Consider the following 72,089-nt stretch of genomic DNA (forward strand, 5'->3'; position numbering starts at 1 on the left):
AAATAATTTAGGCTCTCTGATTTCTAGCATCATGATTCCAACTATCTGTTTAACATACGGACCTGATATTTTCTATGTGAGGTGTGAATCTAGGGCTTGAGGGTGCAAAAACAATATAGACAGTCCTTTCTCTGGAAGAACATGCAGCCCAAGAAGGACAGATAAGGCAAAGAACAGATATCCAAGTGAAATCATGGTAAATGACACTGCTGACTAAAACTCCAAATGCTCCTAGATATAGAGGGCAAAATAACCAACCCAGCTTAAGGCGAAATGAGGAGTGCTTAACAGACAAGTTGCCATTTCAGCTGGGCTGTGAAGGATGCATACGAGTTGGATGGGTCCACAGATCCACATCCATGACACCCCCTGTTCTCTGAAAATGGAATATTATTTTTTTTCAAGAACCCCAAAGAGATTTCCTGATCTCAAGGCAAGTCCTATGGGATATGTTGAAGTGAATTTTAGCCCGTCCTGGTAATTAACAAATTAACATCTGTCCTCTTTGCCATCAATTGGTTCAATCTGTCAAATTAGATGTAAGGCAAGGCTGGCTGAAAAAGGCTGCCCTTCCTAGATTAGGCAGACAAAGCCTTATGATTGAAGGCCAGCGTTGGCGCCCCCCCCCGCCCCCTGCTGGTGCACAGATGCACTGCCTGGGAGGAGACCCCACAGGGGAGAAGCCAAGTGGCCTCTCAGGAGAGAACAGAGAGATGGAAGGAAACCATTTCCCTGCCGTTGCTTTGGGTCCCCACAGCAAGCACCCCTGAACTTACTACCTCTAGTCTTGTTAGGGGAGAGAAATACATCCTGATTTGTTTAAATCACTATGGTCTGGTTTTCTCTTACTTAACAAATGAAAGCACCCCTAACTGATGCAAAGAGACAAAGTGGAGCTGTATTTAAACAGAGCAAAGTCTGGGGCACCTGGGTGGCTCAGTCAGTTAAGCATCCATGATCTCAAGGTTCATGGGTTCAAGCCCCACATCAGACTGCACTGACAGCTCACAGCCTGGACCCTGCTTCACATTCTGTGTCTCTCTCTCTGCCCATCCCCCCCCTTATGCATGCTTCTCTGTCTCTCTCTCTCTCTCTCAAAAGTAAATAAATGAACATTAATAAAAACAGAGCAAAATCTGTGCAAAAGCCTGTTTTGGCTACAATTAGGTTAGAAGCTTAATAAGGCAGGAGTATAGATAATAAAAGGAAGAGAGAAAAGATGTGGGGCTAGACATGAAATGAAGCTAGTCCCTAATATTACATGTTTGGATTTGGATTTGTAGCTTAATGATAATAGTAATAATAATAGTAATAATAATAATAATAATAATTTTAGGCAGTTAAATGGTGTGATGAATAATGCTTATATAGGAAAATAACCCAGTCATTTGTGTACAACACACTGGAAACCAGTTAAGAAATGTGAGTAGCAGTTTAGGAAAGAAGATGAACCAAAAGAGCAATATGGGATGAAGAAGAAAGGTCAGCTGTAATAGGCTTTCCAGAGGATCCTGTTTTGGGCACAAGAAAGCTTCCTTATTGTACTGGTCCTTCAGAAGCTGGGAAATTTATGGAAGGGGTGGATAAGTGACCTTGGCCTCTGGAGTAGGACGCCTGAATTGAATCACAGCTCCACGACATGGCACCTGTGTGAGCTCCCACATGACCCTCAACCTTACAAAGCTAAGGTTCTGACCTATCAAACATGCTCAATAATACGATTATTTTTATTTATTTAATAGAAAGTGACGTGCCACCTACAATATGCCAGGACGTTTCTAAGTTCTTTACAGATAGCATTGCAAAACGTAGTCCTCATGCGGTACTGCCTCCCATAGTATATTGCTGTGGGAGTTAAGTGAAAACAATGATAGTAAAGCGTCTGACATACTGAACGCCCTCTATAAACTCTAGCTTCACCTTCTACTTTTTTATGTTGAAATTATTACAGTGAAATTTCTCTTTTTGTTTCTTACCTTTTACATGTGTACATAGTAAATAGTAGTACAGAAATATCACATTTATTTTATTTATTCTCTCTCTCTCTCTCCTCTCTCTCTCCCACTCTTCCTCTTTCTCTCCCTTCCTCCCTGCCCCTCTCTGAGAGGGAATGGTCAGGTATTATTTCAATATAAATTATATGGGGTAAATTCCACCCTTTAAATGATTGATGAGTTTTAACAAATGTATACAGTTATGTTGTCACTGCCAATCCAGAACAATTCTGTCCCCAATTTCTATCACCCAAAAAGTTCCTTCTTGATCTTTTGCAAATCAACACTCTTCTCCATCCCAGACCCCCTAACAAACCACTGATCTGATCTCTCTCCCTCTTTTAGTTTGTCTTTTCCCAAAATTTTACATACATGGAATCAAATAGCATGAATTATAGTGTTCTCACTTTTTCACTTGGCAGGATGCTCTTGAGATACTGTTGTATCTATAGTATTCTGAGTAGGCTGAGTACTTTTTAATGTAGAAATGTACAGGTAGTTTATCAAATAAGTTGTCTTCAAATATTTTCCCCCAGTCTGTGGCTTAGTTCACATTGTCTTCAGAATGTCTTTCAAAGAATAACTGTTTTTAATTTTGATTGTGCTTCTTGTATCTTAAGTCTTTGTAATTCTACGTCACAAAGATTTTCTCCTATGTTTTCTTCCAGAAGTTGTATGGCTTTATGGCATACATCCAGGATTGTGGGCACTTTTTGAGCTGTGTTTTGTATATGGTGTGAAGTGTGGGTTATAGTTCATTAGTTTGCATATGGGATGTCAAATCATGTAGGCTTCCTTTGTTCCATCAGACCACTCTCTGTTCTTGAATTACCTTGGTACCTTTGTTGAAAGTCAATGTCTGTATGTATTTATTTCTGAATGTATTTATTTCTGAATGCTATTTAGTGTCATAGAACTATGTGTTTCCTTTCTGTCTTAATTATTATACCTTATAGTAAGTTTTGAAATCAGGTAGTGGGAGAGTTCCTAACTTTATTTATTTTTTCAAGAACTTTGACTCCTTTAAGTTCGTTTTTTTATGTAAATCTAAAGAAGAGCTTGTCAATTTCTAGAAAAGGAACTGCTGGGATTTTGAGATTGCAATGACATATTTCTATAGATCAATTAGGGGAGAACTTACATCTTAACAAATTTAAGTTTTCTGACATGTGAAATGATATATTTCTCCAGTATTTAGAACTTAATCTCCCTTAGTAATATTTGTTTTAATAATATTTTAGATTTTGTAAATACTCTGTTAAATATATCCCTAAATATTTCCTGGTTTAATGCTATTTCACATGGTACAGATTGTTACATTTTAATTTCCAATTGCTTGTTGCTACTAGAGAGAAAAACAATGGAGTTTTGTATTTATTTTCTATCCTTCAAATTTGTTCAACTCACTGATTCTAGTTACTTTTGTAGGTGCTTTAGATTATTTGTATAGATGATCTTATCCTGTGCAAATAAAGACATATGTTTCTGTTTCCAATCTCTATCCCTTTTATTTATTTTCTCTTGCTTTACGCCACTGACTAGGACTTCCAATGTGAATAGAAGTAGTTAGAGTAGATGCCCTTGCCTTGGTCTGTATCTGACAGGAAAAGCATTCAGACTTCCACTATCAAGTCTGATGTTAGCTGTCCGTTTTTCATGGATGGCTTTTATTAGGTTTTAGAAGTTTCCTACTATTTCTAGTTCAGTGAGAATTTTTATGATAAGTGGGTGTTGAACTTTATCAAATTATTTTTCTGTAGCTATTGAGTGGAGTACATGGTTTTGCTTTTACAGTCTGTTAAAATGGTGCATTATATTGATTTGGGGATGTTGAAACAACCTCACGTTCTTTGAATAAACTCTGTTATTTATGACGCACTATCCTTTTTATATACAGCAAGATTCAGTCTGCTGGCATTTTGTTAAGGCTTTTTTTTTTTCCCCATTTGTGTTCTATTTTCTGGAACAGTTTGTATAGAATATGTATTAATCCTTCCTTAAGCATTTTGGTAAAATTCACCAGTGAAGCCATGTGGGCCGGCAGTTTTCTTTATGGGATGGTTTTTAGCTATAAATTCAATTATTTTAATAGATATAGTGCTATTCATGTTATCTGTTACTTCTTGAGTGAGCTTTGGTTTGTGTCTTCCCATGAATTTGCCCATGTCATGTAGATTATCAAGTTTATTAGCATAAAGTTGTTCATAATATTTACTGGCTACCCTTTAACGTATGTAGAGTCTGTAGTAATGGCCCCTCTTTCATTCCTAATGCTGTTAATTTGCTATTGTTCTCCTTCTTGTTCAGTCTGACTAGACATTTATCAAATAGTTTTTCATTTAAAAATAACCAGCTTTTTATATCATTACCTTTTTAAATTGCTTTACTGCTTTTTATTTCATTGATTATTGCTCTAACATTAGTATTTTCCTTCTTGCTTTGTGTGTAATTTTATCTTCTTTTTCTAGTTTTTAAGGTGAATTCTTGATCATTCATTTAAAACTTCTTAAAGTTTTCTAAAATAAGCATTTGTTGCCATGAATTTCCCTCTCAGCATTATTTGAGTACCATTTCACAAATTTTGATATGATCTGTTTCATTTGCATTCCCTTCATACTAATTTCTATTTACTTTTGGGTTTCTTCTTTGATCCATGGATTGTTGGAAGTGTATTTAATTTCAAATATTTAAGAATTTTTTCAGGTATCTTCCTGTTCTATTTTAATGTCATTGCTATGAGAAAACTTACTTTGTATGATTTCAATCATTTTAATTTACTGAAATCTGTTTCCTGGTCCAAACATTTGGCAAATATTCCAGGTATATTTTAAATATTTTTTAAGTTTTTATTTATTTTGAGAGAGAGAGAGCATGCACAAGTAGAAAAGTGGCAAAGAAAGAGGGAGAGAAAGAATTCCAAGCAGGCTCCACTGTCAGAGCAGAGCCAGATATGGGGCTTGAATTTACAACCATGAGATCATGACCTGAGCCGAAACCATCATGACCTGAGCCGAAAATGAGAGTTGGACACAACTGACTGAGCCACCCACGTGCCCCTCCAGATGTATTTTAAAAGAACTGAAGTAGACTATACACGACAATTAGGTTCTGATGGTCAGATTTGAAATATATTTGCTAATTTTTAAAAACTTTTTCTACCTTTTCTGAGAGATCAGCTGTGAAGTCACTGAGCTAATTATTGAACTATTATTCTCTTTTCACTATCCATTTTTGCTTTATACATTTTGAAGCTCTGATACTAAGTGCAAGCACATGATTACTGTTTTATCTTCTTGATGAATTGATGTATTGGTAAAATATAATGGCTCTTTTTATCCTGAACTGTATATATCCTGTGTTCTGAAGTCAACTTCGTCTGATAGGAATATATTTACTTCATCTTTTTCTTAATTAGTTCATCCATGCTATATATATTTTTCACTTTTTCTCCTTTAATGTGTACATCTATATGTTTAAATTGAATTTCCCTGCAGATACTATAATTGAGGTTTGCATTTTGATTCTATGTGATAATCTTTGCCTTTAATCAAGATGGTTCGGCCACCTACCTTTAGTGTAATGATTAACATGATTGGATTTAAATCTATCCTCTTCCCAGTTTACTCTGTGTCTCATCTATTTTCTTGTACCTTTTCCCCCTTGTTTCCTACCTTCTTTTGAACTGACTTAATGTTTCTTATTCCACTCATCTTCACTATGGCTTATTAGCTGTCCTTTCATTTTCTAGTAGTGGCTCTAGGGCAGTGCTTCTCAAAGCAGGGCATTTTTTCCCTCAAGGGGATATATGTTAATGTCCGGAGACATTTTTGACTGTCATGACTTGATGGAAGTAGTGTTGGCATCTAGTTGGTAGAGGCCAAGGATTTGGCTAACCATTCTGCAATGCATGGGGCAACATGTCTAAGAGACCCTCTGTGACTTCATATTTCTCTTTTTTCTCCCACATAACCTAACAGCCCTCTCACAGAAGATGACTTCCTCTTGTACTGCATGAATCAAAGAGAAGCAAGCCATCAGACACAAACTCTTTCCCCTTTCATCCACCAGAGCTGCACAACTCACATCTGCATTCTTCCTAGCAGATGTTTCCTCATTAGGTCCTATCACTGAGCAATATTCAGGATCTCACTTATCTTCACCACCAGCTCAGGGGCTTTGCCCTCAGTTAAACTCTCAGACTCTTGCATTATCCATCTATTTCTGTCCAAAGGATCATTCTCATCATCATACTTACATGCTCTACTCTTGCCTAGCAAATAACCCTATCTCTGTTGATCCCACATCCCCTTCTAACAACTACCACATTCACTTCTCCCTTTCATACCCAAATATAGTTGATAATCTGCCCATATCTGATCTCTTTCTACCTCCACCCATTTCTTCACTTCCAGTTTCACCCTATATGTCTCTCGGATGGGCCATCTCTGATCACCCTACACATTGTGTGTGTGTGTGTGTGTGTGTATGGAAGGCTGATTGTTTGCTCCCTCACCAGAATATAAACATCCTGCAGACAGGAGCTATATCAAATTTGCCCACTATTGTATTATCATCTGTGACTGGCATAGAGCCTGGCATATAGTAAAGGCTTAGAATAGTCCATAATGACTGACTGACTAATATGAGCCAATAAACAAATGCAACAGTGCCACTGAAAATAGTATATAAGTTGCAATGTTTAAATTACACTCTTTGTGGGGTGCCTGAGTGGCTCAGTTGGATGAGCATCTGACTCTTGATTTTGGCTCAGGTCTTGATCCCAGGATCACGGGATCAAGCCCGACACTGGGCTCTGCACTGAGCATCTAGCCTGCTTAAGATTCTCTCTCTCTGTCTGTTTCTCCTTCTATCCTTCCCCTTGCTCATGCATTCACTTTCTTTTTCTCTCTTTTTCTCAAATAAGATAGTTTCTAAAATATACTTTTTGGAATGTGGCATGGCTATTTTTAAAATTTCACCATATTATTCATTGTTTTGAACGTGAAACTTCCTGTATTACACTGCTGAAATGACAACATTGTAGCAGTATCAGGTTGTTCCCTTTACATATCTTTTATGGGCAGTTTAATGGTGAATATACATGTATGTATGTATATTCCACTATTTCCCAAGCATGGCTACAAATCCTTCAGAAGTTTCTAAATTCTAATTTTAAAGAATTCAGAACTAAATGATTTACAGTGTTCCAGTCCTCTGTGAGGTACCTTTTCTCATTTTTCCCTCTTTTTTCCTTAATCTTGGACACTATGTCCAACTATGTAGAGTTGCAGTCTACAAAGATGACAGGCAATAATTTTACGAAATATATGACATTATCGTTTCAAACTGCCTACAATTTTACTTTATTAAGATGCTCATTTATCAAGTTTCCTGCAGTTTTCAAGGAGTACTAATGTAAATTCAAATGAGCTTTAAAAAATGCTTACAAAAGCCCATTAAAACACAACATGCTCCTTTCTTCCTTTACTGTATTTCATTCGCCATTATTGGTGATAACCACCAGAGTGTTTCTATATAAATCACAATCGCTTTTCCAGCCTACTGCACAGTGTTTTCATAGAGCATTGTTTATGACATCATGGCACTTTATCAGGAAGTGCTCGTGATGATGTGAACAAAGGTTAGTGTGTTCAGTCTTTCATTTTAGCCTCATACAACCCACTGATGGCCTTTTCCTCTCTGGGACCTTATCAAAGCTTTGATACTGAAACTATCCTTAGAAATAAGAGTTTACGTTCAAAACTATGTAATGTTAAACAGAAACATTTCAAAATGAAAAGAAATTTTATAAAAACTAAAATCACCTCCTCTTAGAGTGCTAGAAATATCAGGAAAACAGAAATTCTCCCCCAAGCTTTTCCCATTTCACTCCCTTGGATTTCTGGTTACAGCAGAAACCCCAAAGCAGGCAAACTAATGATGCACAAATCCCTCTGAAAACATTCAACTGTTTAGCCATCTCATGAGATTTCAACTAGTCTCAGCTTCAGATTCTGAAAGATGTCTTAAGAAATTGGGTTCTAGTTATTTTAATAATTTTGCTGATAACAGGCAAAGTCCTCAAGCTAAGGGGGAAATTGGTGAAGTCAAGGACATCTCTCATTTTTATATTTTAGTTTTTTGATTTGAAATGCTCTTCCATTTCAGATCACTTCTCGGCCTTTTGGCTAAGATGAAACGCTCTTCCATTTCAAATGGGCTCAGTCAATTATTAGTTTCTTCTAGCACCATCATGTTTGAGCAGAGAAGGGACAATTGTACATTTTGATTAATGGTTTCCAAGAAGCTAAAGTCACATAATGCTCATTATTTTAGCAGAAACAGTGTCCTTTGTTCTGATTTATTATACATATTTTTTAACCAGGCTTATCATGTCGCTCCAGTGATTTTTGCCTCGGAGGAATATTTTGAATTTTGAATGTCATAATAGCATTTTGTGCCTGATTAAAATATAACAACTTATATCAAAGGGATGGCTCCTTGTTGCCTCTTCTCCAAAGAACCTTAAACAATTTGAGAAATGTTGATACTAAAGCCTTTAGCTATGTGAGAATCCTTTAAGAAGAGATCTTTGAATTATTTTAAAAAGTTTTTAAGAAGTAATTGCTGGTATTGTCAAGGAGAAAGGTTTCCCTTGTAATAATTGTGGAGACCTTAAACATAATAATTATAAAATGTCTTCCCTCCCCCAGAACTTGTTAATGTACCAGATATGAATGTGATCATTTATTTACTTTACTACACTTTGGAGTTGGTAATTTTTAAACATGGTGAACATGGTCAACAGAGGCCTTGAGGTCAAGATGCCCTTTCCATGGTGGTGGTCACTGTTCAATTACATAAAAATCCACAATTTCAAAACAATTTTTTAAATCATTATTTGTTTTACCATTATTAATTCAGTATTATAGTTAAAATCCCTGATATAGAAGAAATGTAATTTTTATGTTTATAACTAATGCTAACAAAAAAATATATGTTCTCCAAACATAATTGAATTCTGACTGCTTTAAGTTCACCCTTGACTGCTGATGTGAAAAACCCATATTACTTGAGTTAGTATTAGTCTACTTGCTCCTGAGTTCTTGAAACTGCTGTCCTTAAATAGGGAGATCACACCCTCTGGACACAGGGACAGTATCTTAATCCATTTGTAAGTGCAGGCATACTTCTCAATGCAGTAAGTCCGCTGTGACAAGGAGAAAATAACATTGTTATTTTTATCAGTTATTTTGTGGTGATTTATGTTTTTAATTTGAATGCGAGGGTAACATCTAACCCTGATAGTTTCCATTGTCATTCCAGAGTCATAAAAGCTTAACTACAGGCCATAATTCTTTGCTGAAATATCGGATTTAGTCAGCACCTAGTATGTACATTCTGTGTTCTAGGTGGCATCAGAATGTACCTTATAGCCACCAGGTGTCAAAGCAATAGTAGGATTTTAATTTCAGTGTCAACAGCACAGAAATCTTAACAGGGACCTTTTAGCTCACCATTCTTTTCCCTTATCAGTTTTCATGCTTTCATTGTTCAAACTTGGAGATCAACTCCAATTTAGTTATAAGATACCTATCAATATTACAGATACTTTAAAAGAGATCTTTGCTTTCAAGTATCATCTGCCCCACTTCTTAACTATTTGTAATAAAGAAGGTAATTTTTAAGTGCCTAATGCTGTTTTCTAACTTTTTCCTCACCATTAGGATGAGAATCACAGAGGACAAGACTTGTGTTAGTTTAAAAGTTTGTCCATAGAATTTTGATAATCTTTCCCTTGAAAGATTTCGTCTTCTCCTTGGGGGTGAGCTAAATTGAATGGCTTCTGATGTGGCAGAAGTGACCATGAATGAATTCCAAGGTCATAAGAGGAATTGTGACATCTTCCTTGCTCTTGCTTTCTAAGGTTTAATTTTGAGAGAGAGAGACAGAGGGAGAGAGAGAGCATGCATATGCAAGTGGGGTAAGGGCAGGGGTGGGGGACAGAGGCTGGAAAGAGGGCTTTGTGCTGACAGCAGAGAGCCCGATGCAGGGCTCCAACTCACAAACTGTGAGCTCATGACCTGAGTTAAAGACCAACACATAACTGACTGAACCACTCAGACGCTCCTCTTACTCTTGCTTTTGGATTCACCATTCTGGGGGGAACCGGCTGCCTTGACATGAGGACCCTCAAGCAGCTATGTGGAGAGGACCACATGCTGAGGAACTGGGGCCTCCTGCGAACAATGGTGCAAATGAGCCATTATTGGAAATGGATCTTATGGACCTAGCCGAGCCTTTAGATCAGGGGTCAGCAAACTCTAGTGCACGGGCCAAACCCCTGCCATGGCCTGGTGTTACATGGCACTCAAATCTAGAATAGGTTTTTCCATTTTTAAAGCAGATAAGAAAAGGAAGAAGGAGGAGAGGAAGGTGTGACAATGTGAGAGACTGAGCTTAACATACTTGCTATGGGCTGACCAGCCCCCTTTGGATGACTATAGTTCTGAATAACAATTTGCGGCCTCGGGACACACCCGGAGCCGGAACCACACACCTAAGCTGTTCCTGAATCCCTGACTCTCATAACTGTGAGACAGTAAATGTTTGCTACTCTTTTAAGCTACTAGCTAAAACAACTCCCTGCATGATGAATCTATCTTATCTTATCCATTAGGTCTCAGATTAAACATCTCTTTTTGCGGGGAAAGTCTTCCTTGAGGCTTTGTTAACCTACAATACTTAGAATTTTTCTTTCTTCTGCTCTCTCATAAAACAAAGTCCTAAGTGCAATTGGGTTAATATTTGTTGCACCCGGAGCATGTACTCTGAGAGATTAGGGATTGCATCTCTGTTTTAGCCTGTGTTACCAATGTCCTTGGGAAAGGGTAGATTCTGAACAAATAGTTATTGAATCAATACCTTTATGAATGAAGTCATTGATTTATAGCTATTTTATCCAATTGCTCAAAATATGATATTAATTTTACCTAGCATTTATTGGATGGCCACTATGTGTTCAGCGTATGTTAGGCATTTAAAAAAATAGATGTAATTCAATGAAATATGCAATATTCACTTATTAATTCATTCAATGAATTATTTTTAAGTGTCTACAATGTGTAATATTTTGCATTGGGGACTACTGGCTATTTGATGCAATTATGAATCTCAAATCTTTTAAGCCGAAAAAATTATCCATCATTTCTTTCTTTATAGTTTCTTATTTTAAAGAATTAGAGCAATGAACTATATGTTATAAAATTGGTGAGAAGCAATGGTGTTCCAAAAATATATGGCCTCAATCCACCAGCCAATCTAGATTCAAAAGGAGACAGAAACTAAACTTTCTGTTATTCTACAGAATTTGGAGAATTTGACATGGATCTCTTTCTTTGATCTATGGAAAAACTGATTTGTTTAGTTTAGCAAAGATGTTTATGAATTTTATGATAGAAGACTCTGAGCACAGATGGTCAGAAAAACAAGAGATGAACATAGAGAGTTTAATGGAAAGAATTGAAATTGCTAAGTTGGGAAGGGTTTGTATTTGGTGCCAAATGTAGCACAGAAGCAAATATATCATTGCAGGGACACACATATCAACTTAATGCATGCCTGTTGTGTGGCTACATCACACCTGACTGTACTGAGCATCCCCAGTCAGTGGAATTGTCTGGAACCTCTTTATTTGTTCACTTTTCAATGTGGAATCTGTGCCCAGTGCTCAAAAACTCTCTGGGTGTACCAGCCATATCAATTACCAAGCAAAATCAGAGGACAAAGGAAACAAGATAGCAAATGACAAAAGAACCAGATGCTCTTCCTCTAAGGTGCTGTTTCCAATCAATATGGCGGAACTAAGAATGAACCTGAAGGTCTGTCATCTCTCCAAGTTCATGCCCTCAGAGGACATTTCCTGATATTATTTTTTTCCTTTAGTTCATACAGGTAGTAGGTCAAATAAGGCAAATCATACCTGATACTTCCTTTTTCATATTTTTACACCAATAAAGTCAAATCAAAAGAAACTTATTGAGGGAGAAATTGGTTCATATTTTAAAAAGCAACATGTTTATAACATGCTAGGCACTATTTTACCGTATGGGTTTGTGTGTATTTCTCTTTTAGCCTACACACACACACACACACACACACACACACACACACACACATTTTACATACAATAGCCAGCTTTATATATCATAGCCAAATTAGTGAAGTGACATGAAAATAAAAATGGACAGAAACTATCTGTAAGCTTATTAAACCTCAAATATAAAGTCAATCCTCTTATGTTCTCAATCTTTTTTAGTATAACAAAAATAATATACTCCTCTAGGAAAACTTGAGTTTGACCATTGGATATAGTTTACAAAAAAGACACATAAAGTATAAATTTGATGAGTAAGGCCGTATAGAAGCTGAGATTATTTTCAGTTGACACTTTGGAAATTTATTTACCTAACTCTATAAACCAAGGTGAAGAGCGATGGACTTTGTAGACTTGCTCACTGGATCTTGGTATTGCTCAGTCCTATGATGGAGTGAATTAAAAGGTTTAAGGTAAATAAAGTGCCTTGGGAAGATTGATTCATCTCTAGAACTACCAAGGGACTGCTGTGAAAGAGTGAATACTAGTCTTTTTGTTGTTGTTGTTGCTTTTTTTCTCTTTTCTGACCTATGGTTGGAACTCAAAGTACAGTCTACCTAATTTTTAAAAAAGGAAATCTTTGGTGTTCTCAAGACATTAATTCAATAGCTTAATGCATTCCACTTGAAAGTTGTGTTTCCTTTTTAATAGACTACAATCCTGGAATCCTTTCAAATTTCTAGCCAAGGAGCAGATGACCTAATGCATGGCATTTCTGTTATGGCCACTATCATATATTTTCCTCTTTTAGAGAAGTCTGCTGAGAATACTACAAGGTTATTTGCAGTTTTCTTCTTCTTCTTTTTTTAACCTTAGTCTTTGAGTTAGATAATTGGCTAATTATGGGCTATGATGGATGGATTTAGAACAGATTCCCATCTGATTTCCATACCAAGCCCATAGCATAATGCTATTTTGGGAGTTTGGAAAGAATGACATCTTGAAATACAAAACAATCATGTCTAGTTGTCATTTAAAAGATCATTTGTTCTAGCAGCACCTGGGTAGCTCAGCTGGTTAAGTGTCTGACTTTTGGTTTCAGCTCAGGTCATGACCTCACTGTTCATGGGTTCAAGCCCCACATTAGACTCTGTGCTGACACTGTGGAGCCTGCTTGGGATTCTCTGTCTCCCTCTCTTTCTATCCCTCCTCGACTCCTGCATCTCTGTCTCTCTCTCTCTCTCTCACTCTCTCCCAAAATGAAATAATAATAGTTTAAAAATAAATAAATAAATAAATAAAAAGATCATGTGTTCTGCCATTACTCATTACCAACCTTTCCCATTTTTTAAACTTCTATCTTTTATTAAAGTCAAACATATACAAATACAATGGGATGGTATAATAAACTTCTATGTACCCAGCACCAACAGTAATCAACTTTCTACTTTCTTATTTCATCTATATTCCTCAACATACTGTCCACAGTTTCACTAAGTTATTATTTCTTTAGAGTCCTTTTTTCCACCACTTTTTTTAATTTATAACTTGACTACTTGATGCCACCTCTGGATTAGGGTGGATATGTGCCTTCTACTATTAAAAATAGAAATACATATAAGCATTGTTTGTATATATGGAAGGCAAGTATTTGTCATGATCTGGCTTTAATATACAACTGGGCTGGCAACGTAATCCCTGCCAAAGAGAAGAGCTGCAGATAACAATTATGAGAACAAAGTCATTGTTTCTTGTCATTGACTAATTTTTAGCCTGCCTAGTATTTCTTCCCCTTCTGGGAACTCAACCACTGTCTTTGCTGAGCCTGTTTCTTGTGGTTCTAGTAGGCAACTCTGCCCTGCCTAGGAGTAAATATGTGATTCAGACTGTCCAGGGAACTCTATTCCTGTGGTAATTAGAAATCAGGAGCACATGCTATGTGAATCCTGGGGCAGAGGTTCTTACACTGCTTTTTCAGAGTGTGAGCTATGAGGACTATGAACATTTGAAGCTGAAGGTCATTTCCCTGGGTACCTGGGTGGCTCAGTCAGTTTAGCTCAGGTCATGATCTCATGGTATGTGAATTTGAGCCTCATGTCAGGCTCTGCACTAACAGCATGGAGCCTTCTTGGGAGTCTCACTCAACCTCTCTCTCTCTTTTCCCACCCCCTCAAAATAAATAAATAAAAACTAAAAAAAAAAATTTCATCAGGAAGAGAGAGCCTAAGAATCAGGCATTACAGAAAAAAGAATAGAAAGACCACCATAGTCAGAGACAGATGGAGAGAGACTGAGAGAGACAAAGAGAAGGAGAGAACAACATCATTTGGACACTTGAATCCAGCTGGGCTGGGAGCAGTCCTGACTTTTTCAGATACATGAGGCAATAAATTCTCTTTGCTGAGTTAGTGGTTTAAATGAGTTTTATGCCACTCAAAACAGAATCCTAATGTAGTAAATGTCTCCCAACATTTTGCTGACCACCAGCCATAAGTACTGTGCCACAAATTCATTCAGTGTTATAGTGACCTGGTAGCAGTTTTTTCAGCCACCCTCTCGGTGGCAGGGACCTATGTGGAGCCATGTCTGGGAAGAGCCGGGATGGCCTGGAATCCTGAGTATGAGAATAGCATGTCCAAAAAATGAATTTTTTGTCTTTCCCTGCAATCCTCTTCCTCCTTGGTGTTTCCTATCCTGTAAATGGTGCCTCCACCCACCAGTTACATAAAGTGGAAACTTAAATTTCATGCTTGCCCCTTTCACTCCTTCACATGCCATCAGGCCATCAGTAAGTCTTGTCCACGCCGTCTTCAAAGCACAGCTGTGCTTCTTCCATTTCTCTCCATCCCTGCTGCCCCCACCCTCTTTGAGCTCGGTCAGCCCTCCTGTGCACAGCTCTACCCTGATTGTTTGCTAAGTACCAGATTCTGTCACTCCTCCTTAAAACCATCGTTTCTTCCTATCTCACCCAGAACGCTTCTCAACCCCCTCAGAACAGGCTGCAAAAAGCACCACATGATCCGGTCCCCAACCAATCCATTCCAGGCACATGATCCACGATGCCCTGGCTCACTCATCATTCCAGCAAAGGACCCCTTCTGGTTAAGGCAGGATCCCCACCTTTTTATCAGCATCCCTGGGAAGACTGTTGTCCTCTTCCCCCAGTTTTCACTTATTATTTTGTTCTCAATTTAATGGCACCTAAATAGAGAAGCTCTCCCTAAACTTTCTATCTGAAGTAGTTTCTTCTGCGTGACCCTGTAATATACTTTTATTCTTTTCTTCCTCAGAAACATGTATCAGTTGTTAATTGTATTTATTTCTGTTTACCTGTTTACTTGTTGTCTCTCTCGGTTTGTGCTGTACGCTCCGTGACACCACCCTGGCTCCTGCCTTCACCATTGTATCCGGAGGGCCTGGCGGCTCTTGGCACATCGTGGACACCTAATAAAGCATTTAATAAATAAATTACTTAAAATAATCATTGTTTAATGAATTGTTAGTAAACAGTGACTGAGAATAAATAGCTTTCTAGGAAGGTATATATGTTATAAAGTTTTTAAAAATATATATTAAAAAGGTTTTAAAAATAAAAAGGTTTTAAAAATAAGTTAGGGGTGTCTGGATGGCTCCATTGGTTAAGCCACGAACTCTTGATTTTGTCTCAGGTCATGATCCCAGGGTGCTCAGTTCGAGCCCCATGTCGGGTCAGTGTGGAGGCTGCTTGGGATTCTCTCTCTCCCTCTTTCTGTTCCTCCCCCACTTGCACATGAGTGCTCGCTCTCTCTCTCTCTCTCTCTCAAAATAAATAAATAAACTTTAAAGGGGCACCTGAGTGATTCAGTCGGTTAAGTGACTGACTCTTGGTTTTGGCTCAGGTCAAGATATTATGGTTCATGGTTTTAAGCCTCACATTGGCCTCCACAATGGCAGCACAAAGTCTGCTTGGGATTCTCTCTCTCTCCCTCTCTCTCTGACCCTCCCCTACTTGCACTCTTTCAAGATAAATAAATCAACTTAAAAATACTTAAAAATAAGTTAAATTAAAATAAGTTAAAAATAGAAGTGGATGTTAAATATATAGAAGTTAAATATATAGAAGTCTAAACAAAAATTCTATGATGTTCTATAATTAATCTATTGTTACTGCTATTACTATGATGATTATTATTACCTATGGTTATGTCAGGTTTTACTGAAGACACCTACCTCACTTTCTACTCACTGGTTATTAGTTATGCTGTGAATTCATAGAAGTGACTATGTCCGCACATGAGACAAAGGGAAAGGTGCCTCGTTTTTGTGCTGAATGAAGACATACAGCAGGGCATCCTGACAAGTTCTGAAATCAGAAATTGGATGATTGAGACTGTGGTAAAGCCAAAATAATTTTTAGTTTTAGGAGTTAGCTAATTCACACATATAAATTAACTGTGGAAGCAAAATTATTTTTGTATGTTATAAACAGACCTAAACTACATATGTTTGCATTGAAACAAGAGACCAAGCAGAAAATCCACCAAGTTGTTCATGTGGTTTCTTTCAATAGTTGAGTTTGAATGTGGCATTATTTTTTGCATTTCCCATTTTCTACATTGAATTACATTTCAAAATTTTTATAATAAGCTGCAAATCATGTTTAAAAATAAATTTTATTCCATAAAATAGAATATAGAAGTATAAATCATACTAAAGAGATGAAATTATAATCTTGGAAGCCCAATATCTGCATATTGTGAAGGCCACTTTCTAGCAGGAAATATAGTAGAAGATTCAGTGACGTGGCATACTGGTGACCTTGTGGGTCAAGGCGTCATCATGTCCAGTATCACTAACAGTATAATTTCATCTCATATTGTAAGAGTTTTTGTGATGAACAGGAACTAAACTGTTACTATAGTTAACATTATAGAGATTCTGTTATGTACTGCACATTGTGATAAATGCTCCTGGTGTATTACCTTATTTAATTCCTATCACAGTCTTAGGGCTTAGGTCAGCAGTTGTCAGCATGTGCTTGGGTACTTCTGGGGATCTCTAAGCTTCTCTCAGGGGGTTTGCAAGTTCAAAACTATTTTTAGAATAATCCAAAGACATTATTTGTCCTTTTCACCTACAGGTGAGAACATGGGCTCAGAGATTTAAGTAAACTGACCAAGATCACCCCAAGCTAAAATTTAAACGTTTGTCTCTCACCCTACAACCTGTGTCCTTAATCACTACACTTCTTCATTTCTATTTCTTCCACTTCTAGTCCAACGAATTTGCCAGTTGGCATCCAGACAACCTTTGAAAGTTGCCAGTGCCCTTGTCGGTTTCATGCAACTCTGCCTAACAAGGCAAGCTCAAAAATTGAGATTTTGATAGATTGAGAGAGCCCACAAAGAGCCATTCATCTCTTCATGCCTGTGACTTAGATGCTCAAAGTTTGGTTTTTCGTTCCTAAGTTTGGGCTGAAACTTTATGGTCTTCAAGGAAGAAGAGAACAGTTCCTGGCTTTTCTAGAAGGCTTCCCCTTATCTTATCTCCTTACTTTTCCATCAATTCCATCCCTTCTGTATTACTAATGTTTTCTTACCAGAGCAATATTTTGATTATAGAGGCTCTAGTACTTTTTAATGTGGCTCTTAGCAGGACATAGAGAAACCCTAGAATATGGGACATTGAAGAACAATAACACATCTCCCCTCACTGAAACAGCCCAAAATGTGGGGTAAATTAGTCTATTACCATAGAGGCAGTATGTTTTTAATCCTCAATACAAGTGTTTATTATTAGCAGCAATAAAAATACTGAAGTAATTGTTCAGAATGACCAATTGCCATCTTGAAGGGCAAAAGAGATATTGGCACTCGGAAGATGAATTCGGAAAGCTTTGACAAGCAGATGAAGGTGGTTCTGGGCAAACCAGATGTGCAGTCACCCTAGGCACACAGTGAATCCCTGCATAGAATGACAACTGAAGGCATTCTGAGCAGCCTGGACCCCTGGAGGTTAGGACTGGAAACGGGTGAACCCTGGAGAAAGCCAAATTTGACCTCTATCTCCTCAATCTTTTTGCCCAGCTTTTCCTTGGTCAGTGCACAGGAGATAATTCCTAGCCCAGGCTACTAGAACTAGGCAGATGTTAAAATTCAAATTGGAAAATTATAATATCTTCTCTGCCTGGATGAAAAGCCTACATTGTTCTGGTAGCCTGAAATATACTCCCCCAAACAAATCTCCAATTCGAAGAATTCTAAAGATTGAGAAGATAAAGGATAATGGCAGGCAAGAAGCTATTTGCAGAGAGATCAACAAAATAGGGGTAAGTATACACGAGTCATTGCTGGAAACAAAATGTTAAGAAAGAAAGTCACATGTGTAAAGTGTTTTTACCTCTGAACAGTTACATAAGAAAATGTCCTGGGCCTGGAACATTTCCTTATGGAGCAATAAAGAGCTCTCTCAGCCTATGTTGGGCATATTTGTTTGGAAATCTCTTTTCCATGTTCTGGGTTTGTTCTGCCTTATTGTGTGTATCATATGTCACCTGACCAATCCCACGGCTATATCTGTCCCAGCAGGGACGGAGCAAATTCCTCTGTCGGCAACACAGTTCATCTCCTGTGTCAGCTGCAAGGTGAGACCCACCAGCCAATGGGAGGCTTAAACTCACTATTCAGGCTGACCCTGCTTTGTCCCTCTGTGAGTAAAGTCTTGGTCCACCATTGCCTATGTCTTTCTAAGTGACCCTGACAAAGTGGGTCAACAGCCTGGGATTTTTGCTTCTGGAGGAAGGCAACAGCTTTCACTTGCTTGACACTAAAGGCATCTGCCTCATCTTCAGCTCATCCTAAGTCATGGAACTCAAAGTTCATAGCCAAGAGCCCAATTCCGTGAAATCTCAATTCAATACTTTTTTCACCAAACCAGTCAAAGGCATTGTTTACCCAAAAATGTATTATTTATCCCATCTGAGATTTCCACCACTGCACTGAAGCGAAGCAAAAACTGTCTAAAAGCCATTGGATATATCTGTAGTTCCAAGGAATCAGGCTTCTTCATTACCCAGTTAAAGAAGACTAAAATACTGAATCCAGACTACATAGTCTTATCTGTCCATGGATCTTATTCTCCCCTTCTCTAGAGCACTGAAGTATATTCCAACCATTCCGGTAGCCAGTTAGTATTATAATGGGAAATGAGTTCCAAGTTCAAGGTCAGAGAAAATAGTGCCAGTATATCCAAACCTGTCTCTCATAGAATATTGTCTCCCATTGGAGGCTTTCTCATTATGCTTTTTATAGTTGTCAGTGCAGATTGATAAATAATGATAGCTAACACTAACTGAGTATCTCCCATACACCTGGGGAAACCCTGAATGTTTTACTTATGAGGTGGATATGGGTCTTATTTCATATATTCAAGTGTGCAAGAAATAGTGCCTATCTTTATTTTAAATGAATCAATTTAAACTTTAATGTCCATCCCTCTGGCTGGCAGAAGACTTAATATCAGTCATTCTCAGACTTTTGCCCCCAGAATTGTGAGAGTGTTCTGAGAGTATACAGTAACCAGAATCAGGGGACCCTTGCTCATCAGCCAGATATTTTCAGGTTGCTGCTGAAACATGCATCTGTCCTACCCACATGGCTTCTCTGCTCCAGGAGTGCTCAGTTGCTACCAGGCTACTTCTGAGTCCAAAGGAACTACTATGAGGCTTCCTGGGTCCACGTCAGCCTCCAGCCTCCATGTAGTCATTCCTCTCCTGGGTTTCGCCGCCTCAGTGGACATGGCCAGAAATGGTGTGAACACCACCAGCCTCTGGAATCCACGGTCCTCTCTGTTTCTTTTGCATCCCAAGGTATGAGTGTTGACTGGGAGAACTCCTTCTTCAAGTTTTTCCAGATCCTTTCCTTTCACATGCACCCCTTTCTTCCTTTCCTTCTCTTTGGTAAAACTTGTAAGTTCTCCTATGAGCTTGTGCCTTTGGAAAAATAAATCTAGAGTCTCCAGCTACTTCTTCTTCACTCCTTTCCTCTGAAACCTGCCTGGAGGAAGTCAAGGAAGCCAGTCACTTGTGGGAACTGACAGAAAGAATGAGGAAGAGGAGGTCAGGAAACAGGCAAGGAGGAAAAGTGAGCCTCGAAATATGCAGCCTTATATCAAATCAGAATGGCATCCAATGAGACATGTGTTACCATTTAAATTTTATAAATAGGAAAACTGAAATTTGGAGTGGTTACTAAGCTCCCGTGACTATTAAATAGCGGGCGGGAATGTAACTCTAGGCCTTGTTGCCCTGGCGTGTTCAATCTCACTTGCGACGTGGTTTGTACGTGGGCTGCGTCAGAGGATGTAGACTGTATTTCTTTATAAGTATCTAATTTACTTGGATTATTGAGTCTAATAATTTTTTAATTAAAGGGGAGAAACTCAGTAGTGTTTGAAACTGACAGACAGATGTATACGTGAAAGGATTTTGCTTCTTAAAGAATTTTCCTCATGAACTTGATGAAGACTGCATTAACTCTACCTGTACCAATTTGGGAACAAGTCTTTTTAAGGCAGCTTGACACGTTTTCATACTTAGAGGATTTTAACAAGAACAATCACTCAGTGGGGCATTTCTTACCGAGACTCTCCTGCCTGCTGGGTTTCTGGCTTTTAGGCATTTTGACAATATGTAGTCTCTAATTGGCCTCTTTGAAAATGCCTGCTCGTCACTTTTGGCATTAATTGCTAATTAATAAAAGCATGAAAATGTCAGGGTGTCAGCATATGGGCCAGTACCTCGACATTGAGGAATTAGGTAGAAACACAGCATTTATATTTGGGATAGGAAAAATGGAAGAAAAAAAGTAACAGTTTCCAACATCCCTTCTTCAAACTTCCCCTGAAGTTTAGGAGAGTCAACTTTCCCAGCGTCCTCAAGACCTTCCCTTCCCCAAGAGACTTAGATAAGAAAGTTCCGCATAAGGAGAGTGCTGGGTACTCTTATCACAGCCTGCGAGGCACTCACCCATCACTTGAAGCGAGGGGAGATTTGTTTGACCTGAAATCACAGTTAAACTTGGAATGCTTTAGGTACAAATATAAATACACATTTGAGAGGTCCCATTACTGCAGGTTTTGGTACCTGGGGTAAGATGTGAGTTCGTCCTTGGAAAGGGAGAGAAGCTTCCCCTGAGCCATGAGCCCAAGCCCGGGTTTTCAGAGGGCAGGAGCCCTTCTGAAAAGAAGGGGCCCTCCAAATTCTCACTTGCTAGCATAATGCCCATATATATGTGTCTTGGGAATCTCATGGGGAAGGCTTGCAAATATTTTCCTGCACTGATATCCACCAAATGCCAGGATGTAAGTACCATCATTCACAGTCAGAATGTAAAAAATAGAGGTCCTTTTCCTGCAACTCTTTCTCCCTCTGCTCAAAGCCTCTATTAAAGAAAAAAAAAAAACCTATAAATTAAAATGGAAGGAGAGGGTTTAGCATTTCCTGCATATGGTAGGAATTGTAAAACATTATTTTGAAATGGGCTCTCTCTTGCCCTGCTTGTAGCCCAGCCCACCTCCAGGTATCAGGCAACTGAAGACTTTATCACTGTTGATAAAGGGCAGCGGGTATTGGACAGGGATGATTGTCTCAGTTCTCTGCTCTGTTTTTATAGAAACAAATTTAACTAGAATATTTTTTACAGAAAAATTACAAAGGTAATACAGACCGTTTCCTATACCCTTCACTCAGTTTCTGCGAATGTTACATTTCACATCACCATGGTACATTTGTCAAAACTGAGAAACCAATATTGGTACATATTTTTAAGTAAACTCTAAACTTTATTTTTATTTCACTAGCTTTTCCACCAAGATCCTTTTCTGTTCCAGGATCCAACTCGAGGGACCGTACCACATGTAATTTTCTTGTCTCCTTAGTCTCCTCTTGTCTTTGACAGTTTCGTAGTTCTTTGTCATGACTTTGACAGCTTTGAGGTGTGCTGCTTCGGTGTTTTGTAGGGCAGCTGTCAATTTGGGTTTGCCTGATGCATTTCCTTATGGTTAGACTGGGGCGTGGGTTTTATGGAAAGAACATCACAGAGGTGAGCTGGCCTCATTCTATTATGTCAGAAAGGCCTTTCAGCATTTGAAGAGGTATTTGACAGCATGATATAACACGAGGATCTTAACTTTAATAACTTGGTTAAGATAGTATAGAGGTGGAAACATTTTTCCTTTTTCCCTTCTAGGTCCTTTGATTGACCTAATGATTAAATTGGCATCAGACAAATTAAGAGGAAAACAAAACTTGACTTTGTACATGTGGGGCCCCATAACAATATGAAACTCAAAGAGGTGACCAAAGCAGGCAGCTTTTATACATTTTAGACAAAGAAACAAATTTATGAAGAACTAAGAAGACAAAGAGGTTTGGGTTTGGAGTAGTAAATTCATGAGGAAATAGCCAGGTTTGTTTAAACATCCTTTGTGGCCCTAAATTCCTTATACCTGATAATAAGGAGGCCTTACATCCTCGAGGCACAGGCAGAGTACCCTTCACATGAGAAATTTATTTCCTAATTTCAGGGCACAAAGAGAGAGTGCTCTTCTTGCACCTGTTTTTTTCTTACTAACTTAAATTCAAAATAATGACAATGCCAAGTGGCATGTTTTGGTGTGGCACATTGTGCTCGCCTTTAACACCCAGGATTCTACAACGTGGAATTCCTATCGCTCTTTCCAGACTCTATTCTTTTGAAGCAAGTCACTGAGTGCAGCCCACACTGAAGAAAGGGAGGGATTAAGCTCCCTCTTCCAGAGGAGGAGGGACTATCTACATATATTATTTGGAATTCTTTAAGAAATGTTTCTTCTTCTCTGCCATGTATTTATTTATTTATTTATTTATTTATTTATTTATTTATTTATTTATTTTAGAGAAAGAGAGAGAGAGACACAGAGCACACACGCACACAGGGGAAGGGCAGAGGAGAGAGAGAGCGAGAGAGAGAAAGAGAGAGAGAGAATCTCTCTGAGTGTGGAACCTGATATGGGGCTTGATTTCACAACCCTGGGACCATGGCCTGGGCCAAAGGAAAGAGTCAGACACTTAAACCGACTGAGCCACCCATGCATCCCTATTCATTCAACATTTTTTGAAACCATTATGAACTCATTTATTTTACACTTTGGATTATACATTAATTTTTATTTTGCCCAAATTATTTCAGTTTTGGCTGTTGGAGGCTCTTTCATGTTTGCTGTGTGTCCCTTTGAAATGCTCCATTTGCTTATTATTTGAGCATTGCTTTACTTTCAGGCACTGCTTGAGAATTATCCTGTACTTTCCCCGTCCCACTTTGCAGACTCAATCATTTCTCCAAGCATCCTGGTTCCTCCATTGGAGAGTGGCATTTAGAAACCAAGATCTGGGCACTGGGTGTGCTCATTGCTACTGGGATTCATACTTCTAAAGGCTCTGAACTGACAGAGCTAGGAAACACACACACACACACACACACACACACACACACACACACTATACTGAGCCATGTATACCCCCACATTTATAACTATTTCTATATCTATTCACTATATGAATATTAGGATAAACATGAGTTCTTATTGCTGTCTCTGATTCTTATCCAGTATTATAAAATTTATTCTTATCTCCTTCGCTTGCTTATCTATAACTTCTCTATGTGACAGAGGAAAAACCTAGCTCTCACCTTCCACGATTCACATACTTATTTATTCAACCCCAGCACACTTTGCTTTATGAAGCAGAGAAAATCAAAATAGCTTTTAATATCAAAGATATAGAATTAAGGTAGTGGTCTGTGTGATTCATGAAAAACCAGACTTTTAATCTCCCCCACATATAATGCACATAAGTTCAACTTAAGTACCATTTAAAAAACAGTTAAACTCTGTATTTTTAAAATTCAAAGACTAATAATTTCCAGATCATGAAATTACTTGTAAGAATTTAAGTGATACAACACATTTAAAGATTTTAGTAAGTACATAGTAAGTTTGAGATAACAACCAGCTGTTCTTATTGCAAATAATAACTCAAAGTGTTAAAATGGAATTCTATATAAATTTATAGTATAAAAAAGATAATTTTCTCCTTTACATAAAATCCCTGAGACCCTCATCTGGAACAAACTGATAATGGGTTTTGAGACCAAAATGATAGTGATGACCAAGTTGGGTAAACAAGTATGAAAAGAAAATTCTGCAGTGAAATCGTGGTTCTGCAGTTACGCTGCCCTTGGTGGGTCCCCCAAAGATTCCCACAAAGTGAGTACAATTCAGGAGTTAGAGGAGCCCTTGGAAATCCAGCCCAGCACTGAGGAAGACAGCCCAAGCATAGCTTACTAAAGATAAAAAGAGGAGTCTTGTTTTTCCAAAATAGATAGAGGGTACTGTCTCCCACTCAGCAGTGTGCAAATGCAAAGAGCCAAAGATATAATAAAGATTAAAATATAAGCACAGAAGATGAAAAACAAGAGCGAATAAGACAGCAAGCCTCCAACATCATCTCCTCTGTGAGTGAGGCTGCAAACGCCCCATGGCCAGCAGAGTCTAACGATGTTACAGTATCTGAAGGTTAGTGACTCTCAAAGTATAGTCCCTGGCCCCCTGCTGTGAGGGTCTCATAACAGGCTGGGAACTGATACAAAATGAAAATCCTCGTTAGTTTTTAGTCAGTTAGATGATATGCATTTCTATGGATGTTCATTTTTACATACAGCTAAATTGCTTTCAAGGAGTTTGTTGCATTATTAAAGATTATATAAACTACAAGTAGCACATTATCAAAGTTTAGCCCAGATGCCGTGCAACGTTTGGCAATGTCAGGAGCTCCCACTATGTGCCTCCACCCTCACATGTTTGGATTTTGTGAGTGAATCACTTTCTGAAGGACCGTTCTTGATGAGTGTACACGTGGCTGTTGGCTGAAGGGGAACAGAATACGCCACCCCAAAATGTGCCACTGGCCATGTGGCAAGTAGATTATTTTGAACTAAAGACATTCAAGAGCAGCAAACCCAGGAAAAGCTTTTTACCTCCCTTATAACTGCCTAAAAGAATTTACAAAGGGGCTTATACAAGAGAGGGCGCTATTACAAGAGGTAACGTCTTCATCTGAGACAGCTGTCTGCATGACCTGGCAAATATTTATTCACTAACATCTCTCCTCGCCTTCCTGTGACTTGCTTGCCATCTCTTTGAAGCCCCAGGCCCTTCTTCCTTTTCTCAGCTCAGGATGGTATCTAAACCTTCATTGCTTTGGCTGCCTTTGAGTCTTATATCTTTATGGGGCTCCCATACATATGAAATTAAATTCATTTTTCTTCTGTTAATCTGCCTTCTTCTTATAGGAGCTAAGAACCTAGAAGGTTAAAGGGAAACTCATTTTTCCTCCCCTTCCATCTTAAATTGGTCATGCTTTGCATTTATAGCTATTCTTGCATTTGAATTATAAAACACTCTCTCTTTTCATTTCTTCATTAAAGTTTAGTCAAAGATTATTTGGTTCATCCCGCAAAGGACTGCTGTACACTCACATAAACACTATTTGGAGCCGCTAGCTCATGTTTGCATTGTTATGTTACCATCAATCATTCATACCACATTGTGAAACCAGAAATATCCAATAGTTGCCAAAATCCACTCCCTAATAGAACAGATGTGCCTAGAGCACTCCCACCTTTCCTAACTGAAAGGTAGAAAGAGATGAAGCAGTGAGTCTTTTACACTAAATTCCTTAGCCTAGGACAAAATAAATGAGGTGTGATTGGTGTATCCTATTTCTGCTGTGTAAATTGTGACTTGTTACCAGGGTATCTTTGACAAATCTGTCAATAGCTAATCATGCAGTATTGTGATTCTTCCCAACCATTTATTCTTCATCAAGGCTCAAATTAAAGAAATTTACTTAAGTAATGTGAAAGTATAAAAACTAAGTGGTCCAAAGGAATACTTTGGGTATAATAGTAACCAAGCACAAAGCTCCTTGACTGCATCTGTCTCATTCTGGGTGATGAAGATTTTTGCCAGATTCGTCTTACAGAAGCTTTTTCTTAGTATTTAACACCACTGATTGTTGAGGAATAGTTTCAAACCTCACGGTCATCCCTGTTAATTTTTCTTTTAGAGATGAAACTGAAAGTTTAAACATGATATTCTGCTGGCTTCTATCTGTTCTTGGACGTTTGTATCTTTTTTCAATTTGATCTCTTAAGTGAAGTTTTTTAAATGTTTATTTATTTTTGAGAGAGAGAGAGAGAGAGAGCAAGCAGGGGAGGAGTAGAAAGAGGGAGACACAGAACCTGAAGCAGGCCCAGGCTCCGAGCTGTCACCACAGAGCCTGATGCGGGGCTCGAACCCACAAACCACAAGATCATGACCTGAGCCAAAGTCGGAGGCTTAACTGACTTAGTCACCCAGGAGCCCCTTAAGTGAAAAATTTTAATTACTTCAATAGACATCTTATTCTCTAATTTGTGTTTTTCAAAACTAGGTGAATTTGAGCAAATTCTCATTTATGTGACTGATAGAAATATGTTAAAACAATGTCTTAGTTCAGATCCTCACTCAGGAGGAAGCTGACATAAGAATTCAGTTGCAAGTGGCTTGGGAGGGGATTCCAGGAATGAGGGCAAGGAGAGGGTGAGATCGGGAGAAAGGAAAAGCGAAGACACAGACTAGTTATCTGCTGAGACCAGATTGCCCTGGAAGCTCTGAGCACTGTCAGTCCAAAGGGCCCACAGCAGGCTCGTGTCCGCATGGGTTGAGGGCTGCTCCCAGGGTTGTTAACGCCCTCCTGCTTCTGGATGAGAAGGCTCCATGGCTTTAGGAAAGACCTGGAGGCAGAAAGGGAGAGACGGAGGCTAGGCTGCAGATGGCAGCGGTCCTTGAGTCTGTGTGCCCACTGAACTGCCCTCCAGCAGCTGAAATCAGAGGGAGACCAAGGGTGCTCGGGGCACTCAGACCACCTGCTACGGATCCACCAGAAGTGCTGTGTACCATCACACAGAGTCAGAGTCACTCTACTTCCGCCAGAACTCTCTCCTCTTTTAGGATGGCTTCTTTCTTTCTCAACATCCAGAGACCTGTAGACTCCAAAAACAGAGTATCATGTGATAATAAGTGTCTTCACACTTTTAAAATTATACATCCTAGAATTTAAAAAGAGTTGAAAAGTTAATCCAAATATATTATTATTAATATATTATATTATTATTTATACATTCCAGAAATGTACTGTCACACTAATAAATTATATAAATAGTAGATATATGTACATAATTTCTTTATTCCCTGGTATATAAATATACATACAGGAACATAAATACACATAATAGTATACATATGTGTATATAAATAATATACATAAAATGATATTAACAAAGTTTAAATAAATACAAACAAAAGTTTGAATAAGTTTTTCTTAGCTTCACTTATCTGACATAGTTCTGTTTTTGGAGATGAAGAATTTTGACGTTTACACACTTTATTTCCTAACTCAAGTCTGAAATAAGGAAATTAAGGTGCACTGTTTAACTCCTGTTTAAATTTGTTTGTGTCTGGTTACTAAAAGGTACCAATAAATTTCATTTTACATGAAGCTCTTTAATGTTATAAACTCCATGAATATATCCTAATTCCTTTATTCTCTGGTAATAATATGCTGGTAAAAGGAAGTATATTTTTCTATTCATTAGATTTACTGTCTACCCTATAGCCAAGGCCATAACCCACTAATCATGTTTGGAAAGACTTTCTCCTCTTAATTTATGAATGAAAGAACACTAATTATATCCCTGCAATGCTGGCCAATGTATGCAAGTAATTAAATACTCGGTTCAGGCCTCTGAAGGAAGTTTTAGTAATTCCAGACACATACTAGAAATAGTCACTTATATTCAAACTTACAGGGGGTGAATCCCCATGTTTTTATGAAAAACAAATATGTGAAAATATGTGAGCAATGAAACATTATTGTTCTCTTTATATAAACACATCTTCTTTTATCCAGCAATGGAAACTGCTAGTTGAGTTTTTTTGGGGGTTTTTTTGTTTTGTTTTGTTTTGTTTTGTTTTTGTGGAGGTCAACTCTAAAGCATAAACTTACCTGATAGAGAGTTGATGGAAAGTATAACCTGACTGTGTGCATCATTTTGTAACTTTCGAGGAGACCTACTTCCTACTCCAGCCCTAATCTCAAAAGTAGAATTTTTTTTTTTCTTGCTCACATTGGATTTTTCTGCCTGTTTTGTCTTTGTCTCCTTTGTTTAAACAATTTTTCCCCTATCTGCTTGTCTGTAACACCATGCCATGGCATCTCATTTTTTTAAAGGTTATTTAGGAAATAAACAATGTATCATATTTATCTTTTGATATCTTCAACTCCTCTTGGTTATGAAAGATAATTAACTCAATCTATTATGGAATTTGGCTTAAACATATTCACAGGGCTTACTTCACTTTGTTTTCAATCTAGGAGTCTATGTTAACAGATGGCAGGATTTTCCAACATTTAGATCCGAGTATTGAAAAAATTCACAAAGTATGAGCTTAAATCATGAAATTATATTTAAGTCAATGATAAAGCAATGTTTATACTGATTTAAAACAAAAGCTCTATATTTCTAAGCAAAAGAATTTAATCAGGACAAGGAGAAGGAAGGAGATAGACAGGGGTAGACAGAGGGTGGAGGTCTTTGAGATGATTATTAAAGTATCCTTTTCCTTTTATCCCTGTTTTTCCACGCACCAGAACGACCTGCACTGTGGTTGGTGTTTCTGCTCCCATTCTGGAGGAGAGGTGTTGGCGGGGAGGGGGCCCCAGGCTGAGTGACAGGAGCATGCGGTTACCGCAGGAGGGAGGGCTGCTCCCAGACATGCACAGTCCCATGACAGACCGACCACATCTGTTGTTTTTGCCCTGAGGATTCTGAAAAACCCTGGGAGTTATCTCAGGGGTGGATATTAGAATGCTTAAAAGCGTGAAGGCTTTAGCTAGAATGCCTGGATTTGAATGCCAGCTCCATCTCTTACGGCTCCAGGATTTTAAGCCAGTTACCAAGTCTCTCCAGGTCTATTTCTTCCCATGTAAAATGGGGGATAAAAGGAGGGCTTATTTTAGGAGGTTGCTCTAAGGATTAAATTACTTGTATATTGCTTGCAAGAGTGCCTGGCACTTAAAAATCGTGTGTTTTGTTAAATTAAAAAGTATAGTAAGTAAAATATTACTCCCTCCTTAAAACTGTCTAATTCTTTTCATCTTACTCAGTAAAACTTCAAGTCCTTCCAATGGTCTGTCCTATATGACCTCTCCCCTGTTCTTGTCTAAGTTCACTCCGTCTGTTCCAGCACTCAGCCAGACTGCATTTTCTAGGCCCTGTTCTCATTATGTGAGGCCATGCAACTAATTCTGGCCATGGCATGCGGCCTACTATGATGCACACGTAGGCCTGGCTGAGAGTCACCAACCTTCCTTGTGTGCTCGGTCCCAGCTTTAGTTCTGAAAGTCCCACTTCAGGGAATCCTGGCAAATGGGGAGTTAGTCATCCTAGCATTGGCCTGTAAGAAACCCATTGGGGGCCCACGGATAGGTCAGTCAGTTAATCGTCCGGTCCTTCATTTCGGCTCAGGTCAGGATCTCATGGTTCACAGGATCAAGCTCCGGCTCAGGCTCTGCACTGACAGCCTGGAGCCTGCTGGGGGTTTGCTCTCTTCCTCTCTCTCTGCCCCTCCCTTGTGCCTACTCTCACTCTTTCTCTCTCAAAATAAACAAGTAAACTTAAAAAAACCTCTTATAATTTTTCATACTGTCTTCTACCATCTGCTGGATATCAATGTCCAGAGTGACCTTGGAAGTCACATGTTAAAGATGACAGAGCCACCATCAGCCTTGGCTTCTGAATGAAGCAGTTCCTGCCTCTACTCCCCATTGGACTTTATGTGAGCAAAACCAAATTCTATTACATTAAGAATAATGAAACCATTAAAATTTCATTGCATTAGCTTAACCAATAAACTGATTACCATGCTGGTCATTCTGGCCTCCTTCCTGTTCTCTGAACAAAACAAATATGCACCGACTGTTCATTCTGCTCAGAATGCTCCTTTCCAGACCTCTGCACAGCCAAATCCCTTACCTCCAACCATGGTTTGCTTAGCTCTTGTTTTCTACTTGACCACTTCATTCAAAAATATCACCCTTGATCCTCTCCTCCTCTTCTTCCCCATTCTCCTCCTCCTGTTCCTCCTTCTCCTCCTTCCCCTTCTTCTTCCCTCTTCTTCTCTTCCTCCTCTTCTCTTCTTCTTTTGACACAGGATCATCATCTAATTTACACAGTAGTCCCTCCTAGTCTGTGGGAGATATGTTCTAAGACCTTCGGTGGGTGCCTAAAACCATGGGTAGTACCTATATATCCTATAATTCCTATATAAACTATGTTTTCTCCTATACATACATAACTATGATAAAGTCTAATTTATAAATTAGGCACAGTAAGAGGTGAACAGCAACAATAATAAAATAGAACAATTCTAACAATACACTGTAATAACAAGTTTGTGAATGTGGTCTCTCCCTTTCTGTCAGAATATCTCCCTGTACTGAACGCACCCTTCTACGAAATGGGGTGAATGATATAGGCCTTGGGATGTAGGGTTAGGCTACTATTGACCTTCTGAGGATATGTCAGAAAGAGGATCATCTGCTTCTGGACTTCCGTTGACCACAAGTAACTGAAATTGTGGAATGCAGAACGATGGAAAAGTGGGGTGTGGGGAGCTACTATGCTGTATCATTTACTCTCATTTCTTAGGGCTTACTGTTTATTCTGTGCCTTGCTTCCCACGTCAGAATATGAGCTTTCACAAGGGTTGAGAACTTCATTTTGATCACTTTATATCTCAAGAGTCTAGAATATTACCTGATATATATTAGGTCCTCAATAAATACTACATGAATGAGTTATTTCAATTTATTTTATATTCAAAGTATCAAGTTGGCAAAAATAAAATTAAACCAACAAATGACTCCCCTCTCCAAGAAGTAATACATATACTAGAGCTTCAAAATGATGATTCCTTCCATCCATTTTCAGAATATTATTATAGGTTTTAGAAATTATACACAGAATAATCCTGCTATTATTTCACAATAACCTTTTTTTCCTTGTGTGCATCCAAATTTCTCCAAAACAGAATCTAAATAGAATTTGCCTTAACTCAAATATTTGAGTATATCAGTATTTTGGCTTTTGTAATCACCTTAATTACTAGTGAGACTCTGCAATGCCTCAAATCATGTTCCCATTCTCCCACCCACTTCCCCTCCAGCAACCCTCAGTTTGTTCTCTATATTTAAAAGTCTCTTATGGTCTGCCTCCCTCTCTGTTTTTATCTTATTTTATTTTCCTTCCCTTCCCATATGTTCATCTGTTTTGTTTCTTAAATTCCACATATGAGTGAAATCATATGATATTTGTCTTTCTCTGACTGACTTATTTCACTTAGCATAATATACGCTACTTCCATCCACATTGTTGCAAATGGCAAGATTTTATTCTTTTTGATAATCAAGTAATATTCCATTTTACTACATATATATATGTGTATATGTATATCACCTCTTCTTTATTCATCCATCAGTTGAGGGACATTTGGGCTCTTTTCATAATGTGGCTTTTGTTGATAGCCCTGCTGTAAACATTGGGGTGCATGTGCCCCTTTGAATCAGCATTTTTGTATATTTGGAGAAATACCTAGTAGTGCGATTGCTGGGTGCTAGGGTAGCTATATTTTTAATTTTTTGAGGAACCTCCATACTATTTTCCAGAGTGACTGCACCTTCCCACCATCAGTATAAAAGGGTTCCTTTTTCTCTGCATCCTTGCCAACATCTGTTACTGCCTGAGTTGTTAATTTTAGCCATTCTGACTAGTGTGAGGTGGTATCTCATTGTGGTTTGATTTGTATTTCCTGGATGATGAGCGATGTTGAGCATCTCTTCATGTGTCTGTTGGCCATCTGGATGCCTTCTTTGGAAGAAATGTCTATGCATGTCTTCTGCCCATTTCCGTACTGGATCATGTGTTTTTTGTGTACTGAGTTTTATATGTTCTTTGTAGATTTTGTATACTAACTGTTTGCCTGATGTGTCATTTGGAAACATCTTTTCCCATTCCATAGGTTGCCTTTTAGTTTTGTTGATTATGTCCTTCACTGTGCAGAAGCTTTTTTTTATCTAGATGAAGTCCTCATAATTTATTTTTGCTTTGCCTCCGGAGACATGTGCCTCTGGAGACATGCTGTGCCCAGGATCAAAGAGGCTGCTGCCTATCTTCTCCTCTAGGATTTTGATGGTTTTCTGTCTCAAATTTAGGTCTTTCATCCATTTTGAATTTATTTTTCTGTATGGTCTAAGAAAGTGGTCCAGTTTCATTTTTCTGCAGGTTACTGTCCAGTTTTCCCAGCACCATTTGCTGAAGGGACTCTCTTTTTTCCATTGGATCCAGATTCCTGCTTTGTCAAAGATTAGTTAGCCATACATATGTGGGTCCATTTCTGGGTTCTCTATTCTCTTCCATTTATCTATGTGTCTGTTTTGGTGCCAGTACCATACTGTCTTGATGATGACACCTTTGTGACACAGCTTGAAGTCCAGAATTGTGATGCCTCCAGCTATGGTTTTCTTTTTCAACATTCTTATCTTTTTCATGCTGTAGCAATACCTTACTATTGACACTTCATCTTTTTTTGCCTCATATCAGTACCTGCATATCTCAGTAATTCTGATGTCTCAAAGAATGTTAAAGACTTTTCCAATATTTATCCTTATATATTGTAAACTCTTCTGCAAGATCGAGGCATTGCATCTTTGAGCAGAGTGAAGGGACAACAGAGTTCAATTAGTTCTCCTTTTGTTTCATATCCAAAAATAAAGAACATATTTGTTATATTTAGTTTCTTAGAAAAGGTACTATGTACCAGTATTTAATGGCAGTAATTATAATGCAGAGATCTGCAAGTCACAGTTTGTATCTTCTTTTCAGCAAATGGAAAACAGAGTATCACCTGTTCTGTGGGCACTTTTTTTGTTCCAAATTTCCAGCTAATTGGGATTTGGATTTGGCAGGTAGAGCATCCCTAAGTGATTGCTTTCACATTGCAGGGAGCTTTTCCATTCAAGGAATGTTACCATGGAGAAAATCCTCCATCCACTGAGATGATCAAATGATTCTGGAAAAGATTAAATAGGCCACCACTGTGCCATTCCATTGTTTACTTATATACCTCTGAGACGGGTTTCAGAATGGCTATTACCATTGAAGGGCGCATATTCAGAGAGGCTGCTTAATGAGAGATAAAGTTGGAGTAACTGTTTACAGATGATCTACTCCAAAATCTTTCAGAATTAATTTTTTATTTTATTTTTAATTTATTTGCCTATAAATTTTCAATCAACCCCAAAATAGACTATGCATCAGGAACTGGGCTAGGTCCTCCGTGACTTCGGGGAGCTTGCACGCCAGTGGTGAGGATGTGATGAGTGAACAGAAGAGTGTAATTCAGTGCCTTCCCCCGGTATGAAGGAGAAGTCCTGAGTGCCTGACCCAGGGTTAGTTTGCCTCAGCTAATTAGCAGATGGCAGATAGTGGAGGTGACAGCAAGTCTGGTGTGAAAGGACAACAGGAAAACAATGCAGTGTGGTGGGTGATTCCTGGGGAGGAAGTGAAGGAGAGTTGGCTACAGAGGCTGAGTAGGGCTTGAGAGATTGAATTCTGTCTATTTATTGTACAAAGGAGTTTGAACTCTATTTGAACATAAGGAAAAGCATGAATGATTGTAAAAGGAGAACACTGTCAAATGTGTACTCCTCTGTAAAGAGGTGAAGGAATTTTGAATGGTTAATACAAACAAAGCAAACAAACTAGGTGGCCAAGAGACCTATTTTGACACTTACTTGAAGAGGATCTGTGGTGACCTTTACAGTGGCCAGGACAATGGAGAGAAACATAATCCAGGCAGAATATGTGAATTGGTGGTGCCATTCAATGAGCCCAGGGACACTGGGAGAGCTTGCCAGATCATTTTGGGAGACATAAAAATCTGAGTTATTGGCAGGAAAACTGAAGAGACACCCATCCAATGTGCGTCAGCTTCACATTCCTTGTCTTGTTAAAAGTCCAATTAGGAGGAAGAAATGATTTCTCTTTTTCACAGGCTTTCAAATTTTCAACCACAACCCACAGCAAAAATGATATTTTACATTATTATACACACGTACACAGAAATGGAAACAAAAAAATCTACAAACCAGCAATTACTCTCATCACTTTCAATGTTTTCTGATGTATTCCATCCTGCTGCCATTTTTATTATCTCCTCACAACAGGGTACACGTCATGATCATGGATACAAAAGTTCAACTTATATTTCAAAATGTCCTCAGAGCACCCAACAAGGAGTGCTCTGAGGACATTTTCTTTCTTTGAACTCAGGATTTTACACAGGAAAATATACTGGAAAAAGACCTAGACTTTGAAATCAACTTGAGCCCTGCCCTAGAGTCACAATTTACTAACTATGCTGCCTAGGGCAATACCTACCTCTCTAGGACATATGGTTATACTACCAGCTGTCATGTATTAGGTATTTTCTCCATACCAGCCATTATACTAACCTACATACAACACAAAAACAAAAACAAAACAAAAAGCCACCAAAGTAAGGGTACAATAATAGTAATACTAAATTAGAGGGTTGTTGTTCTGATTAATGGAAGAAGCTTTTGCACAGGATCTGGAATATAATAGTTCAAAAGTGGGTGAAAAGGGGTGCTTGGGTGGCTTGGCAGTTATGCATCCAACTTCAGCTCAGGTCATGATCTCAGTTCCTGAGTTCGAGCCCTGCACTGGTCTCTGTGCTGAGAGCTCAGAGCCTGGAGCCTATGGATTCTGTGTCTCCCTCTCTCTCTGCCCCTCCCCCATTCTCTCTCTCTCTCTCTCTCTCTCTCTCTCTCTCTCTCTCTCTAAAAAATAAACATTAAAAAATTTTTAAAGTGAGTGAATAAAAAATATATATATAATGTAAAGCATTTATTAAAACCTTATTAAGCAGGAACTATTATTTTGTAGTTTCATACATTAAAAGAATATACACACTCACACCCACCACATGATTTTTGTTTGTTTGTTTACAAAGCAGACAATCTTTATTCACAATTGGGGCTATAGAGGGGAGGTACCCCCAGCTCGGTCCAAAAGCAGAAATAATGGGCAAAGTAGATGGCACAGGGCACAGGGCAAGGACCCAGTACTGACCCTCGCCCAGCAGGGTGTAGCTTTCAGGCCGCCAAGCTAGACCCTGGAGCTGAAGTTGGGTTGTCCTCATCCCCTCCCCCTCATCTGCAGCTTGATCCTCCTCTTCCCCCTCCTCAGAGAAGCCGCTCAGCTCTTCCTCTTCCTCTTCCTCATCATAGCAGACCCCACCCTGCCCTGTAAACCCACCAGCTCTGTGGTCTCCAGATAGGACTCCCAGATGCCTTTCTGTTCACTGTAGCCCCAGGGGATAAAAGACAATTACCAAACCATAAACTCGTGTGCAAAATCAGCTCAAGAAATAAACTACTAGCAACACGTAAGAAGCACCTTGGGTATTCCTCCACATCTCATTCCCCTTCTTTCTCCTCAGAAGTCATCACTACCCTTAATTTTATGCTCATTTTCCCCTTCCTTTGCTGCAGTATTTCCCCACATTTATATGAATCTTTAGGGAGGCAAATCATGAGAGACTCTTGAATATAGAAAACAAACTGAGGGCTGAAGGGGGAGGGGGGGAAAGGGAAGGGGGGTGATGGTCATGGAGGAGGCACTTGTGGGGAAGAGCACTGGGTGTTATATGGAAACCAGTTTAACAAGAAACTATATATTTAAAAAAAATATTATTTCAGGGGCACCTGAGTTGCTCAGTCCATTGAGCTACCCACTTTTGATTTCAGCTCAGATCGTGATCCTGGTGTTGGGATTGGATTGAGCCTTGAGTCAGGCTCCATGCTGAGATGAAATGTGCTTAAGATTCTCTCTCTCCCTCTGCCCCTCTCTCCCACTTACGTTCTTTGTCTCTCTCTTTCTCTAAAATAAAAATAAATAAAAATATATTGTATCCTTTTGCATAATTTTGAGGTTACGTATGTGGAATCACTGTGTATATCTCTTCTGTGACTTGTTTTTTTCCCCCTTCTGTTGAGTTTGTGATACTCAGCCAAGAGAATGTGTATAACAGGAGCTCATCCACATTTACTGTTTGATACCTCACAATACATATATATACATTCTCCCATTGATAAATATGTACATTTCCAGTTTTTGTTTGTTTTATATTACAAATAGTATTCCGAAGAATAGTCTTGTACATATTTCTTGCTACACATGTGTATGAGTTTCTATAGTTGGTAAATAAAATATAGGACATCCAATTAAATTTGAATTTTAGGGTAACAATGAGTAATTTACTTTATTATTTTTTATAGTTTTTATTTATTTTTGAGAGACAGAGACAGTGCGAGCAGGGGAGGATCAGAGAGAGAGGGAGATACAGAATCCGAAGCAGGCTCCTGGCTCTGAGCTAGCTGTCAGCACGGAGCCCAATGCAGGGCTCGAACCCACAAACCATGAGATCATGACCTGAGCCAAAGCCGGACTCTTAACCAACTGAGCCACTCAGGCGCCCCATGAGTAATTTTTTTTGGCATAAGTACGTCCCATGCAAAATTGAGATATACCAGTACTCAAATTTACTGGTCATGTCTCTGGAATTAAATTTAACTAGGTGTCCTGTATTGTTATTCGCTAAATCTAGCAACCCTATGAATTTCTTGTACCTATGAGTGGAATTGCTAGGTCACAGGGAATGTACAACTACAACCTTTAAGAAGTTCTGTCAAATGTCTTCCTAAATAAATGAACCAATTTGTCACACTTACCACCCACCAGGAGACTGAGTTCTCATTGCTTTATATCCTCACTGTTATGGACAGAATCATGTCCCCCAAATTCATACATTAAAGCCCTAACTTCCAATGTATCTGTGTTTGCAGATACCTCATTTAAAAAGTAATTAAGGTTAAATGATGTAATAAGGAGGGAGCCCGAATCCAATATGACTAATGTTTTTATTCGAAGAGGAAGACATGTCAGAGTTCTCTTTGTATATATACAGAAGAAGAGGCATGTGAGGGCACAGTGAGAAGGTGGCCACCTACAAGCCAGGAAGGGATGACAAGTTGTATTTTAATTTCCACTTAGTTCAAAATATTTTTCAGTTTCTCTTGAGATTTCTTCTTTGACCCTGGCGTTATGGAGAAGCATGCTGTCTGTTCTCCCCAAGTATTTTGAAATTTTTCATCTATTTTTTATGGTATTGATTTCCAGTTTAGCATCATTACAGTCTGAGAGCAGGCTTTATATGATTTCTATTCTTTTAAATCTATTAAGTTGTGCTTTATGGCCCAGAATGCGGTCTATCTTGGTGAATGCTCCAGATGAGTTTGAGAAGAGTATATTCTGCCATCAGATGAAGTATTTTGTTGATGTCAATTATATCCCGTTGATTGATTGTGCTATTGAGTTCAACTAAGTGCCTACTGATTTTCTGCCTGCTAAACCTGTCCCCTTCTGATAAAGAAATATTAAAATTTCTAACTATGATAGTGGATTGATCTGTCTGTCCTCACAGTTCTATCAGTTATCACCTCAATATTTTGATGCCCTGTTATTCGGTGCATACACAGTAAGAATTATTCCATTTTCTTGGAGTATTGACCCCTTTATTATTATTTAATGCCTCACTTTATTACTCTTAATTTTCTTTGTTCTGATGTCTGGCCTGTCTGAAATTAATAGAGCTCTTACTATTTTTCTTTTGATTAGTTTTAGCATGGCATATCTTTCTCCATCCCTTTTCTTTCAAGCCATATGTGTCTTTATATTTATGGTGGGTTTCTTGTATATGATGTATAGTTGGCTAGTTTTTTATCCACTTTGACAATCTCTGTCTCTTAATTGGTACATTTTTTTACTTATTTATTTCTTTATTTATTTGACTGTTCATTTTATTATTTTTAATAATTTATTGTCATATTACTTAAAATAATTGGTATATTTAGACCATTGACTTTCAAAGTGATTACTCATGCAGTTGGATTAGTATCTACCATATTTGTTATTGTTTTCTAGTTGTTTCCCTTATATTTTATCCCTATTTTTGTCTTCTACTGCTTTTCTGTGTTTTTATTTTAATCAAGCATTTTATGATACTATTTTCTCTCCTTTCTTACCATGTAAATTATACTTTTTTAAAAATTGTTTTTAGTGGTTACCCTAGAATTTGCAATTAATCCAAGTCTACTTTCAAGTAACATTACACCACTTCACTAGGAGGACAAATATCTTATAAGAACAAAATAGTCTTAATTTCTCCTTCCTTTCCTTTGTATCATATAAATACATACATAATCACATACATAATCAAATATATTGTTGCTATTATTATTTTGAACAGATTGTTAGTTCTTATATTAAGAACGAGGAAAGTTTTAAAGTTTTTATTTTGCCTTCACTTATTATTTATATAGATCTGTTTCTAAACTATGTTATTTTCCTTCTCTCTGAGGAATTTCTTTTAACATTTCTTACAAAGAAGATCTGCTGGCAACAAATCCCCTCAATTTTTGTTTGTCTAATAAATCATTTGTTTCTGCTTCACTTTTGAAGGATAATTCTGCAATGTGAGAATTTCAATTTGGTGGGGTTTGTTTTTCCTCAATACTTGAGATATTTCCCTGCACTGTCTTCTTATTTCCACGGTTTCTGAGGTTAAGTCCGATGTAATTCTTATCTTTGCTTCTCTACAGGTAAGGTTTTTTTTTCCCTCTCTTCTTTCAAGACTTTTTCTTTATCTATGATTTTTTGGAAATTTGAGTATAATATGTCCAGGTGTTCCTTTTTGACATTCATCATGCTTGGTGTTCTCTGACTTTCCTGGATCTATAGTGTCTGACATTAATTGGGAAATTCTCAGTCATTACTGAGAAAGGAAGGAACTATTGTTGTTCCTTTCTTTCTTTTTTCTTCCTTTCTTACATTCTTTCTTTCATTTACTTTATGGTATTCATAAGTGTATATATTGTACCTTTTGTATTTGCCCCACAGTTCTTGGATATTTTGTTCCTTTTCTTCAGTCTTTATTCTCTTTGCTTTTCCATTTTAGAAGTTTCTACTGACATATTCTCAACCCCAGAGATCATTTCCTTAGCTGTGTCCAGTGTACTAATGAGCTCATCAAAGCTCTTACTTATTTCTATTTCAATGTTTTTGATATGTAGCATTTCTTTTGTAATCTTTCTAAGAATTTCCATCTTTCTGCTTACATTACCCATCTATTCTTGCATGTTGTCTTCTTTTTCTTTTTTTTTTAATTTTTTTAATGTTTTATTTATTTTTGATACAGAGAAAGACAGAGCATGAGAGGGAGAGGGGCAGAGAGAGAAGGAGACACAGAACTGGAAGCAGGCTCCAGGCTCTGAGCTAGCCGTCAGCACAGAGCCTGACGCGGGGCTCAAACCCACGAATGTGAGATCTGACCTGAGCCAAAGTCGGAGGCTTAACCGACTGAGCCACCCAGGCGCCCCTGTTGTCTTCTTTTTCCATTAGAACCCTTAGCATATTAATTATAGTTGCTTTAAACTCACATTCTGATCATTCCAGCATCACTCCATGTTTGAGTCTTGTTTGCTCTGTCTCTTCAAGCTGTGTTTTTGCCTTTTAGTATGCCTTGTAACTTTTTGCTGTAAAGCAGACATGATGTTCTCCAGTAAATATACCTTTAGTTATGTGGTGGTAAACTTTCTGGAGAGGGGAAGTGCTATATAGTCCTATGATTAGGTCTTGGTCTTTTCGTCCGCCTTTGTCTGTAAGCTGTGAACCTCGTAAGTGCTTCCCAGTTTCTTGTATCCCCTCTTAAGTGGGACAAGATTGTTAGAGTGGGCTGGGGTTGGCTATTTCCTTCCCTGACATGGAAACCTAGAGGGGCTGAAGATCAGTATTTCCCCTCTCCTGGGTTGGTTAGACACTGATTAAACTCCAATAGCTTAGACTCTGGTAAAATAGTTTCTCTTGAAGAAAGGCCAGGAGAACAGAAGACTCTTGAGTATTTCAAACTAATTATATTTCCCCTGACCTTGCCTGAAGCACAGGGGGGATTTTTCTCCTTTATTCAGCCATGAGGACTTATTAGAGCTCCTGGAGAAAATACACAAAAGTGTGAGGACCTCTTTATTTCTGAACCCCACTTGACTTTTAAACTGTGACTCACACTTGTCCACTCTGAGCCTCTAGTAATTTGTCGGCTACAATTTAGGTTTCCCTAGCCTGGTACTCATTGTTGTGAAAATGTCTGCTTGTGAGTTTCTATTCTGGTAAGTTGTGATTTTCTGTCTTCATCTGGCTGTCTCTCCCGTTTTGGGGGTAGTAGTTTTCCAGGTAACCTTAATTCTATGATGGATCTGAGAAGAGTTGATTTCTCAGTTTGTGCAGGATTTTACTTGTTGTTAGTCTGAAATGATGGTTTTTAAGTCCCTTACATGCCAGATTGAAGGCTGGAAGTCCAGACATCTTTTATTAGTATTAGTCCTATTAATTTATCTATAGGCTTCATTTGGGTTTTCTATAGAAAATCACATTGTCTATTCATATAATAGTTTTGTTTCTCTTTCACAATTTTATATTTCTTTTTCTTGCTTTATTGTACTAAGACCTTGAGTACACTGTTGAAGAGAAGCAATAATTTTGAGTATGGTTGTCTTTTTTTTAATGTTTCATCATGTACAACAATGTTTACATTCTATTCTTATTTTACTAAGAACTTGTTTTATATGAATAAATATTGTAGTTTATTAAATATTTGTTCTGCGTGTTTTGAGATTTCATATGATCTTTCTCCTTTTATTTGATAATGTGGTAAATGATAGTTACATACTTTCCAATGTTAAGCCTTCCTAAATTCCAACTTGGTTGATGTATAAACCCTTTTAAACATCACTAGGTTTGCTGTTATCATACTTAGGATTTTTGCATCCGTAAGCATGAATGAAATTTTACTATGTATTTTTTATTCTACTGTCCTAAGTTTATGTTTCAAGGTTACACTATCCCTTAGACTGAGTAGGGAAGTCTATAGTCAATTTATGTTTTGGTAACATATAACTCCAAAATTAAAATGAATTAAATATGAAATATTTACATCTTGCACATGGGTCTGAAGATCAGTTTCAGCAAAGCTACATTAGGCTATATTCAGCTGGGTGCTGGATGTCTTCTCATTCCAGGACTGGCCTGAAGAAGCAGGCACTCTCTGAGAATGATCTTTACACATCCAAAGTCAGTGAGAGATCCGCCTAAAAACTACCACAAGGAGTGTTCCCTTTTGTTGTGTTTTAGAAAACCTTATAAATAATAGAAATACTCTGTTTCTTGAATGTGTGGTGGTGATGCTTTATTAAAACATCTGAACCCAGTGTTTTCTTTGTAAAGGAATTTTCACTATTAACTTACTTAATGGCCGTGTGTATTTTCAGATTTTCTATTTCTTCTTGAATCTCTAAGGTAAGTTACATTTTTTCTAGAAATATATCAATTTAAATTAGCTTTGAAAAAGTATTGGAATAAGATTCTTAACATGTTATTTAATTGCTTTTTAAATTCCACTGTATTTACACCTATATATGCTTTGTCATTTCTAATGCTATGTGTCTTTATTTTACTGCTCCATATCATCATAGGTTTATATTTTAAAATAATTTTTAAAGACCAATTTTTTATTATATGGATCTTTTTTTATATTCTCTTTATTTCTCTTTACAGTGAATTTTTAATCCTGTTTTCTAAAATCACTTGAAAGTTATCTGACATATGATGAGAGGTATTAATTTTACCTCCATTCTGTCTATATAAAAAATGCCCAATTGTAGACTAGTATCCTTTTATATTTATGTTAAGGGTTGGAAAATTTGTTAGCAAATTGAATGCAAATATTTATAGTGCAAATTATCTGTAGTATAATCATCTTCCATGCTGCCTGTAATAATCTTGACAAATGTAGGTAAGTTCTTAAACTAATTAAAAAATCCCAAATAGCTTTTACTGATATAAACATGTACATGTCACAGAGATGTTTCTATTTTTGTTTGCAACTTGATAATAACCATACATGTTGAAACACACACACAGGTATGCTTCTTTTGTTCTAGTAAATATCATTTCTCTGTATCAGTGCTACATAGTATGACAAGATGCATAAAGCAAAGATATTTATGCAAAGTAGATGTTTGAGGGTAATTATTTTATTTATTTACGTATTTGTTTTTATTTGAGAGAGAGAGAGAGCAAGCACTAGCGGGGAAGAGGGACAGAGAGAGGATCCTAAGTGTCTCCATGGCTTGGGCTCAATCACACAACCTTGGAAGCATGATCTGAGCTGAAATAGAGTCAGACACTTAACCAACTGAGCCACCCAGGCACCCCAACAGTAATTATTTTAAAATGTTAGTGGTTGTGTATGCAACAGAGAGACCATTACAAATCATACAGCTATCACTAAAAACATTTTTAAACATTATTTTGCAGTTTTCTGTTTATTATTCATATTTTTATAATTTTTTAAATGTCATACTTATTCTAAATCATAGCTCACTAGTTTAGTTTCTTTCCTTCATTATATAGACTCTCTCAAGGCATGTGATGTCTACTCTAGTTTATTCTCATTCATTTACATTGAAGGATCTCTTTCTGTTCAGGTCTTTTCATTGTATAGTAACTTCAATGAGTATCCTTGACACTTATAAAATGTAGAAAATAAGAGAAGAATACAAATAAACAGAGGTATACAAGTAATTTTCTACCTTGTACACATGACAACATAATTTTTTCATTTTTTGAGGCAAAGTAGGAAAGATAGGACATGTTATTGAGTATTTCATGTACTATTTCTAAGATATAAATATAAGTATATGATAGGTAAAATTACACTATATCTCTCAGCTTAGTATACTTTGTTACTAAAATATGATTATAACTAATTGAATCATTATGGAATGCCCAGCATGTAAAGGGACAATGAAAGTTACTTTATGTTTTCTTCTTTAAAATATTTCTCATAATTCAGAGGAAATTTTTCTGTTTCAGTAACACATTGAAAATATCAAAACTGAGATGTACAAAGTTGTTTGATAAGAAAGTTGAGAAAATCTTTCCTACCAAATTAGCACTTTAGTCTCATCAGAAAAGAAAAATAAAATTGAGGCAGCAAAACAAGATTTTCTTGTTTTACTCAAGGTGAACATACAAAACATAAAAATTAAACTCCTAAGGATGAAACTTTTCTTGTTATAGTCTTCTGAAAAGAGAATTGCTGGAACAGAAATTAATGATAGTGTCATTATTATGCCAGCTCACAGGTCGAACAGTAGTCATGTCTTCTCAGTGACCTCCCCCAACACGATGTGCTTAATATCAGGGTTTTGAAATACATAAAGCAGAAATGAAATAAGAAATAGACAAACTCACAAGTATAGTCAGATATTTCAATATTTCCCCTCTCACTAATAGATAAAACAAGTAAGGATATAACAAAGGATTGAACAGATTTGAACAAAGGAAGACAAGTGTAGGCCGGAAGTGTTGTATTAAGTCAGAGAGTCAGAATCATGTAGGGAAAGGAGAAGGAATCAGCAGAGGGAGAGAACAACCATGTAAACATGAATATGGACAATGAGTGAAGACTCCTGAAAATGCTGAAAGGGATGGGAGCAAATGCAAGGATGGTGAGTGAGTCAAAGCAAAAAGAGAGGCAAGGATAAGAGAGAGAATGAAGATTGAGAAACTTTTGAGTTGAGTGAAATTAAAGAAGCCTATCCATCCTTCTCCCTTTCTGTAGCTGGGTTGCTTAGTACCACTGCAGATACTATGTGGTCCTGCAGATGAATCCCAGTACAGATTTGTGGTGTCCAATCATCAGTGTAGATGTTTGCAAGGCTCCCTCTTCCATTTCCTCCATCTTCCCCTCCTTTTTTCACGTTAGATATCTCCCTGCTAGACAATCTTATACATGTTAATTACTTTAATTATATAATCTTGCTAAGGCTCCTAAATTTATAGCTAGCACAAATGACTTGTCCTTTCCAGATCTTTATGTCCAGTGTTGATGCCTTCTACTTTGCTCTACTTGGAAAACTTTACAAATCAACATGTTCAGAAATATACTTATGGTTTATACCCATTGTCATATAAAATCATACACAAGCATCCACTTACTGAAGCCAGAAACTTTAGAGTCACCCTAAATTTGTCCTTTTCCTTATTCTATAGTGAATCAGTCATCAATTTCTACCAGAACTTTCTTCTCTATCACCTCTACAAATGCTATTTTCCTACTTCTAGCATTTTATGGGCTTTTGTCAGTTTTCCCTTACAGAAGAACAAGAACTTCCCAACTATTAAAAAATGAAAAGGCAACCTACTGAATGGGAGAAAACATTTGAAAATCCTATACCTGGGAAGGGGTTAGTATCCAAAATATATTTTAAAACTCTTATGATTCAATAGCAAAAACATAAACCATCTGATTTTTAAATGGGCAGAAGATCTAAACAGATATTTTTCGAAAGAAGTCATGCAGATAACTAACCGGTACATAAAAAGATGCTCAATATCACTAATCAACAGGGCAATGCAACTGAAAACTCAGTATTCCTGGAAATTCCTACCTATCCTTTATATCTCCCCTCATCACCCTTCCCCATAAAGCTAAGACTCTGCCAGTCAGTCTTAAGGGCTCCTTCTCCTGTATACATCTCTGCACTTTCAGTTTCATAAGATTAGGGCTGAAAGAATTTTTACAAATAAAATCAATATAAATTAGAGCATGCCTTCACACCTATAAGATTACACAAAGATTTCCAAAGTTAGAAGATGGAAGTAGGAAGGAAATGGAAAGGGAGTTTTGTTACTAGTCAAACTCCGTAGCATTTGGACTGAGCTCTAGGAGAGATGAAAGGGTAGGGGACAGTAAGTGATAATACAATGTCCAGATAGTTTGTGCAACCTGAGAGTAGAGATCAGAGCCTCTCTCCATGACCAGACCCTCGGTGGGAGGGGAGGGGGACAGATGGAACAATAGGAGAAAAATGGCAACAGAGTGTATCTCAGCAGACAGAGCCACTCAGGATAGAACACAAATAGGATGATGAGATCGTGGGGCTGAGAGGTGCACATAGATAGGGTCTCAGCCACACATGGACCCATGGGTTTTGGGGCAACAAAATTGATTTTTGTGCACCAAAGAAGGGCAGCACCAGCAAGAAGATCACCAGACCTAGGACCCTCACACATTGGAACCAGCAATAATGCACCATGACTCCCATGGGCAAATGACATTGAATCAGTTAAGATCTACCTGGGGCACCTGGGTGGCTCAGTTGGTTAAGCGTCCGACTTTGGCTCAGGTCATGATCTCACGGTTCGTGGGTTCAAGCCCCGCATCAGGCTCTGTGCTGACAGCTCAGAGCCTGGAGACTGCTTCAGATTCTGTGTCTCCCTTTCTCTATGCCCCTCCCCCACTCATCCTCTGTTTCTGTCTCAATAATAAATAAACTTTAAAAAAACTTAAAAAAAAAAAAGATCTACCCTTGGAGTTGCTTAGGGGTCCAATCTTTTTCCTCATCTCCAACTCCAAAGGTAAATTGTAACTGATAGCTGGTCTTAGTAGCCATGCTAGGTCATGGTGATTTTATAGGGGGGTCTTGAAAAATCTTTGTTCACTTCATAGAAGGAGACCCTGGAAGACAGTCCCTTTCTGTCTCTGAGTGTTGCTGTCTCTTGATGTCTCTGCAACCTTTCCAGCCATCTTCGTCATAAGGCAAGACAACTTGAGAGCAGAACTAATATAGGGAAGAGGCAGAGAAAAAGATGAAAAGTCAAGGTCCTTCATGAAGTTGAGCCGCTGTAACAGTTCTGGAACCTAACCTCCAATAGGTTAGGCAATATATTCTTCTCTTATTTAAACCACACTGAATCACTTTGCTTATCCATTTGGAGTGCCATTGTAACTACTGTATTGTAAATGATGGAAAATAATTGCATATGTTGAAAAAAATAGTGTTATATTCTAAAATAAATAAATAAATAAAGTTACAAGCTTCATTGCAAAGCTTGAAACTAATAGTCAACTAAGTAATAAAGCACATGGAAGTACATTGCTCTCATTTAAAAAATTGTGATAATATTTTAATGAGAACAAAACTACTTTGTAACTATCAACAGATAAAGTATCATTTTAGGTATTTATATTTATGTCATCCTTTTAAATCCCTTTATTTGTTTTATAATAAACAAATATGGCTATTGAAAAAAAACCACATTGAATCAGGATTTTCTGTTATTTGAAATCAAAGCCATATACAATTTTGTTGAGGGTGACTTGAGAAACCTAAAACTTGCCCTTTGAAAACCAGCACGGCCCTCCTCCTTTGCTCATTTATAGGAGTTTCATTGTCAATTGTATACCATTTGCCAGCCCTTATGTGTTGAAATGGGTCAATAAAATATCAAATAAATGGCCAAAAGGGAGGCCAGGATAGAGTACATAATACATGTTGCATAAAAACACTCAGCTGAGGGTTGTGCAAATGGCATACACTGGTTGACAGATCTTACAGGGTAGGGAACTGAGACTCCCTGGTCGAGGGTATGGAGTTCAGTCTGCAATGCTGGTTGCCATCGTCCAAGGGCACATGCGAGCAGTGGGCATGTAGAGGGATATACATAAATGTTTCCTTTGGAAAATATCTCAGGGAGAGAGATTATACATTCAATTAACTAGTAATTTTATGTAACTGTAAAATTAATCAGTGCTGCGTGGTCAGCATCAAATGGGATCCCTCTTGAGTATGATTTCATGGTTTTTGTTATTCAGAGACTAGGAGCCTAAAGAACAGAAAAGAAAGCAAACAGTGGAGTCACACAGACTGATGGGGAGTAAGAATCTGAGAGGGAAGATGGGAGGGTTGGAGGAGGGGAGAGGAAGGTTAAAATTCAGAGGATCTAGGGTTGATTGCAGTTTAGCTCCATTTGATAGTGACACCTGGTTGAGGAGGCAGGCGTTGTGAGGGTGGGAGTGTGACAGTCTGAAATCATGAGGAAACTTTGCACAGTGGCAGTTTCATAGCCAATGAGGTTTATCCGAGGCGCGATTATTGCTGATTGAAAACTTTTCCCAATACCCCGCCGTGACGACTTGAAATCATGAGGAAAGGTGAGTAGATGTAATAGCAACAAAGAAGCCACTAGAAGATGGTGGGCCAAGAGAAAGATTTGAGAGTCGGCATCTAAGAGACAGATTAAGTGGGGAAGGTCTAGGATGTAACTAGGCGGGCTGAGTGAGCCTGAAAGACAGGGGACAGGGAAGGACAGGGAGAGAAGCACTGTGAGTGCCACGTGAGGCTAGTTATCCTGTCATCCGTATGCATGGGAAGAGAAAGGCCACATCAGGAACCAGCATAATCTTTCATTATTGGCCAAATATTCCACATGTGGAGATTAAAAATTGCATTTAATGAAGGTAGTTAGCATAACACTAATCATCTCTTTTTACTTTGAAAACACAAAGACATACAGTGCATATTTTATTAAGATGGTTTCCTTACTCTGCTTCAAAACGCAGTCACCAGTCACCATAGGGCTTGGTGTGCTGATGAGCCGTTTCTAGGGGAAAACTATGGTCTCGTTGTAAAGGCCATTTGATTAGCCTAGACATAACTGGCAGTACTGTTTTTAACATTTCCTTTGCGATGCCTGATATTTTATGAAAACTTTCTGCCCTGTTTACTGAGAAAGTTTGAGATGAAAAATAATTTTTTTTTATCTGTCTTTTGTTTTAATTGCTTCCTTCCCTGTGTTGACTAGTTTCTTTTTGTTTTTCTTGTTCACTTGTGTTTATTGTGGTGTACTACCTTGCTGGCTGTTACCTAGCCTCGCCTTTGGATTCCAGAGGAGCTGTAGCTTCACCCTCGAGATACAGACTCTGCAGCCTCATAGGCACCATCAGCCCCTCCACGAAGACACAGCCTGAGAGCATGGACCACATGTCCTGGATGTTCTCTAACAACTAGTTAGACGTAAGCTCTTTGTTTCAATAGTTTTCTTTGACTGCTAAGACTAGTACATGTAATATGGAATGATAAAAAAAAAAAAAACTTGGAAAGATCCAATGGATTTTGTCTTTTTTTCCCCTAATTATGACTTCTAGAGAAAATTACTTAACCTTTCTATGCCTCAATTTCTTGTTAGTAAAAAGAGGGTAACAATAATGTTTATCTTTCACCAGTCTTTTTGCTGTAGTTTGAAGTGTTTGGGTTCAAAGCTGATGGCCAAGAAAGAATTCTTATGATGTCTTGGGTGCAAAAAAGTGGCCTTATTAAAGCACAGGGATAGGACCCATGGGCAAAAACAGATGTGTTGGGGTTGTGACAAGTGACTGGATATATATATATAAGATCTGGAAGTTGGGGGAGGTAAAGGCAAGGGGAATTTTCCAAAAGGACTTTCATATACTAAAGAAGACTCGGTGGCTCCTAGAGGCCTAGCTTTTGTCAAGCTAAGGTTGTTTTTTCCCTCTGGCAAAGGATTAAGTAACATTAAGACAGTTGGGAGTTCCTGGAAGAATGTCCTATCTCAGTACCTGTCAATGGGCTGTGGTTATATGGAAGTTTAATTTTATCTACAGTTCCTCTGCCTTTGTTTCCACATCATTAAGACGATTAGGTGAAATAATGTATTATGATATGTGATCAAATAAGTGTTCAATGGACAGTAATTTCCTCCTCTAATTTTCTTCAAATAGGTAAAGATTCAATTTTTTAAAGCAATAGAAAGACTTCATTTGGGTCTTTTGTTCCACTTTGCTTATGCATCTATGGCTCATGGGAAATAGAAAATTTGTTTTCAACCAAGCTCTACTCCTGGCCTTTATGTCTGATTTAGACTTTCATCATCCAACTTTCCTTGAATTATCTTTCTTTCTTCAAATAAGTCATTAAGGTCCCCTTTATGATGACCTATTAAAGTCACACTAAATGGACATTAAAGGATCCCCATGCACCACACAGTGCACGTACAAAAAAGGCTTTTTTCTAAGGCACTTTGCAATTGGCATTACTTCAAATAATATGCCATTCTCATTAATATTAAACATGCAAATGAAAATAATTTCCTTTCATTCCTGAATGTTTAAAGCACAGTATGGATGACCTATGTCTCTTTGAAAAGTTTTCCATAAAATGCTGCTGATGTTTTTTCCCTCTTTAATCTATTTCCCTTAGCAGCGGAGGCATCCCAACCTGGGTCACCAACAATTACCATTAAGCGACAGTTGCTGCATCTTACTGTGGGAAGAAAAAGCACTGAAATGGAAGTGTAGAGACTTGGTTTTAGCCCCAGTTCTCCTATCAACAGCTGGGACAAGCTGAACTAGCTTCCCAAATATTCTCTTACATTTAGTGATTAGAACAGAATTGCTCTTCCCAATAGTCTTGAGCACAACATTAACAGTCTGTTACTTAAGAAAAAAGAAAAAAAAAAAAAAGGAAAGAGTGTTTCATACCAGATTAATCAGAGTAAAATGTTTCTTAACTGCAGAACTTCTCAGGGCCTTTAGTACACTAATGATATGATGAATCTTTAGAAAAACGTATATGTTGGATTTCCCAAATTTTTGAATCAGTCATTACTATTTCATGATATTGCTACTGCAGAAAATGGAAGACAATTTGGGAAATCTGCCTGGAACAGTTTCTGAAGTCCCTTCCTCTTCCATAATTCTGACTACTGATTGACTGATGTTTAAATAACATTGAATTAGTTCTTGTGTATACCAGACAATGTAGTAGCACTGGAGATACTGAGAAGAGAGAGAAATTCTCCTTCCCCAGAGATTTAGTAATCTAGTTAGGGAGAACTATGATCACAGGGTTATTTAAATCTAGATCATTTCTTAATTTTATTCATATTCTCACATCCTCATTGTTAGGTGACACTAAGTATGTGTACAGTGGGTGCTGGGCAAGCCTCTTTGGTGACAGTGAGCTGTTTATGCGAGCAAAGGAAACCCTTCTGCTCATTCCCACTGCACTCCTAGAAGAGGTGCTTAACTGTGGCTCATTGTAGTCAGCTTGAGAGGGAGGGCTTGTTGCAAGGGATATTCTACTAATAAAGAGATCTCACAGACAACAAGAAAAATATAAATACCTCATTAGGGAGAATAAGTAGATAAAGGACACATGAACTAAAAACCTGCAAGGATAAAATAAACCTTAAAATGATATAAAATGAAGTATAGTATAGTATAATATAGCATGATATGATACGATTCACACACACACACACACACACACACACACACAACACACCAAGCAGGAGGATGGACCCTGGAAATGAAAAAAAATGACTAGATAATACTCTTTTCCTCAAAGATCTGATAGATTTATAAGAAGACAGACACATAGACAAGCAATTACAAAACACCATAGTAATACTAAGATAGAAAGTTCCAAGGGTCCTACTGGAGAAGTTCTCTCTCTCTGGGCCATGCTCACAAAGGCATCCCAGGAGAAGTGGTGTCTCAGCTGAGTCTTGAGGGACCTAGACCAACAAATGAGGGAAATGAGTCTAACAACTATTTGTTCTTTTCTGTGGTATGATATAAAAATAGTATGGCTCAGTAAGGACCAAAATTTGTGAAACTTAATGGTTGTCACTTATAAGTAGAAATAAAGGCTGTCTTCCTATTCTTTGACTTTATTCTTGAAGCTTCCCTTTGGGTATTTACTTTTTTTTTGCATACCATTAGTCCCCTTTTTATTTTATGCACAACCCTAAATGTCTCAATTTGCCTGTTTTCTAATAAAGGGCTATAGTGAAGTGTGTTTAACAGATTGAGGCCCACTTGTTAGGTACAACATCACATCCTCTTGACCCATCTGGTTTTAACCAAGGGACACTGAACAGTGGTGTGCACTCTGCTACATCTCTCTGTGTGGCTTCTCCTAAGCTATAGATACTACTCACCTATGCATGGGGACCATCCCCACACAGGGAGGTGTTCATGTCTCCAATCTCAGCCTTCAACCCATGGGGAACAGGGTGTCATCGAATGCTTCAGTCTCCCTGTCCTGAAGTGGGACAATTCTGATATGCATTCTTCACAACTCCTCATGGGACCACAGGCAAGATTGCATCCCACAGGTTAATACCATCATCAAAGCCCTATTGACTGGTCTTCCTACCATTCTCTCTGTGGTATGCAGAATAGTCCCCCAAAGATGTCCAAAACATAATCCCCAAATACATTAATATATTATCTTATATGGCAAAAGAGTCCTTGCCAGTATGATTGAGCTTAATGACCTTGAAATGGGGAGATTATCCTGTATATGACACATTATCTTGTGATCCTCCTGGATCAAAGGAGGTTTCAAATGCAGAGAACCTTTCCTGACTACGGTCATAGACATGTGACTATGGAAGAATGGTTCTAGAGATGCAATGCTGCTGGCTTTGAATATGGAGGAAGGGTCATGAGCCAAGGCATACAGGCAGCCTATAAAGCTGGAAAAGGCTAGGAAACAGGTTCTACCCTGGAGCCTCCAGAAATGAATGCAGCCTGCTGACCCCTTGATTTTAGCCATGTGAGACCTCTGTTGGACTATTTATCTACAAAGCTCTAAAATAAAAACGTTTGTGCTGCTTTAAGCCATTCAGTTTGTGGAAATTGTTCATAGAAGCAATAGGAAATAAATATGCCTGTCTCACTTTTCTACTTCTTCACTTCTGTTTCTTAGAATAGTCTCTGAAATAAGCTACCTGCAGCCAAGTCCTCGGCTCAGGGTCTGAGAGAACACAAAGGGCATGCCCTTTATCGAGGCAATAAGAAATGCTGATTGTTTGGGACACTGCCATATTTGGATAGCTTTAATGATGACTGTCCTATGAAGGCCAGGATGGAGAGGAGGCAATATTTCCATGGAACAGACTCTACTTTCAGTGGTGATGATAAGCTTCCAGAATAGCAGAAGCCAGAAGACACTGCAAAGAGAGACATCATTACCATAGTGGACAGAGAGGCCAGAGGGGCCAACAATACTCCTGGACCTTTCTTGATCCCTCATGATGATTAATAAATCATTTTGTTAGGGATGAGATAGGTGGGCAGTAAAATACATAAAAATGTGGCTCTCTCATTTCACCTATCACTATTGAACTGACATTGCTCCCTCACTTTCTACCTATGAACTCAGGAATTTCTCTGTGACCAACTGATGTGGGAGGAAAATTGTCAGTCATCACTTAATGGATGGTTTGGCTCAATACATTGGTGTAAGCCAAAAATGGACTGCTGCTAAATTACAGTCCCACTCAGAGTTGGCCTTAAAGGATAGTGGTGAAGGGAAATCCTCTCAGTGGGTAGAACTGCAAACATTCCAGGTCATCAAATTTGCATGAAGGAAGAAATGGTCTGGGAAATAATATAAACAGATTCCAGTGGCTTGGATGGTTGATCAAGAGCCTGGAATATCAGGAGAATGGAGGCAAGGACTTTGAGGGGTAAAATGTGTGATTGGACTTATGAAGTGGCACAAATTATGAAGATATCTGTGCTCGTGTGATGCTCCCCAGAGATTAAACTTTATAGGGAATATACTCATGAACCCAATGGGTTGGACATTAGCAAGCTCCATCTTTGGTCACCCCACTGTACAAGAGGACCATGAACAGAGTACCCCTAGTGGCAGAGGTGAAAGCTATTCATGGACCCAAAACATAAGCTCCCTCTCACCAATGCTACTGCTGAAGACTGACTTATCAGCAGCAGGGACCAAATTTTATTGCAGACTTTCCCCCTGAACACCAGACTTATACAGCCAGCCTCCTCTTATTTCTCCAAATAGAGCCTGAATAAACATCTCAAGAAGAAAGAAAGGAAGGAAGGGAGGGTGGGAGGAAGGAAGGGAGGGAAGTAATATAGATTGCATAGTATCCTCCAAAAAGATAAGTCTAAGTCTTAATGTCTGGTACCTGTGATTGTGACCTTATTTGGAAATAGGGTCTCAACAGATGTAATTAAGCAATTAAGGTAAGGATCGCAGGATGAGAACATTCCAGATTTGGTATGGACCTTATAAGAGAAAGGAGAGGGAAATTTGAGACACAGAGATGCTGTGGGAAGAGGCAATGGGGAGACAAGAGAGAGTAGAGTTATACTTCCACCAACAAAGGAACACTTGGAGCCACTAGCAGCTGGATGGCAAGGAAGGATCCTTCCTGAGAGCCTTCAGAGAGATCACGGCCCCATGGACACTTTGATTTCGGACTGACTTCCAGAACTGTGAGAAAATATACTCTTCTGTTTAAAACCACCAAGGTCGTGCTAATTGGTTGCAGCAGCCCTAGGAACCTAATACAGGGGAAACAAGACAAATAAGCAAGTGCTGCAAATACTTGAAAAGAGCTTACTCTTAATGTTTGTTTAATTATTTAGAGAGAGAGAGAGAGAGAGAGAGAGAGAGAGAGAGAGCACACGCACATGAGCAGGGATGGAGCAAAAAGAGAGGGAAAGAGAGAATCCCCAGCAGACTCTACACTGTCAGCACAGAGCCTGGTGGGGGCTGGATTGCATGAACCATGAGACCATGACCTGCCAAAATCAAGTGTTGGACACACAACTGACTGAGCCACCCAGGTGCCCTGAAAACAGCTTAATCTTTGATTTCAATGATAAAATGAAAGATAGTAAGTGATTGCAATGGCCCAAAACAGGAAGAGGGAATTCTGGTGTCCTCCCTTAGCTGTGCAGTGGGGGGCATGTACACTCATGGGGTAAATTTTTTCTCCATTAATGGAAGTAAGAAAGTTTCCTTTGCATTGTTCTGTGAAGTATATGTGGGAAATTGTCCTGTAAGATGCAGTGAAGACTATGTGATTCAAAAGAGTTAACACAATTTTTATATGTATGGAATAAAGAAAACAGATCTTATTTTAGCCCTAATGCAGCAGAGATCAAAGAAAATGGAAAACACTGATGAATATAATCCCAGTTTAAAATATATAGTGAAATGAACTTAATAAGCAAATTGGCTTCTAGCCTCAATGTCAGGCTTCAGTTCTGCAGGTAGAATAATTCAGTAAAAAATACCCAACAACAACAAAAACCCTAATATTTTTGGTTCTCAATTTTGTTAACTAAGCTGAAAAATTGGAAGTAAAACTTTATAGGTAAAGATGTATGGTGAACAGGTTTAGAATGTGCATTTCAGAAATTCAAATCTAGACAAAAACCTACAGAAATTCTGGTACTTTTGAACATTGATATTCAGGTGTAAGTAATACAGATTCACTCGCTTATATGTGATTTTATTAACTACACATTTTTACTATCCACAATCACTCCCTGGTGATCTCATCTAGGTTTCATGGCTTTAAAGTACCATTTTACTGCTGACAACTCCCAAATTTATATCTCCAGCTCAGACTTCTTCCCTGAACACCAGACTCATACATCCAACTGCCATGTGACATCTCCACATACGTGCTGATTATTTTTTTAAACTTTTTATAATAGTTTATTGTCAAATTAGTTTCCATATAACACCCAGTGCTTCTCCCCACAAGTGCCCCCCACCATGACCACCACTCCCTCCCCCGGCCCCCTCCCCCTTCAGTCCATGGTTCGTCTCCAGTATTCAGTAGTCTCCCTTGATCTGTGTCCCTCACTCTTCCCAGCTCTCTTTCCCCCTTCCTCTCCCCATGGTCCCCTGCCAGGTCTCTCCTGTTAGACCTATGAATGCAAACATATGGTATCTATCCTTCTCTGCCTGACTTATTTCGCTTAGCATGACACCCTCAAGGTCCATCCACTTTCCTACAAATGGCCATATGTCATTCTTTCTCATTGCCGTATAGTACTCCATTGTATATATATACCACATCTTCTTGATCCATTCATCAATTGATGGACACTTAGGCTCTTTCCATGATTTGGTTATTGTAGAAAGTGCCGCTATGAACATTGGGGTACATGTGCTCCTATGCCTCAGCACTTCTTTATCCCTTGGGTAAATCCCTAGCAGTGCTATTGCTGGGTCACAGGGGAGTTCTATCGATAGTATTTTGAGGACATACATGCTGATTAAACACCTCAGACGTAACATGTCCAAACCCCTTCATGTCCTCCCTATGCCTGCTGCATTTTCTCCCCTCTCTGCAGTCATGAGCAGCCCCTCAATTCTTGTCACTGGTTTTCCTCCGCATTCCAAACTCAGTCCTTCATGAAATTCAGTCATCTCTCACATTGGAATGCATCCAAATTCTGAAAGTTTCCACCACTGCTTCCCTAAGCCAGTTCCATCAGCCTGACTTGACTCCTGCAATAGTTTTCCAACTGATATTTCTGCTTCCACCCTCCTACAATCTAATTCTCAAATAGCTGCAGGAAAGATCCATTTATTTGTTTATTTATTTTTTGTTTATGTACTTTGGGGGGGGAGATGGGCAGAGAGAGAGGGGGACAGAGGATCTGAGGCAGTTTCTGTGCTGAGAGCAGAGAACCCAATATGGGGCTCAAACTCATGAACCATGAGATCATGGCCTAAGCCGAAGTTGGACACTCAACTGCTGAGCCACCTAAGTGCCCCTTATTTACTTTTAAAAAATGTTTATTTACTTATTTTGAGAGAGAAAGAGAATGTGCCAGTGTGAGTGGTGGAGGAGCAGAGAGTGAAGGAGAGAGAGCATCCCAAGAAGGCTCCACAATGTCAGAGCAGAGCTGGATGTGGGGCTCGATCATGCAAACCATGAGATCATGACTGGAGCCACCCAAGTGCCCTAGGAAAGATTCTTTTAAACAAAAATGAGGAGCACTGACAGTATGGAGCTTGTTTGGGGTTCTCTCTCTTTGCTCCTTCCAGCTTGCACTGGTGCATATGCTCTCGCTCGCTCTCTCTCTCTCTTTCTCTCTCTCTCTCTCTCTTTCCCTCTCTTGATAAATATATAAATTTTAAAAATAAAATAAATTTCTTGAAAAAAACCATAAGTGAGATCATGCCATTCTCTTGCTCAAAATTCTGCAGTCTCTTTCCTTCTCACTCAGGGTAATAGATTCCTCTTACCCATTTCCCTGCAGCTCCTGGATCCCACCCCCTTGTCCCCAGCTGCACCCGCTTTCTCCCTCTCCCTGAGTACAGCAGGAAAGGCTCCTCTCAAGGCTTTTGCTACTGCTGTGCTCTTGCCTGGAATGTCCTTCCCCCATATTCCCTCATAGCTAACTCTCTTCACCTCCTCCATATTTTTGTTCAAATGTCATCTTCTCACTTAGGCTTCCAGTGTCCACCCCTGTTTATCTGGATCCACCAAGAAGCAGGCACCAGGAAGGGGGCAGATGTGGAAGGACTTTATTAGGGGAAACAGCTACGAGGGGAAATTAGCAATGATCTGGGGAGTGCTAAGAGAATCATCAATGATGCTGGTCTGATCCCCAGGGAAGGAGGAAGGAAATGAATTTGGGGTGAAAGGGTCTGAGACTATGCTGTCTTGTGGGGGTAGAGGCTTTTGCAGCATATACCAGCAAAACTGAGCTGCTAGTTTTTACTAGGGAAGAGTTGGCTACCTCTACAAGCCCCCAGATTCTGGAAAGAGGGGCGTGGCAAAGTCAACATCCTCAGGGGCATCCATTGCATGTTTCAAGACCTCCCCACCCCCGCCCACCATCATCTAGCAGGCCTGCTTTTTCTGAGCTTTCAACCATGTCTGCAACTCTCACCTCTAACAATTAGGTCTTGGGCCTGCCCTAAACGATGTTCACCCTGCCACCATAAGGAGATAAAAACCTTTTTACAAGCTACCAAGTCGGCCTCATTTTGCTATTGTCCTTCAGTAGAGCATGAATACAATTTAGCAGTAACTGACCAGCTCTGATGCCTCTGTAGGTACAGTTCCCCCAGTATTTTACCAATGCCTGTATATCACACCTGCCATTGCGTTCGCAGTCCCACCAGGGCATGGCACGAGGTCACACCAGGGAAACCCTCAGCAATGGTGGTGCTACCTTGTCAGAAACTATCAGTGTCCCTCCCACCAACCAGCACAAACAGCATCCTCCCCACCTGCTGCTGGGCCATGGGTGATCTAGACCCAAATTCCTGTCTTTGCCTGCTGGTTTCCCTGGCCCACTGGTGTTGCCACTTTGCTTGGTCCAGGTCTTCCGAGAGGTGGACACCAAGATGGGATTAAATGTGCCTGGATTTTATTAGGGGAATTCCTGTGATGCAAGTCTGACCCTAGTGAGGTGGACAGGAAGGGAAGGCTGGGTGGAGGTCTCCCAGAAGGCCATGTACTCTATGGAAGTTTCCACAGAGCCCTCAGGGATCTCTTGAGCCCAACTCAGCTGTCAGGAGAGTCCCATGTGTCCCAGGAATGGGTCTGCCTTGGTACTGGAGCCCTTGAACTTTGTGGAAGGCAGAATGCCCCCCAAAAGTGTCCATATCTTCATCCCTGGAATCTTCGAGTATCACATTACATAGAAAAAAGAGATTTTGCCAATGTAATTAAGGTTAGAGTCCTTAAAGTAGGGAGACTAACCTGAATTAGGGTCAAATCTAACCACATAAACCCTTAAAAGCAAAGAACTTTCTCTGGCTTAGGGCAGAAGAACTGTGAGGGAGGATAAGTCAGGACAATTCAAAGCATGAGAAAGACTCCCTCCACTATTGCAGGAATGCAGTGTTCTTTTATAGTTTATTGTCAGGTTGGTTTCCATATAACACCCAGTGCTCTTCCCCACAAGTGCCCTCCTCCATGACCATCACCCCGCTTCCCCTTTCCTCCTCCCTCTTCAGCCCTCAGTTTGTTTTCTGTATTCAAGAGTCTCTTATGATTTGCCTCCCTCCCTCTCCCTAACTCTTTTCTCCTTCCTCTCCCCATGGTCCCCTGTTAGGTTTCTCCTGTTAGACCTATGGGTGAAAACATATGGTATCTGTACTTTTCTGCCTGACTTATTTCACTCAGCTTAATACCCTTGAGTTCCATGTTGTTATAAAATGGCCAGATTTTATTCTTTCTCATTGTCATGTAGTATTCCAGAGTATAGATAAACGACATCTTCTTGACCCATTCATCAGTTGATGGATATTTAGGCTCTTTCCATGATTTGGCTATTGTTGAAAGTCCTGCTATGAACATTGGGGTACATGTGCCCCTATAGGAATGCAGTGTTCTTGAGGAGCTGAGAGATCTAGGTGACAGCCGGCAAGGAAATGAGGACTTCAGTCCTACAACTGCAAGGAACCAATCCTGCCAAAGACCAGAGTGAGCTGGGAAGCAAATTCTCCTATAGACAGAAGTCCAGGCCTTGCCTACACTTGATTTCAGCCTTGTGAGACCCAGAGCAGAGGGACCCGCCAGGCCCATCCAGGCTTCTGACCTATAGGAACTGTGAGATAGTAAGTTTGTGTTGGGGTAACTTGCTATGGAAGCAATAGGAAACAGACACTCCCTGTATTTGGAGGTCTCTGAGGCATATTCTGCAGGCCTCCACTGCATGCTCTTTAGAGGCACAGCCCAATGCTTCATTCCCTAGCTTTGCCTCTGCCTTAGTCTCTATAGCACATATCACTTTCTAATAGTCCATACCATTTCCTGATTGGTTTGGTGTATTCCCTGTTTCTTTCCACAAGGATAAAGATTCTCATCTGTGTGCCCACTGGTGGGCCTGACAGTGACTGGAGCACAATTAAATATTCTTAAAAGTGAATGAATGAATAACTATTAATACCTGTTAATATCCCTGCATTTGCATTTGGTGTGGATTATGGTAACATGCAATTGAATGCATGGGATGTGGCTCAAGAAGTCCAAGAATAGAAAAATGTAAAGCTAGGGCGCCTGGGTGGTTCAGTCGGTTGTGTCCGACTTCAGCTCAGGTCATGATCTCATGGTTCCTGGGTTTAGGCCCCACATCAGGCTCTCTGCTGTCAACACAGAGCCTGCTTCAGATCCCCTGTCTCCCTCTCTCTCTCTCTCCCTCTCTCTGTCCCTCCCCAGCTTGCATGCATGCTCTTTCTCTCTTTCTCAAAAATAAACATTAAAAAAAAAAGAAAATGTAAAGCTGTAAACATTGAATATCAGTGCCATTGATCTGCTGTCTTCCTACCATGGACTTATGTGGTCACTGATCACCCGAGTGGCACAATGTCCTATGTGTGCTCACAGATTGACTAGTAATTCACTGCAAGGGGCGCCTCCTGCAAGTCTTCTGGTCCGCTGATTGTCAAGGAGATGGCTAGCGCCTCCTCTCCTCCTTTCTGGAGCTGCCCACCAGTCCACGAAAGCTGGTAAACCCTGACTCTGGCATTTTATAGTTTACAAATCACATTGACATCTGCAATCTGGTTGTTTCCGTGTCATTCACCTGAGGCCCAGGTGATATAATCTTCAATTTAGAGGTAAACTGAGGCCCCAAAAGAGAGTCATTTGCTCAAAGTTATGCAAATAATTAGAAGCAGAGGCTGCACTCAAACCCGTAATTTCCAATTTCAAATTTCATATTCCTCACATTGTGGCATGTTGACTTTTGGTTTGATTGGTTTAAAAATGATGAAATTTGAGAAAAAAAGCATGTGGAAACAGAAATTAGTTTAAGAGCTAATCATAGAAAAGTAAGAAGACTGAAAAAAGAGGGGGAAAATAGGGCATAATAAATTTAGGAAGAGTATCAAAAAGGTTTTTTTGAACACGCCTCAAAATAGACCACATGCATTAAATATGTACACAATCACTGGTGACTCACCCATATAGTTCATTAACCTGGGCATGACCCTGGAAAAATCCTAATGAAAACCATGATTCTACATGCTCTTTTTTCAGGGCACTGAGTAATAAATGAGGAGAGAATCTAAGCATTGCTGAAGTCAAAACGTCTTGAATTATCATCTCTCCTCAAGCTCACCGCGGCTTACGCCTGACTAGATAAGAGCATCAGGTACAGACAATAAGCCTTTGCTCACAGCCCCTGCCGACCACTACTCAGTTTTTCATCTAAAATGGAGTCTGACATGATTGTTCCTCTAACATGGATGGCTAAAAAACATAGAAGGGGGACAATTATACAATTAATTAGTGGTCATTTTAGAAACTTTAAAAAATAGAGAAAAATATAAAGACTAGGAAAAGTATTGCTCGAAGTGCCACACTCCAGGGTCTCTGCCTATTAACCTTGTAATATACCTCTGTTCAATTCACTTTGTGAATTTTTGTACATTAGAAATAAAATGTTAGGAAAAAAGCTGAAGTACTTTAAATTCTCCCTCCCCCAATCCATTTCCATTTCTCACCAGAGCCAATCACTCTCAAAAATGTGACACATATCCTTCAAGTCAATATTTTATATTTTTGTTATATACACATTTGTACTATATTATTTTTGTTTTTAAAATTTTGCATAAATGCTTCCATACTGCTCTAAAGCTTTCTTCAACTCAGTGATTTTTCATTCAGCCTATATTTTTAATCTATCTTTATTGTCAAAGGTGAATATATTACTCGTGAATTTTAACCTCTAGATAATAGTTCATTATATGACTAGACCACAATTTATTTATTCCTTCTGAATAACATCTAGTTCTTTTCAATTTTTCTCTTATATTTAAAGAACACTACAGTGGATATTCTTAAAATATGACTTCCTGGAGCACATTTGCAAGAATTTCTCTGGACAATATTTTTAGAGGAGAAATTGCTGGATCATAAGGTATGCACAATTTTAGCTTCACTTGATATTGACAAAGTACTCTCACTCTAATGGGTATACCAATTCACCTGCAGTATATGAGGGGTCTTTTTTTGATATTCCTGCCAATATTTGGTACACACACATATACCCATATGTAAATGCACACATACACACATACACACACACACACACGCATACACACACATACTTCCATCCATACATGAATATTCTGGTTATGAATTTAAATTATATATTTATCATATATCTTCTTTCATTCTTGCCATTTAAAGTGGATTATGATACAAGTTTTAAATTTGATTAGAGTCAAATTTATCAATCTTCTCCCCTAAGAATGGTGCCCTTTTATGTCTTATCCAAAAGGTCCCTTTCTTTACTCTCATTGTGTTGTTAGATAGTCACTGTTTGGCCTTCCAGATGCATCCTCAACCCTCTGTCCTAGTGCTCTGTGCCAGCTGGGCTCCCTTGGCCTCTAGCTTCCAGTTGAGTTTGGCCAATGGGAAGCATCTGCAGATCAAGTCCTGGCTTCCCTTAGCTGATCCCTTCCCAGTCCCCCTCAAGCCCAGGGGCTGTCGCAGGGCTGTTGGCTGCTGTCAGCCCCAGACTGCTTCGCCATCCCATATTAGTTTCCCTTAACTGCCCACAACCTTGTCAAGGGTCCAGTCCTTAAACTCTCTTCAATTACCACTTGTGAGTGACCACTTGTTTCCTGCCCAGACCCTGATCAATATGTCATCAACATATTCTCATGTATATCATTCTAATCATGTCAGTGTTTCTTTAGAATTTGTTTATGTACAGTATATGGTGTGAGGCCAGGACCTAATTTCATTTTTTCCATATATATGGAAAACCATGTGTCCAGCACCATTTATTGAACAATTCTAGTCTTTGCCCACTGACTTATAATGCCTTCTCTACCGTACACCAAGGGAGCATGCACATGGATCTAAGTTATTTATTCAATTCCACAAAAGCAAGACACTTCTTAATCTCTCCCCGTAGATGGTACTAGAATGTACTTCATATTGTTATTGTTGTGAGGAATAAGTGAGTTAATACTTGTCTGTTTCTTTTATCCGTACAGAACACAGAGTAAAAGCTAAAAAGTAAGCTATTATTGTTGTTAATATTTATAGGTCTTTGCATGAATCCTGCTGTACTTTAATGACATGAGCTTTATAATTAATGTTGATATCTGCTAGGCCAAGTTTTTTGTGTTTTCTTTTAAATTAAAATTGTCTTAAATATTTTAAGCATTTTCCCTTTAAAATTATAATGTAAGCATTTCCCCATGTTAGTAAAAATAATTTTTAATTGTTGAATAATATTCCATCATATGTACATACCTTAATTTACCTCTCTATTTTCCTGATCTGGGACCTCTCCCAGCTTTTCACTATTGTCAGTAATGTTAAGACAAAAATTTTATATAAGTTTTTATCTGTATTTTATATTATTATTTTAGAATAGAGCTCTTAAAGTAGAATTACTGAGTTGACAGGGTGGAACTCCGGGGGCTAGAGTTATTGACCAGATATTCTTTACACTTTTGAAACAAAAACTGTCAAAAAATACCTGTAAGGTTAGTAGTTTCTGAATTCAGTGTATAGTATGACCAATAGATACCATAATTGTATGTCCACTACTCTACCTCTTTTGCTATAAAAGTTAGAGGCAATGATATTGGGAATCATATGCCAGTATTCAGATACTCTATAAGTCTTATGATGGTGCAGGCCGAGATCTGCACAGAGAAAGAAGAAAGTATAGTTGGAATATGACACAATTCCAATAAGAAAAAATTGTTGACCTTTTCAGAATAGAAGGGATCTTTACAGGGTAATCAACTTGTCACCAAGCAGCTGATTAGTTTTCTCAAAAATAGTAATGTCAATATTGGAGGCTTAACATCAGTCACTGTGGCTCATGAGTTGGACATTCAGTAACAGTAGTAGATATATCAGCGTTGGCCAGAGAGCCATGGTGGTGGGACCATGTATGGCCTCCATTCTGCCATTGCATGAACCCATCGCATGGCACTAAAGTAGCTACGGACAGAGACTGACAATCATTTGTAGGACTAATTATTCAGTTCACCCCTATGCTAGTGTCTCTTCTATAGTGGATGCTCTCCAGTGGATGCTAACATGTGATACCAAGATGCTTACACTTTTGGCCGACTTCTAGTGGTCTGTCAACCTGCCTCTTCCCCCACCTCTTTGTGCCTGATCTTCCGGTCTTACTCCTCTGGGCCCTATCCAACCATCCAAGACATTCACCACCACGTATAACTTCAAGTAATTCCTTACCTCAGGCACTTTTATCTCAACACAAAGTGGATGGCCAAATGGTCATTATGAAGATTTCTACTTACCATTGTTTTACAGAAGCACCCTTAAATGGGACTGTATTATAGCGGCAATCTGTTTTCAGTTTAATGAGATACTAAGCCATGAATCAAGTTCATTTCTTTTCCATCAATCAGTCACAGGTAATCCTCCATGAGGCCATGGACATGAGCTAAAAGAGAGAGCCTGGTGCTAAAATGATGAGTCTGGAAACTCCTTGGGCCTAAACTCAGATGTATCATCTTTATTGCACACTGGATTGCAACTGATCCCCTCCACCCTTAAGTCTTGTTGGGTCTGCAGCACCCACTTCATGATGGCTATCCTGGACTGTATAGATACAGAATGTCCCATGGTACAGACACTCAATCTCTACCATGTTCCAGAAAAATATTGAAAGCCATATTTCAAATGGTATACAGTTCTCTGCTGCAGATGACATGATCTTGCTCTAGAACCCAGGAGTCTGTGCTGTGACATACCTATTGTGACTTGCCAGAGACTCCATATGGCATTTTTATCTTCCACCAGATCCTTCCAGCATGATAGGATCTGCCATGTACATAGGGCCTGATTGGCAAGTAAAGGTGTGATTTCAGGTGAATCCTGAGGCTCGGCCTAGTCCCATAGGAAGGTCTGGAGTGTAAATAATGGCAATACAACAGTCTGTTGTATTTTAAGGAAAAAGCTGTCCTTTCATATTTGTATATCAGTCACTGGGCTGCTCTAGGCTAGGAGAGAAGAGGTGAGTTTTTGACCACTTCCACCTCTCGGTTGTCTGAGCAATGCAACTAGAGTAGCTTAATGATGGTTCTTGAAGAAAAGTGCAGGAACAATCAAATACGAGTGAGCAGACTGAAGTAGAGGGAAAATAAAGAAGCTCTGGAGGGGAATCTGAGCAGAGGACCAGCATTGTCCATTAGAGCAGGCCCAGCCATGGAATTGTGGAAGGCATGAGTAGATGGGGCACCAAGGTCTGGTAGACATCTGATGCCACAGAAAATCCTCAAACCAGAACCAATCCTTGGTACATTAAAAACACGTATTAAATCCCCAAATCCTATTTAGCAAGTTCTGTGTTTTTGTATAAGATGTATACAGACATATGTAATATTTGTCAGTCCCTCAGCTCTTATACTTTTCCTCTTTTGATTTCTTGTTCATACAGAAATTTTCTGTGCTCTAAATTCATTCCCTTAATGCTTTGGAGTTACTTTTCTTTATTTTAATTTACTCAAATTCACATTTGGTATTATTATTATTATTATTATTATTATTATTATTATTACTGAAAACCTTTAAGCCTCATGATATTGCATCTTCTAGGTTTAAACCTAATATATTGGAGTGAAGTTGAAATTACTCATGATATTTTCACCAAAATAACTTGACTATAGATGATGTTGTGGAGAATTCTTGGTGACTACCGTATATGGCCCCTATTTTAGAATGCTGATGGGTATTTGGATGATATAATAGGAAACTGTTTGTGATGATGACAACTCTGAAATAGAAGGAACATGTGGACAAATGTCATTATAGAAGGATGAAGGTTACTTTTGTAAAAATAGGACAAAACAACTTGTGAAGTATGATAGACCCCAATGGATAAAAATGAATACAGTTTTGGTGATAGCTATTTTACAAGGAAAGAATTCTCTTATTTTCATATAACCTTGAAGAAGATTATGTAGTGATTAGGGTCATATATTCAGAAAAGGTGTGATAAATATTATGACATTTTAAAAGTATAGTTTAGTCATTGGGAAAATCTCAAGTGAAAAATGAAGCGATTTGTTCTTAGACCCAAGAGATCACAAAACCTAATTATTCCACTGCTTCCTCAGGCATAATCTCCATGTCTGTTGTTGTAAGAAGCTAATTCTCCGAGGATGCTATTAGTAACTCCCTTCTGCACTGTTTGTCCCACACTGGAAATAGTGCAGGTGTTACAAATGTCACTGTGTTTGCAAAGCATAAACCTCCATTAATCTTTTGTATTTATGGTTTATCAGGAAATAATGTCACTAAGTGGTAATAGAATATTATTAGGATAAGGCAAGTAGGATACTGAGATTTTTTAGTAACAGCATACACTTTCATGCCTCTGTGCCTTAGTGTGTGTTTTTCCCTTGGTCCAGGATCTCCTCTGCTAATGAATTGCTGCTTGTATTCAAGGCCAGATCAAATGTTAGCCCTGGGAAACCTTCTCCATCTTCCCCAGTAAAAAGCGCTCTCTCCCTCCCTTTTGCTTATGCAAATATTTTAATACTTACCAGTCTCTGACTGTGTGTGTCTCTCTCTCTAGCTCTGTACCTGCTTTTCATCTGTCTACTCTATTACATTTCAAACTTTTAAAAATGGATCCTTCTCATCTTTGCTTCCTCAATACCCAGAACAATGCTTGACACACAGTAGCTCCTCACTGAGTGCCTGCCCTTTGTGTTGTTATTTTTCTCCAAGGCTCCTTCACTCCACCCATGCCTTTGTCAATACCTGTCAGTACGGATCCCTCTTTGCAAATGTTTGTAGACTCGAATAGAATCCATTTACATGTAAGACAAATATTTGATGATTATTTTAATTTTCTTAACACTCTCCAAATGGCACTAATTATAGTAGATCGATGCTTATTTCTGTTGCTATAGGCAGTCCATAATGGCACTTAGGAATGAATAATTGGCTTCAACTTTCTTCAGTAAAAGTCCATAAACTGAAGCCACTATATGTGTGTACCAGAATTGGACAATTAGATAAATGGATGGTAGAATGTGGGAGCAAAATTTCTCACTGTTGGAGGGGAACATTACAGACAAGCAAGGAGAGAAGGCCAGAATGACCATGTAATAATAAATTAGAGTTGGAGACAGCAGTGTAAACTCATGTTTAGCTTAATATAAATAGAGATGTGTATATTTACATCGAGATATGCACACAAATATAAAGGTTTATATAAACATGTGTATTTCCTTGTTTTGTCAGCCTAGAAGTAACAACACCAGAGTAGCAACAAGCACACCTAGTCCCCAGATCTCGATTTCTAATACCATTATCCAAAAAAGGAACTGGGCATCCTTGGATAAATGGCTAATTATAGAACTGGAGCAAGAAATACAAGATGAGCCCAGAGCAACTTACAGTGCCAGACAGTAAGAAGGTGCTCAAAAAACCAACAGTGATGGGGAGATGTCAAAGGGGCACAAAAGTCAATTAAAATAGCTCCCAATAGCAAAGTGGTAACAATTTGAGCAACAAAAATAAATAAATTAGTATCAGATTATAGCCCAAAGTATAAAATAAGTAAGTCCATACCAATATAAATAAATGATGGTTAAACACATAGATTAATTAGATGAATAAGTAAGCAAATAGGGAGAAGAGACAGATTTTCTCTGTAGAAGAATTCCAATAATTTATGTAACTACTCCATCCTCAAGAAGGTGGAACATCATTCCTTGATCTTTAAGTGTGAGGTGCTCAGTAACTGCCTTCCAAAAAGTACAGCATGGAAAGGTGAGAAAACAGTGGAAAAACCTGACAAATAGTACCTCAGGCAGGTGGTCAAGAGCAACACCCACAGTGATAAGTCATTGTGTCACGACAAGAATGGGATTTTAATGCTGTGGGTCTTCTTTTATCTCTCTTGGGATCTTCTTGTCCAAAACCTATAACCCCAGTTTAATCATGAAAAAAATGCAAGAAAAACTCCCAAAGAGTACATTATACAAAATAACTGCCCAGTATTCCTTAAGCTCATCAAAAATAAGGCAAGTCTGGTGTGCCGGAGTGGCTTAGTCAGTTCAGCATCAGATTCTTGATTTTCGGCTCAGCTCATGATCTTATGGTTGTGAGATAGAGCCCTGTGTCAGTGTGGAGCCTGCTTTAGATTCTCTCTCTCAAATGAATAAATAAATAGGCTTTTTTTTCCAATAAGGGAAGTCTGAGAAACTGTCATAGCCTAGAGAAACGTTAGACGATATGACAGCTAAAAGTAATGTGGCATCCTTAGTGGAATCCTGGAACAGAAAAGGGACATTATGTGAAAGCTCAGGATATTTGAATGAACTTTTGACTTCAGTTAATTTTTAAAAGAATCTTTAAGTACATGATGTAAAAAAAAAAACCACCACCATAAAGTGGGGTGTGCACTGGCATATAGTGGACATGTGATGTGTGTTAGGTAAAGGAGTGTGGGAATGATTAGCACTCCCTTTCATTTATGCTCCTCACCCAAACACATAGAGGGACCATAATCTTATAAACATATATATTTATATCTACGTATGTCTATATGGAATAAAGACTAGTAAGTAAAAGTAGATAAGCAATTATATACATTCTGGCCATATTGGTTTGACCTTATTTTCAGGTCGTGAGTCATTCACTTTTATTCTCCCTCTCTCATTTCAAAAGAATATTAAAATGTCTACAGTCAAAGTGGTGACACAGCTGTAGGCCTGTTGGCTTCTGCATTTCTACAAAGCTCAGAGGTAAAGATGTAGAGAAAACATTAAACCACTCTATTTAGGCAACAACCACCAAGTGTAGTTGCTGATCGTGTCTCTCAACATCCCAGGGACAAAAGGTCGAACATTCACATCTCCCACAGGGTTGCTGGACCCACTGCTCTTCACAATCCCTGGCCTCACGCGACTCCTTCCCTGTGTACTGAGGGACACAGATGGGTGAACAAGCAAGTCAGTGCCCTGTAACAAACTGCACCTGGAGTCGGGGAAGGCTTAACCAGGGGGTCTGATTCAGGCGGACTTGAAGGATAAGTAGGTGTTCAATTAGGAAGCATGACCGTACTAAATGCTGAGAAAAGAGGGACGCTTTGAAAAACTATTCATTCTGTGCTTCTATATGAAGATGGGGCAGGAGAGGCCTAGGAACAGAATGGTCGTGCTAAGGAGAAATTGAGGCAAAATGGCAGAGTTGGTGAGCGTTGTTGGTTTTGGTGCTTCCTGCTCTTAGGCGGGGTGAAGAGCATCTGGTTTACCACGACCTGAGCTTACAGCCCAGCTCTGCTATTTATGATTAAGGGAGCTAGTGAAGCTGTCTGTACTCCAATCCTTGCTCCATCAGACAGGATAATAACAGTGCCTACTTCACCTGGTGAGAGAATCAGTGAGGCACCATATATGTCAAATACACGGAGTAGCATCGGGCATAGGAGCATTCAAGACAGGTTGTTTTCAGGTTACTGTTGTTTTTTATGATAACGCACAACAGTCCTACTGAGGCTGCATGGTCTCTCTTGGGTGGGTATGTCTGCGCTTTGGGACCTGCCATCAGAGGATCAGCGGGACCGGCCTATGGCTACATAGAGCCTACTTTTTCCCCCATGTCTTTCTGGTTCTGTTTATTCTTTTTTTCTTTCAATGTTTTATTTATTTTTTATAACTTACATCCAAGTTGTTAGCATATAGAGCCTACTTTTTAGGCTTTACCCAAGCACTGAAAATGAATAATCTGTGTCGTAAAATCCTAGCCTCGCTGGGTTAAGATGCTATCTCTGTCATAAAATAAGTTCCTACATGTTTTAGATCTAGACGACACACACACTAGGTCATAAAGGGTTGCATATGAATTTCCAAAGTAGATAGATGGTAAACGCTAGAGTGTCCGCAGCCCTGAAGGAGCACATTATTGTGAATAACTGAATCTTCCAGAGAGCTAAGGGAGCGGTGCCTCAAGATTCAAAACTTCTAAAACTGTGTAAGTTTTGAAGGGATACTATTCTACATGAAATACCCCTATTTTATCAAGCTTACTTTTTAAATGAGCCTTTGAGTTACAACTCTAATAACAGTTCCCTGTAACATTTCAAACTCTAAAGGGAAACTCACTTTGGCCCAATTGCAGACTAGCAAAGAAAATGTCATTATTACAAATTCATAGAAATAGGGGATGAAGTAGAAACACATTTGAAGAGTTGCACAATTAAGCTAAAAAAAAAAAAAAAGAGGAAAGCTCCTGGTGCTGAAATAAAAGGGGAAATTAAGAGCAGAGCTCTGACCTCACTAGCCAGAGTGGCAGCATCCTGAGGGATGTGGGATCAGAGATAGAAGGAGGATCTAGAAGCTGGGGTTTTAAATCAGCTGGCCATGGCAGAAGATATTACTCTGGGTCTCCATCCATTCATGATGCTTAGCTACAACTGAGACACCTGCACATAACTGAGTTCTGGAAAGGCTGCCTCCTCAGAAGAGGTGAACTTGAAAACCTTGTTCTTCCAATACCTCTGTCCAGGGAGGTGATACAAAGCTGTGCGTGAAGAAGGAAATAAAAGCCCAGGCCATGTACCAATAAATCTTACTGAATGCATAGTAAGGGAACCATCACAAGAATTTAATGCCCAAAACTAGCCTGGATGGGGAGAAGCATCTGGGACACCAGGCAAATCCACAACCTCTCTACGTCATGCTTCAGCCCAAAGTGCATATGGTTCTCACAAAGCAATAATCCCCACTGAAGCTAGATGCACCTCCCAAAATTACAAGATGCACAAGGAAAGCATCTCTCTTATGCAAAAGTCAATGGAAAGGAGAAAGAACCAGTATACACTCTCAGAATATTAGTGTATATAAAGTCACAAAAGTAGTTACATATAGAGTGCTAAAAATACTTTTTAAATGAAAACATTATAGGAAAAAGCAGGACATTCTAAGAAAATAAAATGTATTTTCTTCAATAAAAAAGAATATCTAGAAATAAAAATTTCAACTATTTGGTATTAAAAGCTTTGTGAATAAATCAGACTTAGGTAAGGTACAGTAGGAGAGCGAATTAGAGAACTGCAATATGTTTATAAGGAAATTCATTGAATGCAACAAAGAGAAAAATAGATAAAAATATGAAATAGCTGTTAAGAGACAACGGGTAAAGAATCAAGAAGGATAGTGTATAAAGAACAGAGATAATAATGATAAATTTTCAGAACATAAAAAATGGATATCCTCAGATTAAAGAAAACACACCTACTCTAGTTAGAATAAATAAAAATAGGGGTGCCTGGGTGGCTCAGTTGATTAAGCGTCTGACTTTAGTTCAGGTCAGGATCTCACGGTTTGTGGCTCTGAGCCCCGCGTCAGGCTCTGTGCTGACAGCTCAGAGCCTGGAGCCTGCTTCAGATTCTGTGTCTCCCTGTCTCTCTACCCCTCACCCACTCATGCTCTGTTTCTTTCTGCATCAATAATAAATAAACATAAAAAAATTAAAAATAAAAATAAATTCACCTCTGGGGGAAAAATCATAGTAAAAGCATGAAATGTCAAAAAGCAATGAGAATATTGTTAAAAGTCATCCAGCAAAGAATATTTATGCTGATAGCTATTTTCTTAAAGACAATTATAGAGGCTAAAAATAAGGGGGTATAGTCAAACTATTGAGAGAAAATAGATGATCCTCCAATTTTAGAAGTATCTAAACTACCATTTAAAAATTAAATAAAAAATACATTTTTAAGTAAATATTTTTAAAAATACTAAGATGTATGTTAGGAATAAGTAAAGCTACTGTGGAAGGAGTAAGATGTAAAAAGAAAGTATGAACAAAAGCATTAGAATATATCTGGTAAATCCAAATCAACATGCTGTAAAAAGAAGAGCAAAGACTCATGTGGAGTGAAAAGATTTAAAAAGAAGGTGAAGACAAAATATTTCTTAGTCCCAATGTGGAAGATGGAAGGGCTGTAATGTGAGTACACATGTTCTAAGATGCTTCTATAGTTCCAAGCTGAAGCCAGACCTTTTGATTATTAGTAAGTAAGACCTTGACTCTTTAGAGTCAGGAATTCATGTCAAAAATTTAATAATAATTATTAAATAAGAAAAGAACCTATAACTCTCAACCAGTTGAGGGAGAGAAAGGTGAGGAATAAAGAAAATGTGGTCACTCCAACAGAAATGCTCTGAGATCCTATAATCCTGTTTCTTGCTACATGACCTAGAGAGACTCCTGCACGTGCACACGGGAGGACGTAGACAACAGTATTCACTGCAGCACTGACCTCCATCAAGAGCAGAATAAATGAATTGTGCTAAGGTGATGCAATAGAATATTAGGGCCAATTAAAATGAATTAGCTTCATCAACATGGATCAAGCTGGAAAGGAATGTGGAATATAAAAATGTGGCAGAATAGGTAAGAACGATACCACACCAAAAGAACTTAAACACACCAAAAGAGATCTGGGATGTTTGTCAATGCGTATGTGCACAGGTGAACTATAAAATGATACCCAGGAAGGATTCATCCCCACATTATGATACTGATCATCTCTGGGGAGAGTGGGAGGAAGAGTGGGAACAGAGATGTGGGTAAATGGCTTTGGCTCCATCTATGCCACTTCATTCCTTTTGTAAAAAGACTGCTGTGGGAAATATGTCAAAGTGCTGACATTTGATATATCTAAGTGATGGAAAGACATGTATCAGCTGTGTTTTCTGTACTTTTCCATATGTTAACGTTATTAATTTTAATATGTTAAAAATAATTCAAATAATTTGTAAGTATAAAAGCAAATCAGTATTCTATCCCTCTCTTCTAGCAATTGTATCTTTCCATACTTTTCTTTTGCTTGTGCAAGAATATATACAAATATATTTTTAAATTGTATTACATGTATTATTCTGGAACTTACTTTTTGACTCAGTATATTGTAGATAATTTCTTCCAGTCAATGCACAGGGATTTATTTCATTCTTTGTATTTTTCCACAGCACAGATATATTA

General features: G+C 38.6%; 1 pseudogene; it reads left to right on the forward strand.

Moving 5' to 3' along the window:
- Nucleotides 1-47,350: 47,350 nt before the first annotated feature.
- LOC115279591 lies at nucleotides 47,351-47,464 on the forward strand (annotated as a pseudogene).
- Nucleotides 47,465-72,089: the final 24,625 nt, after the last annotated feature.

The sequence above is a fragment of the Suricata suricatta genome, chromosome 15 (genome assembly GCF_006229205.1).
Source record: "Suricata suricatta isolate VVHF042 chromosome 15, meerkat_22Aug2017_6uvM2_HiC, whole genome shotgun sequence".
In the NCBI taxonomy this organism is placed as follows: Eukaryota; Metazoa; Chordata; class Mammalia; order Carnivora; family Herpestidae; genus Suricata; species Suricata suricatta.